Here is a 71611-nt window from a genome sequence, read left to right on the forward strand (position 1 = left end):
TGTATTTAATATATCTTCTCTAAGGTTGTGTAATTCAACAGGATTAGGGAGTTTGGTAATGATAGACAGGTCTTTTACCTGTATGTAAACAACACAACAGGGAATTTATTTAAAAGAAAATCACCTAAGTGTTTAGGTACAGCATTAAGGCACAAATGGGTTTATCTACGCCCAACAAGCCTTCTGCAAGCTGGATCTATGTTTAACAGCCTCCACTGGATGGTGGTGGCCCCCTCATTCTAAAATAAATACTCCCCTGACCGCAGTATACTTGTTTTAAAAGCAAGAGAAAAAAAAAAATCAAAGCTTGTTGGACTGATTTGCTTGTTTGGAGAAGCTGACTGAGCATAGTTGGCCTTAGACATGGTGGGGAGGGGGTCAGGGAGCAGGACTGTTTTCATTTTATAGTGTAATAAAAGTTTCAACATATCACAACCCTCTTGCATGGGGCTACAGGAGTCACAACCAATTTGCTGAAAAACACTGAGCTATAAAACAGTCTGGAGCCTCTTCTACAGCAGCCCTAATCCCCTAATAAAGAAGTGGAGATAATCAGACTGTGTCATTCACAAAAGGGCAGAAGTAGAATTTCAGGGCTGACTCCCATCCACGTTGCTCCCATGCAAGCATGTGCTGTGGAGACATTTCAGGGCAAGATTCACAGTCACCTGGAGGGAGGGAATCCAACCAAAGTCAAAACCCAAGTCCTGGGGCCTGAGGATGTGCCTGTGTGGTCTGACAAAAGTGCCAAGCAAGGCCATATATAGGTTGCAATTTGTCCCAACAGTTTTCTTCAGGTTGGCCCACCTGAGTGTTTTATGGTTGTGTGGAGCCAGGAGAAAAACAGAACAGCCAATGATGGAAATGGGAAACAAGGGGTTGAGGAGGCTCAGGGTGCTTATAGTCACTTTAGGTCCAGTCTGTGCTTGCAGGGATAATGCGGTGTAGCAATCCAAGCATGACTGCCCACTTCTGCAGGCTCAGCAGACCTAGTACCTGTGGTAAATGGATGGAGTTGCAGGTCTAAAAGCTTCCTGTGCAAGAGGCATGCTTTAGACCCCACCTTCAAAAGCAAGCTCAGCAAGGCAGAAATGACCACACACTTTGTGAATCCTTTCAGCAGCTTCATGTCATCTTGGTCCAACCCAACTCTTGAGTGGACATCATCAATTAATTGCACTGATGCTGCTGAGCTCCACTGTGCAATCTTGACTTACTCTCTTCCCAAGCACAGAGTTATTGGTAAGCTGAAGATTCTGCCCCTTGTCTTGGTATCAGCTGGAGGAGTTGGTGCTCCTAGCTCCCAGCCATGATGCAATGCAGATCCCAGGGTCAAACTGGGCTGCTGCTGTTATTGAAGGGATCTGTCTCTCTCACCCTCTACCTGCCCCTTGACCGTGCTGACCAGGCACAGAGGCTCAATCCATTAAATGGGTCTGAGTCGCTCCCTGCTGCTCCTGCCATCAGCTGCCAGGTGCACCCCAGCACAGCCCTGCACAGCTGATTGCTGGTAAGCAGACCCAGGAGCAAACTGAGCAGTGCCTGTTGCTGTTATTACAGTAAAGGAGACAGCAGGTGCCTTAGAGTAACACTTACAGGAAATTTGTCACTGTTTTTCAGCAGGAAACCTTCATATACTTTGCATTTAGCAACTTTCCTCTCTAGCTGTTGCAAAGAAAATGGAGAAATGCACAAGACAATTCTAGTTCAAACAGTAAGAGTGAAAGATTTTTGTGTCAAAGGAGCTTTTAATTGTGTTAGGCCTCGTGAAGAGAATGTCCATGATGTTGAAGGAATATATCAAATAACTATCCTTTGAGGGGGAAATCCAGAAGTTCTGACAGTTGAGCCTCCCGGTGGTCTGCTGAAATAATAAGAATGCTAATAACCATAATACTTAATAATAGCAAGTATTAATGTCCTATGGTACTAGACCTTTATGAGATCTACTCCCAAATACTGCATGCAGTGTGCCCAAAAGGCCAGCTCAGGACAGGTGCAGTAGGGAGATCTGAGCAGAGCAGGGGAGCTGAGAGCCTGGCTGGAACAACAGGAGCTGGGCTGGCTCACTGCTATGGAGAAAGTATCCCAGAGTGGATACCAGTGCTTTCTATAAATAAAGCAAGGGCATATCGTCAGGGAGAATGGAGAGACAGCTGAGCTAAAGGATAGAGTTGGCAGCAAAATAAATAAGGACCATGAGTCAATTAGAAAAAAACCTTGTAATCAGTGGAAAGAGGTTTTGAACAGTATATTACTGGGTGTAACAGGAGCTGGGGCTAGAGCCATGTTGGACACTTTTTGCATCCTGTCCTTGCAAGTTACAGCCTCTTGAAAACTCTCTAATGCTGGGTGTGCCTAAATCACTTAGCACTCTCCCACAGGCATCAAGAGCCTCCAGAGAGCTGCAGGCCCTGTGTCACCACATGCCCAGCACTGCTCAGGATGAGCAGCTTCATTCACTGCTCATCCCTGAGCCCCATCAGAAGTGGCTGATCACCAGCTGATGTCCTGGGGGTTAAACCTGGAGGGCTTCTCACCATGGTCAAGAGCCACTGTATTTTAATCATGACTAAAGGATGAGGAGACAGTGCTCCATTACCCACGTTTTTTAGACAGCTGCTTTATTGATAAATAGGCTAGATAACAGAGGTTAATTCCCGCTGACTGCAGAAGGAACCTGAGCTCCCAAATTTCAAGTCCCCTTTGGGTTTAAATCGGCATTTGTCTTGTACAGCCCAGCAGTTCTTGCAGCCTCTTAATGTGTTTAGCCTGTATTTCCTTGCTTCTTTTTGATGGACCTCATTCTATTCTGAATGAGGATTGTGCATAATGTTTACTAACAACAGCAAGGGACAAGACCTAAAGATGCAATGAGACCCTTTTAGTAGCTTTCTCCTATTACCAATACTGCTCTATCGTGGTAATTTATTTTACTAAGTGAATGGATGAAAGAACAGAGATGCAGGAGGTTGCATGAGACTGTGTGCAGTCAGAGGCAGCCCTGTGTTACAGTCTGATATTGTGGCAGTGTGAGCTTAGCCCTACCCGACTCCCCATTTTTCAAGCTCTGCTACTAGTTTATTTTTCTCTCCCTCTGTCATTTCATTCAATTTTATTTCTGCTTGGTAGTTTGTGCTGCCTCGTTTCCTTTTCCCACTGTTAGTCTTAAAAAAACTTATGAAAATTAAAAGCTTGATTCTGGCACAAGAGAAATGAAATGCTTTATTTAACAGGTGAATGAGGCACCGCCTTTTCTTTCGATGATATTCCTAGTCACAGATTTTCTGTTGAGACATCATTATTTAATTCTTTGGCCAAGTCATAAGCTGATGCAAATCAAATGGGAATTGTTTGCATTTGTTGGTGTTATAATCATGTTAGTTAGAAGAGAAGAGGGCAGGATGCATCTACTTGTCTCTAGTACATTTGTCCTGAGCATACTTAATGCAGTGATGGCTTGAAAAGATCTTTAAAAAATTCTGAATTGATGACAGGGGAAGTTGAATATTCTGATTTTATATAGCTTAATTAGTTTCAGAAGCAATTACAGGATTTGGAAAATTTTATTTTATGAAGCAAGTCATTTCAGTATTTTTTGTTATTTCAACATATCTTTTAGGTTCAATATTAAGTTAAATGGAAATGTAAATGAAATCTGATGTCTTTTAATAGATTTTGCTTTTTAAATAAAGATTACACTTCATGTTTGGAAACAGATCAAGAATTTGCTGCTGGAATCAGACCTGGCATGAGAAATACCAGCTTGCAGTGGTAAGATTTTTTTTTCCTAATACAGATTAGCTCAGTTGTTCAGAGCATGGTGCTAAATAATGCCAAGGTTTTGGATTCTATATGGGCCATTCACTTAAGAGTTGGACTTGATGACCCTTGTGAGTCTCTTCCAACTCAGAATATTCTGTGATTCATGATTCTGTGATCCTGATAATAGCAATGATATGTGGTGCATTGTCATGGCATACAACCACACAGCTCTGCTTGGTGGTGCATGGTAGCAAAGATGAGCAAGGGTTGTGTTGAGACAAAGAAAAGAATCTCTTCCATTGCTCTGGCATCAGTGGTTTCAGTACCAAAGGGGTTTTGGTCTGAGTGTTTACAGAGATGACTTTACTTTGAGATGTTCTGCGTAAAAATGAATGGGTATTTTTATAAAAATATATATCCTTGTGAGCAGGGCTCCTTATGAGGACAAAGTGGACTAAATACAGACTGAGGGAATATAAAACACACCTGTCCAGCTTCCTGACAAGTTGGTGCAAAGATTATACTTTAGGATTGCACCCAGGGTAAGTACATGGCATCATATTGCTCAATGGAGAAAGGTGAGGTTTCCAACAGGAGGACTCAACACAGAAATTGTCAACATGACAACCTTTGTATTGCACTTCGCTTTAACTTCACTGTTTAACTCCAAAAATTTGGAGTTAAATTTTATAAATCTGCAAGCCCAGGTCAAGATAGGCAAGACTGAGATGTATTTATTAGCATAATTCAGTGTGATGATCTTTGGAATGGATCTTTCAGTATGGATGGATGCTAAACAGCTCCTGAAGATTTTCTTCAAATGAAGTGTTTGTCCCACCACCACTGCAGAGATTAATTCAATGGACATGGCTGTTGAATACCTGAGAAAGTACCTGGTCTCACAGTGTTTACAAGAAGGAAAATGAGATATGGGCCCAGCGACAGATTTTCCAGTGGGCACAGAATCTGTTCCAGGATTAGTGCCGTACAAAATGTGATCTTATGCATTTGATGTTTTTCATAGTTATAAAGTTTGGAAGTCTGGAGTGTTTTATTACTGGGGATGAATGTCTTTGAAGGCAAACTGCAAGAGAATGGTCTTGAAATGTGCAAAACTAATGGGCATGTCTGGTATATTGCTGATTCCTTTGAAGAGATACTCTATTAGAAAGAACTGCTGCCAACACACTTGGGATGGACTGTGCCTCTTGAACCTTTTGCCCCATTTTGAGAAGGCTGATGGACAAGTCAGCTCAATGTAAGCAGACAGGAAGTAGGTTTGTGCAGCAGCTTAGAGCACATCAACCATGTATTTGCCACAGCTCTGTGGTGTGTAAGTAGATACCACAGTGGTGGGCACATTATAGCTGAGGGATGGATTAGATGGACTCAATGCATGAGAAGCAGCTGCACATACTCAGTTTCCCAGACCTGTCCTAAGCTTTTCTGGGGCTGACTCAACCAGTTGTGCACATACGTGTTCTATTATGCATGGTGTTGTTCTCTCTTTTTATTTTTATTGATTACATATTATTTTCTATAAATTCTGATTTTGCAATGATGAATCACCTCTCTGTCTTCTACAATCTCCCTTTCCCATGTTGCAAAACAGATTTAACTTCAGTCAGTGCCTACTGACATCATCCCAGTTTGCTTTTCTGTTCTGGGATGCCACCCATAAAGGTACAACACTAGGTTTACAGATAGAGTGTGCAGATAGAGGGCTTTATATGTACAGGAAAGTTACTACTCAATCATTCTGCTGAGCAGAGGGGAGCTGCAGGGAGCCACATTCCTGGCCACAGCCACAGACCCTGTTCCCCCAGCAGCCTTAGCCATGTCCAGGCAAAGATGGTGGCCAGGTGACCATGAAACTCAAGGCCTACCCTGGCAAATATTTCTTTTGCATGCAGAGATCTGCCAAGTCATGCTAACACACTTATCTGGGAAAATGTCCCTTCCTTGCTGAGTGTAAGACCTTGGGGGGGAGGCGGGAATTTTCAGCCTGAAAGCTTCTAAATCAACTGCAAAAAATTCAATATAATCAGTTCAGAGGATAGCTTCAAAATACAAATGCTAAAAATAGAATTGGAGGGCTGGGGTTATATTTCTTTGATTTTTCAGGTGTTTGACTTTCTCACTGCTGTCCTTTTTTCACACAGTTCCTAGTCTCTCTTTGCATCTGTGGTGCCATTGTGCATATTTACTGCAGCATGTGCAGAGGTACACAAGTGTGTTTTTCCCATATAAAACAAGCAAGAGGTGCAGAGTCCCATGCTTATATCTGGTTGATGTCATTTTAGTTATCTGGAATAGTAGCTTTATTTTGATGTAATTTTATTTGGTTCTCTGATAATATGCATACTGTGCTGCTAACCTTTCTGATGATCTTTTCCTGAGGAGGCTTAGCCAGTACAGAATCCTGATCTGTGCGCTCCAGATGGTAGAGAAACAGAAATATATACTCCCTACAATTAACTCATTTTCCTGCTTGCTGCAATTCAGCCTAACCACCTGCAGAATGCACACCTGTTTTTTATATTTCATTGATGCCTGGCTTAGAGAGAGTGGTGGACTTTGTGCCTCAGGTCCTTTCCAGGTGTATTTGCACTTGTGGATGTCAGTAAATTACCCTGAACCATATGGGATCAGCAAAGAGTTTTTTACTCACCTCCGAAGAGCTTGAAGTCTTATTGCCTGTTTCTTATCCAACATAGGGTATTGATCTGGAGCTCAAAAAGGAAAAGTGTTAATGTGTCATGAGAATTTCATATTGCAAGTCAGTGTGCACCACTTACGTGTCATGTGATTTCGCAGATCTGAGGCACAGTTTTAAAAATCTCTTGATGAAACATCTGCCTCTCCCTGAAGTGATTCTTGTGCTCCTTGGCCTGAGCACCACTTACTTTGGAAAAAAGTAAGTACAGTTCCACTAAAATAATCAGGAAAGTATTGATTTATAGTACCTAGGGATCTGCTTGTTCTTTACATAAATAAATGCAAAAATCTATGTTCCCTGCCCTTGTTTGTCAGTTTTCCAGTAAGGACAAATGGAAATTGTCTGGAAGTAGAGTTTTAACTATATGAACAATTTCTTTATAGGAAGAAACCTGGAGAAAGCTCATATCTTCCACATTATTTTCCCCAGCTATTCTCTTGCCACACTAATTTGTACCTGTTATGGATATCTCAGGTAAAGGACTTCAGTCTTTACCCAAGTACAGCAGATTTCTAGTAAAATATCTGTTCATATGCACATATACATACAAAGAGAGAGAGTCCTTATTCATGTGTCTGTTGATAGAAGGTCAGAAGAGACAATAATAGTTTTTCATAAATAACAAAATACAATTACCCTAGGGAAAGAAAGGTTGGTAATGCCTGGTTGATTTATTATTTCTTTGCATATTTATGTGTGTTACTTCTATTGTATTATGAGACTTTCAGGCGTTTTGGCTGATGGCTTTGTCCTTACTCTGGTGTGACTCCATCAGCTTCCATGGTGCTGAAGCAATATACCTGAGCCTACCATGAAACAAATATTAGTTTCTGTGCTTTGTTACACAGATGTGATGCAGAGCTGAAATCAACTGATCCTCAGGCCAAACATGTGGTATGGATTGTGATTACAAAGATCAGTAATGAGGACAACACCCTTCACTTACTACAGTGGTTTCTGGTAAATCCTCCTTTTTCCTCCTCTTTAAAAAATAAAAGTAAAAATACTATGAAACACTCCATTCCTCTTCTTATCCTAAGCAATGAACTCATAACCACAGATGTTTCATAGAACTAGTGAAAATTTACACTATCAATCACTTTTTTTTTTGAGATAGGAAGCAGTGTTTTGGTTCTTGCCAGACACAAACGTGTCTCAAGCTCTGCTGCTGCCATGTGCTGCACAGGCTGCCCCAGTGAGCCTCCTGGCACACTCAATAAGTACTGCTGCCTGAAAAAGTGAAGTCTTGGTGCATGTATGAGGTTTCAGATTTTTTTAACTTTGGCTGTGTTTTAAAGCTAACCACAGTTTCCTGTGCAACCTGAGCTCCGTGTTTCCAGCATGCCCCAGTGTCGTTTCCGTGTGACTCAGATCTGGGCTGGTGTTTGCAGCCTGGCTTTCCCCTCGGGCCTGACCCACAGTCAGGGAGTGAGATCCCTGCTCCTGTGTTCCAGCCACGTGTACGTCTTCACTGGTGCACAGCAAGAGGTTGTCAGCAGTATGACAACAATAGCAGGGGAATGTGCTATTTGAGGATCTGGGACTTGTTGCTTCAAAATGTAAGGGAGATAAATAATTTAGGAAGATTCATATTTGGGTTCAGTGTTATACAAAAACAAGACTATTAAGGAGTAAATAATCAAATAAATATTTGGAAAGGTTGCCAAGTGCCATGTGTTGAAGATTTAAACCAGTTGTCATGAACTTGCATGATGTCTCTGAGGAGAACTATTTATCCTCACCAAAGTTTCTTGCAAATGCTCCCAAACTACCATTGCTAGGGTCAGCCTAGAGGGTCCACTTAAGCTGACCACTGGCCTGATTAATTTTTAGGTGCCAAGCCACAGAAAATAAGATTATATCAGAGGTTAATCAATGACACATAATAGTGACCACAACTGATGTGACAGACATGATGTACAATTGGCAGAGAAAGCAAAACCATTTTCACGAACAATAGAACGTGACAACCAAGAAATGACTCAGTCTTTGCAGCATTTCAGGGAAAATATCTTTGACATCCTGCATGCACCCTCTTCACTCATACATAGCGTGAATAGTTTAAGACACCTTATCTTGTCTCACAATCTCAGGTCAAAAGGAAATCACTCATTAAAGGAAAAAATGATGAACATGATTTAAGCACTTTTGAAAGGTGCTGTAATGGCATGCCTGTGCTTTGGTATCCAGAGAAGAAGCATAAAGCAGATGGATACCTTTCCCTACACTGACATGGTGTTGTTCCTTGCTCTGGTCCCAAAGGACTGTCCCACCTGAGGGTGAGAGTTTTGTCTCAGGAGACCAGACAGTACCCACTGCAGCCCACGATGTGATTGATCAGCCTGTTCCCAGACTGAGCCTGCACAGGCTCCCACCAGCTCCTGGGCAACTATCAAGTACCAGCCCCCTCCATCTGGGCTGGACCAGCTTTAGCCTAGTGAGCCAGGGAACTGTCTGTATCCCACTTGTATCGCCTTGAAACAAAACCCTCTCCTTGCTGAGCTGCCACAGGCACTCCCCCAGTGCTTGCTCAGCAGCCCTGCACGCTGCCCTGGTGCTCTCAGTGATAACCAGCTGATTAGCACAGCTATTGGCCTCTCCAGTTGGTGGTCAGCAGCATTCAGCATTTTGTCTCATCCTGGTGACCTGCCCTCTGCCAGCCTGTATCTCCAGGGTGGAGCTGGGGCCCTATAAGGATGTTTCCTCAGCAAAGAGCCACGGAGGCTGCCAGCTCCTGTAACCGGAGGAGATCTCAGCTGTGATGGCCATCACCCACACATGGCTGAGGCACCTGCAGCCCCACCAAACAAGGCCTGGTGAAAACACCCTAACCTGTCCCTATCAGTAAGGTGTGTCTAGATAAATGCCAAAGAACCGAAGCATGGCTGCAGCTCAAATACAGAAAATACATTCTGCTTATTGTTACAGCTCTCAGCAACATCAAAGCAGCTTGGCTGAAGTTCAGCTCTTTACTCCAACCCTCATCTGTGCTGTTCTGCTGTTCTCATCTTATGCATAAAGGTGTTAAACAGATTTTCCATCTCACTTTGTGGTTTTGACACTTGTAAACCAGGCATGGTTTTTCTTGGAGCTATGATCTCCAAACACAGCTCAAGAAAGATAATGATGTTTAGTTTGGATATCTGGATCTACCTGATTCAGCCTCATCAATTGGTGCTATGTAGCCCATGTACATAGCAAGCTACTTTTTTACTGTGAAAGAATCTGTCCTCTTGTAGACTTAGGGTGGGAGTTTTAACAGCCATTTAACTCTGCTCTTAAGGAATGAGTGATCTCTCACTTCAGTGGGGGAAAAACTCTTCCCAATTTGACTCTAATTTACTTATTCACATCAATTTTTATTATCTGGACTGTCATATTACTATGAAACAGCACTTACTACTTGAAAAAAAAAAGCAACAAAGAACAGAAACAGGAAAATATTTTTTGTGTCTTCTTGCTTTTAGTTCTTGTAATATCTCTTTCTGCAGTATGCTTGTGACTCTTACTATTGCACTGTTTGCTTACCAGTTCAGTAGACAGAGTACAGAAGTCTGCTGAGTTAGGTAAGTGTACAGTTATTTTTAACCGAGTTGAACATTACATGTTCATATGGCATGTTGTGCAACAGATATACACTGGTGTCATGACATTCTGTCCAGACACTTGTCCTAAATTTAGCTCTAAATTTAACCTGAGATGTAGGGCAAATAATTAAATGTCAGCCTTGTGAATCAAACCTGTTGCTTTGTGATTTGAACTTAAAGGAGGCATAAACCTCTGCTCCTCTCTTGTTGCGTGCTCAGTCAGTGCAGGACAAGGAAGCTTTCTCCATGGCAAGATAAAGGACAGTTCATTTGACCAGGGCTTCAGGTACCGTATTCATTACACAGGAGTTTGACAGCACACAAAACCAGCACTGGGTAAATAGAGGTGGTGGTGCAGTGTCCTTTAGCACAGCCTGTTCTGGAGCTTCTGCTGCTCTTGTCTGCACAGCAACCAACCGTGTCCCACCTCATCTCTGGGCCAGCATAGCAGGATCAATGTGGAGGACAACCTGTCCTCTTGCTTTCAGTTTCTGAGCCCCATGGCAGCAAACTCACTTCCAGCTGGGTTGGTCAGAAGCAACCTCCAGCATTCATCCCAAGCCAGGCGGGAGCCCATCTTTCCAGAGCCCAACCCACGCACCTCTCCCCTGGGGCTGTGCACAGGAGGGTCCTGCTCTGCCTTGCTGCTCTGCTAGCACCTGCCTTAGCTTCTTACCAAGCATATAGGGAGCTGTAACTCATTGTGGTAAAAGTTACGGACATTACTGCAAGATGCTGAATTTAGGTATGAACATTTTTTTGTTTTTTAAGGTCTGTTTATCTGTGGCAAGAGTAAAGCAAAGACAGATCCATATGCAGAAAGCCTCTCATGTTGTTGCAAGAAGGGAAGGAGAGCAATCCAATAAATTTTATTGCATACAGCAGGCACAGTAGTTCGAAACAAACCAGTCTGAAAGGAATTAGAGAGTACCACAGAAAAGCTTCAAGAGAGATTTGTTAATAAACTATCCTAAGAGACTGAATGGAGAGGTAAACAGCCATTGCATATATCCAAGGACTCCTTTTAAAAAACCTGTGAAAAAGTTGTTTTCCATAAAAATTGGTTTCATATTTCATAATTTGGAGACACTCTTTTTCCCAGGATCTTTGCTATTCACAGCAGCTTGTGTCTCACGTTGCCATTCTCATCCTCCTGCTCCCCTGAAGGAGCCTCAGAGCACTGGGATTGCAGCAATATCTCTGAATTTTGTGGGTTTTGTAAAGGTCAAGGTAAAGGCGAGTCTTTCATTAGAATTCTTACTAACATACATTTTAACATAAGATAAATGATATTTGCACAGCAAAGAGAACTAAATGATAATGTTTATGATTTCCCTCTTCCTCCAAGGAGCATGTATTTGTTTATATAGTCTTTGGGTTGTGTTCACTTCATATTAGATTTTCATGTTCCCTCTGACTGATTCTTCTTTCAGGTTGAGTCAGTGGATGTGACCTTATGGTGACATTTGCAGAGTGGCATTGACTGTAGTAGCTGCACACTCTTACAAAGCTCACTGGCGGGGCTGAGTCATCGGATACGTGAAATGGGTCTTAGGACCTGGATACTAGGATCATGTCATATTTCCAGAGGAGTGAGGACTTCATTTTGATTTGGTTTGAAAGGGAAAAATTTTCTGTGAGGAGCCACTGTGCAGAGGTGGAAGTCATACACTGAGCCAAAGGCCATCCTGACTCAGGGTGTGTGTCAGCAGCCATTGAAGTGGGATAAATTCCTCTTGAAAGGGGAATTATAATCTTGGTAGAGTGATCTCAAAACAGCTACATCTTTCCAGCAAAGAAGTATTTAGGCAGCAAAGTTAGTAAGGAGTAATGTATATCATATTCGTTACCCCTGGGCATGTGTGACATCCTGCACCTTTTCCCATAGAAGTGCTTCTGGCTCCTTGCCTCTCTCAAGGTATTGTGGCCAAAGCAATCATTAGTTCTTGCAAAGGAAATTGAAACCATCTTCTCTTGTGGGAGTTTCTATATTCTTGTTATTTTAACGTGGGTTGAGTAGCAGGAGGCACAGGAGAGGTGCTTGTGGTTCTGGTGCTCACATTTAATCTTTGGGACAGTCTGATGGAAGCACAGCATGGCAACACTGAATGCAAAGCTCTGCTCACTGGATATCATGGTAAAGGATGTGTACTCTAGCTCTGTGCTCTCAGGGAAATATGCCACTCAAAATACCTTGCTGTGTTTCTGAAGTAAAAAAGTTGAGACCAGATCTAAGTAACAAGACAACAGTTACAGGTAATTGGTGCACAAAGAGATATGCTGTCCTAAGGCAAAGTATTATGAGGATTTTCTGTCCAGGAACTGTTACTGTCAGAACTAGTCAGTATTTTCTTCCTTTCAGAACAGCCACATATATGCCAAGTGTTTGGATGCAGTAGAGTTAGTCACCATAGGTAGATACAGGTAGACAGTTTGTGCTAATGTCCATTCTCACCTGCCCTTCATCACGTGAAGGCACATCTGTGGCAGCTCTGCACACAGAATGAGTCAGTCACAAGCTCACCAGTCTCCTGGGATGCACAAACGAACTTTGTTTTTTCCTCCAGCCTCAGCTGCCAGATTCAGCTGTGTAGTTTAGTAGAGCTGAAGGGCTTAGTAGTGATGATGGGCTACTTACTTCAAATAATGGAAGTAGAGACAAAGGAAAGAAATTTTAAATTTGCTTTCCTAACCTGGCTTCTGCTGGCTATTTTGAGGAAATATGAAGAAGAAAACAATCTTGCTGATTATTTCGCCATTTGTTTTCACATGGTCATCCTCTCTTCTCCTCCCAGACTCAAATCTCTTTTACTGTGTCCTGTTTGTGAGACCCTAGCTGACTCCCCCATCAGCATGAGTTGGCCATTTCCATCACTTCTATTTAGAGACAGCAAATGCATCTAACATGCAGTGTCTGAGTTTGAAATGTCCCAGAAAATAGTGTAAATTTACATATTTGTTTTTGCAGGTGACATTTGTAATCTATTGAAATGCCTCAGGGTTAAGCTGAAAATGCAGATCTGTCATGCCCCAGGGGAAATATTAGGCAATCTGATGCAATGCTAATAAATCATGATTGTTATTATTGTGCTTTGGATATGTTGTAATAAAGCCACAATATTGTTTTATTGGGAAAAAAAAATCAACCCCCAAATGTATGATTTCATTTCTGAGTAGTATTATTTCTGTAATTAAAATTCAAACTTATATGAGGTCTTCCTCTGAGGATTTCACAGATAGTAATTAAATAAGGTCTTATTCAGCAGTCTCTCTCCATATAAGTAGTCCTGTTGGCTTCCCATCTGCAAGGAATTTTGGACTGTTCTCAAAGTTAAGGCATTTGATTATTTCCACTTCACTAATGTAGAAAATGATACACAGAGGAGTTAAATGATTTACTCAAGACAAAAGGGAGAGTTAATGGTATCTGAAAATAGATCTTCTGAAGCAGAGTCCTGTGCTTTTATTGGAAAATGGTGAATCAACATTCACAGCGGCTTCAAATACATAAAGGGCGCACAGAGCTCTGCAAGGAAGCCCAGGAACATGGGAGGGAAGGGAATTGCAGTGTGCTTGCCATGGTGGCATGGGGAGCCACCTGCAATGCTCAGAGCCGATGGCACCTTGAGCCCCAATGTCTTTGTCATAATCAAACAGGCCATCCTGGAAGACTTAGACACCTTTGCCTTTGCAAAGCATGAATCTGCATCACAGTATCAGCAATTTTTTCTTGAGTTCAGTGATCAAGGGTGAGAGATTCCCAAAAAGCAAGCAGAAGGGTCAAATGTGGGAGATACTCCTGGTTTTAAGCCAAGGCTAGTTACAATCTTGAAATAGTATCAAGGAAAAAAAGCACTGGGTGTTGTTTAAAAGTCACAGAGGGTTGGCTGACATCTTGTCAAGGGCATAAGAGTTTCTCACACTCCTGGTGATGACATCCAGGGCTCCTTTGTCTGTCACAGTTACTGCTGAATGACCTTAACTTTGGACAAAGCAGTCACAGCACTAGGTATGAGGGGCAGATATCTTTTCAGACAGCAGGGAAGAAAGATGTGCCATGTACTCACCATCATGTCATGCTGGAGCGAGATGGATTCAGGAGCAAGGATGGAGAGGGAATGATGCTGGTCCTGAAAGAATAAAACCAAAGCAGCTGAGCTGAAAGGACTCATGTATTAGTGGATGATATGGTCTTGCTACATTTTTTTGCTTCAAGACTGTTCTTGTTAAGCCTTAGATGGGGGTGTTCATGCATTGACAGGGTGCCTACAGCGAACCTGAGCCTCCACAAGGTATTCAGAAAGGATTCCAGACCTACTTCCATCTAGGCTTTATTCTCCATATATGCAATGTTTTGCCAAGGGAATGAGTTAAACGAGCTGAAGGAAAATGCATAGGCATAATTTTGATATCCTATTACAGTTTTCCTTCATTCATTGTATTAGCTGGATAAACACATGGAAACCTTCCCAAAGTGAGTATTATTATTCCCATGATCCAGACAATTCAAGTTCAAGTCAGTTCTTCTATATGTGCCCAACTCTTTTCTTCTAACTCATCCCTGGATCAGTGCTAACTCCTCAGCCAGCTTGCCCTCTTCCAGAAGATGGGGAAGATGGGTACCACCTCACATTTGTGGCCTTGAGGAGTCTGAGAGAGAATCTGTTGTTCACATTTAGGTGGTATGGGAGCAGTCCTTTTCCACGAGTAAGCTCTTAAAAATACTACTTGGAACAGGTTCACAAGTGCTGTTGTCATCTTTTGGAATCCTGAAGTCTCAAACTTGCAGCCTTAAAAATGTATGAACAACTCTAACACATCAGTAAATACCCATGTAATGTTTGGCTGTTTTGTTTAATAAGTATCAGCTAAAACAAGAGTAAATGCAGATCACTTCTCCCCAGGCAAATAAAACTCTCCAGGACAGTATATTTTACTTCAAAATTATATGGCAATTTTTTTTCTTCTTTAGGTTCCAGAAACATATCCATATATGGTCTACTTGTCAGGGACAATAAATAATGATGTAATAGAAAGGTCAACTTTGTGTCATTTAGCTACAGGATGTTGATGAAGTGAAGTTCTTCAGATAATGCAACAAAGAAGAACTTTAGGATTGGTACAAGTTTCTGCTGTGCATCTTCAAACAGGAAATCTGAGATTGGGAACAACTTATATTTTGGCTTGTATTCGCTGATCATGGGGTGATCCAGAAATAAACTCCAGGCTTCAAAGCGAGCGTGTTTCAAAGCTGTCCTGCAGTTGATCGAAACATCCCGGCAAAGCAGGGAGACAAATACCAGCGAGGATTTTCTGAATTAAGACTTAACCAAGAAGATAACCCATTTCAGCACTATTATTACCCTTTTATTTCAGAACAAAAAGGTAATGCAAATATGCATGTTTTGAACTTACTAGTACTTTCAATCTCTCCGTTCATTATGTCTATGCAAATATTTATTCCTACAGCAGTTTGTAATCTAACACCCTAACACAGCCTTGAGACTTGCTTTTGTTTGTTTTGGGCTTTGGGTTTTTTTCAAATATGCCATAAAACACTGTCTGGTGATAAGCAGAACAGTAGCTCTGTCATTTCCTCATTTTTCTTTTGCTTGCAGGTGATGCTTGTATCTTTGTCCCTAGAGTATCTTGCTCAGAAATCAATGCTATAGCTACAACATACTAAGGTAGAATGTAGCATGCAAGGCACAGTGTGAAGGAGAAAAATGACATCAGCAAATCATTAATTTCTAAATTTCTAGTTGGTTTGACATGAAGCTAATATTGCACTGATTGCTGTGTGAATGAATACGTTCTGAGAAGAAATAAAAGCTTGCAGGTGTATGATTTCCAGTAAAGAATTTGCACAGAATCATGATTTGGTGGCATCAGGGCATATGCCATACTGATAGGTGACCTGTTTTGACAGCTGGGTCTGAGCAAGGGGATTTGTTTGCTCAGATGATTCCTTCGAGAAGCCTGGCTTTGCTCCTTCAGCACTGGGCTAGAACTTGAGTGGTTTGCATAAGCTGTCACTACAAAGGATCCTTGCCTGTTGCCACAGCCTGACAGCATGAGGGGTCATCCTTCTGATGTCTCAGCTCTGGCAGATCTGATGGGCACTGAAATCTTTCTGGTTTTGCAAAATCATTTGCTTCCTTGCAATAGTTATCCAATATAATACCCTTGGAAAACTGCAAAAGTTTATCAGGAAACTGACCTAAAATGTGAGCACTTCAAGTGCTGCAAGTTGGTCTGGTTTCCATTGCCTGCAGAGGATCTGTCCTGAAAGATGCCACAGTAAGAACCGAAGAAGAGGCTCAGTTTGCTGTGAAGACATCCAGCTGTGTATTCCTTCCCCCATGTGTGCTCCTGCTGCTTTCAGAAGTAAAGACAAACACATAGAAAGGCAAACATGGATCTGCAGAAGCAGGGGCTCAACCATTCCTTGCAAAAGGCAAAATGATGAAGCTGCTCCTCTTTTCTCTCTTTTGCAGCCTCCAAAGACTGGTTATGTTTTTACAAATGTGGTTTATAACACCCTGAGCCATAAATAACATGGTTCTGTATTCAGTTACAAGCTGACTGGGATAAACTCAGCGCAAAGACAGGCAAAGTCTGGCTCTGTTCCCTTAATGGCCTTGTCACTCACCTGCCATCCTTCTCTGACAGAAATAAGTAATTCTGCTAATTCTGCTGCCTGGGGTCTATTGAGGAGGGACAGGCAGCCTCGCTAAGCTTTTCTTTAAAGAAGTGCTATCAACGGGGACCAGTTGTTTCAGATGCTAATGGCATTGAATTGCACGGTTCTGCGTGTTCAAAGCCAGCCGTAATCCTTGTTTATTTATGTTGCATCAGGGATCAAAAGCCCATTCTCCTAATCACTGTATGTTGAGAGAGCTTGTAGTCCGAATGTAATAGCAACCTAATTGTGTTTGTCTCTGGCTTTTGCCATCATGTAGGTGATTACTAGTACTCCCCCTTGTGAGCAGTACCTTTGATTTCAGAGATCTACCAGGTACAGCTGCTCGTTAACACAGGTTAGAAGGCGGCAGCATGGTCCTTGCACAAGTATTTTATTTCCAGCCTTACCTTCTGGTCACTTGATGCAGCTAAGTTGCCTCTGTATGGCACAGACCTGATTACTACATCTGAATTAAAAAACTCTCACTCAAATCTGGATGACAAAATTAAAATCAGGACCAGACTCTATGTGGAAATGGTGGTAAGTTTAGATTACAGAAGATCTTGTCAGACTGAGCTACTAAATGGCAGCACAGACAGCAGAATCCCAAGACATGTCTCTGCCAAGAGAGATCACTAGTGAAGCCACCCAGACCTGAAAGCAAAGCACTCTCTAAGGAATAATAAAGGCACTATACCCACAGCTTTAAAAATCAGGTTCTGCTGTTCTAGTAGATGCTGTGTGCTACCTGCCTGTGAGGATGGGCTCTTGGGCTGCTGGAGAAATGCAGAGTACAGCCAAACGTTAAAACATCCCCCCAAAACTTAAAGTTAGGATGAAGAATGAACGCAGCATTTAACTTTTAAATCTAATTCCAATATTTTAAACCTACAGTAAGCTGGCTTAGAGCAAGGAAATAGATTCAAGCTGCATTTAGAAAGACCACTGTGGCCAGATCTTACTAATCCAAACTAGTTTAAGCATTTCTAGCAACAAAGATTGATTTTTTTCATACCTTCATTACAGAGGGTGGAAAATATTTAGCTTATAGCACATTAGCCTACTGTCTTTCATAAGTCTGTGGTTGGCAGTTCACCGATGGCCTCAGATGGGGTAAACTTAGCCCTGCTGTGTCAGCTGAGCAAGGGCACTCCCAGGTGATGCCACTGAGCTTGGCCTCAGGGAAAGAAGGGTAAACTGAATCAGGCTGTGGTGCATTAGCCTCCAGCCAAGGACATGTGCTCAGCCTGTGTTGCAGCAGCTCAGCTGGCCCACTGTGGCTTCTTACAGACATAACTCAGACCAGTGCCCCTGTCCTGTGGTCCTGCAGCTTCAAACAAAAGCATCCTCAGGTGGAAGGGGAGGGTGGTGGCTCTGCTGTGCTCTGTTCTGCAGGGGGCTGTGGGGAAGAAGGCACGTGCCCTGCCTCCTGCCACACTCAGTCACAGCACACAGGCAAACTGCACACACACACTTGTCTGAGCAAGTGGAGACCAGAGGGGGATGCAGGAAGAGCTTCAAACCCAACTAGAACACTCTCTGCAGGGGTTCAGGGCAGCCAAGGCTGTCCCTGGCTCTCAGTAAGGACCCAAAAGCTCCTGCAGCCCCAGGATGCGACCCCCACACCTTCATAGTGTTTGTGCAGTGCCATGAGCAGAACTGAAAGCTTTCTCTATTTTGAGCCCTATGAAGTTTCTCCCTGCAGCATGAGTCAGTGATGGGAGCTGCAGCCAGTGCTGTTGTTTCTGCACTCTGTGGAATTCCTGTCAAAATATTTAGATTAGTGAGGCTCACCAACATGCAGGAGAGGTTCTCCCTTTTCTCTGTTAGTGGGTTGGACCCAGTTAACCCCTACAAAGGATAAGAGGATGAAATATGAGTTATCCCCACAAATTTAAAATCTTCCCTTTTGCTCCCTTTGCCTTAAGAATGTGTGAAACAAAAGGAGGGAGGGGAAGAAGGTCCAGAAGCAGCCTTTATACCTAGATCCATTTGGGATGTGGTGAAGGAGCGATATCAGTTAGCTCCTCTGTGCCAGGGTGCGGAGTCACGTTGGCAGAGGTCTCCTGTACAGTCCTTAAAGCCCAGGCTGCCACAGAAGGCACTGCAACACCCAGCTCAGAAGCACAGTGGCGATGGATTCAGTGCCATAAGGATGCTGGCAATGGGACTGGGGAGGATGCAGAGTATGGGTCCGTGTCCCAGGCTGCACTGGTGTGGGTTGCCCTCAGAGAGGAGCAGTTTCATCTCCATTCTTGCCTTCTCCAAGGATTCATTGTGCATCACCTCCATTAGGAGCTTAAGATCAGATCCTGCCCTCTCTGCTGACGGGTTTGTTTAGGTTTCTGAGTCACCACTGGGGCCAGGTCCCTACAGTCAGGCATTGCAGTGCTGGATGCTGCAGACGAGCCTTCCAGCTCCAGCCTGTGGATTCCACACATCTGCAGCTACTACGTGAGTTCCTAGGCTGAGCGACTATGTAAGTACTGCCCACCATGCCAGGGGCTGAGCAAGCCAGAGAGCAGCAGCAGCTGCTGGACAAACGAAGCTGTGTCATGGTTCTCAGCCAGCTGCTGGCTGGAGAGCAGCCAGAGGCAGGTACCGGAGCAGCGGGGGCACAGGGAAGCTATCAGCGCTGTGACGCCTGGGCTTGGATCTTCGGGACAGTGAGGGTCACAGCGGAGCTGAGGCACCCCCTGGAGAAGGGAAGCAACAGCAGCCATGAAACATCTGGCTGAAAATAAAGAAAAAAATAGAGAGAGAGAGAAAAAACCACCAAAACTGGGTTGTATTATTTACAGCAATTGAAGGTTTTATTTTGGCATTTTTCATGGCTGTAAAATATATTCTTTGTTGTTAAAAGTCATAATGTCAATCTGAAATCTGCTGGGCTTCCCTTTACCCTGAAGTGTTTCCACTTCTTCTGGAGTGGGTTTAGAGCCTGAGGTGGCTGTTGATGTGGGAGATATCACCATGTCTGAAGTGAAAACCCTAAATCCAAGATTTTAAGTTACTTGATTGATTCAAGCTCTTGCAATGTCTTCAAATTGTATTTGGGGAGCTGCCATTTCCTCCAGGTCAGGACTGTCTCTTGGCTGTGCACAGAGCAGCAAGAGCTGCTACAGCAGGGCACTTTCCTGGTGTGAGGCTTGTGGCCTGCGGGACCCCTCTGCCATTGGTGTCAGTGTGAGTGCCCAGGAAACCAGGCTGACCCGGGCACTCGGAGGAGAGAGCAGCTGTACAGGGAAAGGGAGCTGACAGCTCCCCTGAGGCTCCTGCTGAGGCAGATCCTGAGCAGTGGGAAGCTGAGTGGTTCTGCTGTCCTCATCCTCATGGCTCTGCCGGCTGGCCCAGATCAGTAAGACCTGATCCTGGGCAGAGCAGGGCTGTGTGGAGCTGGAGACCAACCTTGCTGTGGCATTAATGGGACAGGGACTGGCAGCCACAGGGTGGGAGCAGGCAGCTTTTTCAGCAACCCCACTGGTACACTCAGGCAGCCCCTCGCCTCTCTGCACCTGGGGGACATGCCTCCACAGTCCCCTCCTGCTAGGTCCCTGTCCTCCCCTGTCACGTCCATGTCCTCCTGAGCAGCTTGTTCCTATTGCTCCTCATCCCAGTCTCCCCATTATTTTACACAGCTCTCGCTCAGCGCTTATAAAATCAAACCTATTCTGCGCTGGCTGTTATCTCCGTAAGAGAGGCAAGCTTTTCCACTTCCTCCCATAAAATAAACCCTTGGCTCTTGAATACTGATGGCCAGAGTGCTCTCTGGCATCCGAATGAGATCCTGCTAGAGCATTGTACCATTCATGGCATTAGTACTTCCCCTATCACTGCTGGAAATTCTGCAGTATCTTGACTTGTCTTTGCCTTTTAGAGTCCTGCAGTGGTGGTTCACAGTCATTCTGTGATTGCTGAGTGTGCCCAATTCCCCCTTCTCTCATTTCCATCTTGCTCATGACCTTGAACTTTGTTCTGTGAAAAAGCAAAAAATCAGAAGTGAAACAGAGCAGTGTGGTGTTGCTCTCCTCACTGAGTGAAATAAAGTCACTTCAAAGCATAGCTTTGCATGTTGCTTGAGAGATCTCCAGATAAGGTGGAAAAAATTACAAAGCGTCTCTGCACTTCATGGTGGAGAACCTGTCCTTACAGAGAACCAGCAAAGAGACAAACCTCTTCCCTTAATTTCCTGCAATTACAGCAAGAAAGAAAACCAGTAAAAAGAGACATCCATTGGTGTTCTCCCAAATAAATTTCAAAAATGTATCTCTTTAATCTTAAGGGGATTTCCTTTACCTATTTTTCTCTTGAGATGTGGTAACCGGAATAAGCGGATAAAAACTTGCCTTGCTTGCAGCAACTCCCCCTTTTTTAAACACCAGCTAAACCAGTTATTTCTGCGTAATTGAAAGGAGTTAGTTCATTAAGTTTACAAGCAGATTTTAGCTGATAATGTTCTCTCCCTGGTGAAGGATTTCTGAAGGATTTTCTGGTCAGTCTAGTTAAGAGGCACACCTGAATGACAGCACACAATAGTTGAGTTTTTTTCCAGATTTTGATGGCCACAATTTCCTTTTACAGGAAAGCAAAGAATTATAAAAATGGCTACAACGGCAGCAAACACTCAAAGACAAACAATAGGCTGCGAGGAGTACAGTCTGTACAGCAGCCTGAGCGAAGATGAGCTTATAAAGATGGCCATCCAGCAGAGCTTGGAAGAGGATGCAGCAGGTCAGCCAGCGGCCCAGAGCCCCCAGAAGTCGATGGTGGCCCGTGCTGGTGAGGTGGCTGCCCCGAGCCGTGCCAGCCCCCACAACCCTCCCTACCGCATCTACCCCTGGCAAAGGTAAGCGAGTGCCAGCCCGAGCTGCTCCCCCAGAGAGCCCTGCCCAGGAAGGAAAACCAGGCTCCCTGTCAGTGCACGTGCTCTCTAATTAGCTGTGCCAGGCGGCTCCTCTGCGAGTCTGTCATTAGTGTCAAAGCCGGAGTCTGCTATAAATCCAGTGAGGTCAACAATTTACGTGCTCGCAGCGTGAGGAGAATTTGCTTCATGTTGTCCATTTTAAGCAACAAATAAAACAAATAAAGGGTCACAGCCACAAGGTTTCCTGAACAACAGAAGCCCTCCCAAGGCCAGCTGCTCCTTTCCCCCACTGTATGCCAAGCTTTGCCAGAGAGGGAGCAAAGCATTTGTTATGAGAAAACGTAAGAGAGGCACAAAAAATATGTATATAAAACAGTGTGAGCTGACTACCTGTTAAATACTTCAGCTTTTAAAGGATGTGGTTATTTCAGATCAGTCTGACTTCAAGCATGCTACTCTTAGCCAAGAGCAGCTCCAGACACCAAATCGTGGCAGCATCCCCCTCCCCTGCAATGCTGAGCTGTGGTCACAGAGACCTGCTGACAGCTTCAAACCCAGATGTTGTTCCCCTTTCATTTTACAAAAGGCAGGTTTCTCAAGGAGGAAGGGAATAGATTCCAAAGTCACCTCCAAAACAAGGAAAAATATCCTTTTAATCTTTTAAGTTACTTTAATTTTCCCTTTTTTAATAAACTGAGAGCTACAAAAGTTCTGTTCCTCCTCCTTTTTTGTAACTCCACCACCCTCTGATGCCTTGCTCATTACCGCCTGTGGTAATGAAACAAACCTGTTTGGTTTCCAAGGCTGGGAAGCTGGGGACAATTTGATGAGCAGCAAGCATGTGCATAGCTGTGGAATCGGGATGCTGTGCTGCCAGCAGTCCTGCTCCCAAAGGCTGTGGTTTCTCGGTGTGGTTACTGTGCATTTGTACAGTCAGCTCTCCTGTAGAGACCCGATGCAGGGGAGAATAAGGGCTTCCCTGGCCATTTGGTCCCAACCTTGTTGGAGGTCCTTCAACACCTGCTATTTTGGCAAAAAGCAGCATTAGCAGTTCTGTGCATTAACCCAGCCCAGGAGTGTACGACCTCTCACCAAAGGGAAAACCTTTGAGGCTTGTAGCGCCAAATCTGTAGCATTGCTGAACTCTTCTGCCACCTGGGAGAGCCAAGCTGGAAAAGGAGCTGACATCCAGTGGCTCTGGGTCCTCCGCTGCCCCCACCCTGACCCACTTGCTTGGCACTTTGGAGGTGATGAATGTCACCTCACCTCTCTTTGTGCCTGCTTCCTGTGTGGTGGTGGTGGTAGGGTTAACCACACTGTTGTCTTATATGGTCATTTGAATCCCCTGACGCTTCCTCAGAGGGCCAAAAATAAACTCGAGCTGAGTGAGCAGCTGAATCCAGTGCAGAGCAAGCCGTGGCCATCTGCTTTTATTCAAAGCCCTGACCGGCAGGCTTTCTCACTCCGTCTCTGTGGATGTGTGTCTCTGTCTCTGCCTCAGCATGACTTGTTTCTCCTATTCGGAGTATTTCTCCTTATTTCATTCTTGTCATCGCCACACCAGATTGGCGGCCCAGCAGACAGGCCGTGCTCAGCCATCCAGCTCGGGGGCAGCCTGGGGGGTCAGGCGAAGGCACGACAGCAGCACGTCCCAGTCCGTGTAAGTGTCTCCCTCTCCCCCTCCTGCTTTCCCCTGCGGTCAAAACAAGCCTTGCTACCCACTCTATCCTTGAGACATCTCTTCTGGGTGATGATGGTGCCTGGTGGGGGGAAATGGTGGTGTTCATCTGGAGGAGGTCTCACTGACACATGCACCTCACCCTCGCTGCACTCCTGTTCTTCCTTCCAACCTCCCCGCTGCCCCAGACCATGCCCATGCTCTTGCAGGTGACACACCTCAAGTCTCCCTTGTTCTCTTCTCCTTCTTCATCTCTCTCCGTCCCCCCAGTGCTCATGTCCTGGGGACTCTGGGTCACTCAGAAGCTCTGAGGTGACAAGGACAACAGAAAGAGATGACTGCACTGTGGTTAATTTATATAGGTTGGCTCACTTACGATCAGGATAGATGAGGGAGGCAGGTGCTGATAGTAACTACATTGGTATTAAGTTCAGGGCTCAGCAACGGGAAAAAGTAGGGGGAAAAATGTATCCCAAGATGCCATGCCTGTTACCAGCCATACGTGTGCAGTCCAGCCACACTGAGGAGGGCTTACTTAAATTCCCAAGGAATCCTCCTTTTCCAAGGAGGAAACTGGCTTGACTCACTGGTCCTCCTGGCCATGTTTTGCTGTTGGCAGAGGCTGCAAATAAGCTTAGTTGAACATAGCCATGGATGAGAAAAGCAGACAGTGGCCCAAGCTCTGTCCCAGTGCCTGTGTGTATAGGAAATATCTGGACCATGGCGGGTTTATTACGCCTCTGTGCAGGGCAGAATAGATACATGCACCTGCCCTTAGCTACCAGATGACAAGAGAAAAGCGTTACAGCCAGCACTTCCCTGTGTCCTGCAGAAAAGAAACTTCCCGCCTATTCTATCTACCCAGTTCAAATCTTGTTTAATGCATCTTACAAGTCCCTCCCTGGAAGCACAGGCACAGTGACTACCCTTCCACCACTCTTCTTCCTTTCACCCCTCACCCAGCTTTATAATCTCCCCCACTTCCCCCTGCATCCTGGCTGATCCAGGCTCTGTACCTGGCCCTCCACTGGCATTGCACTCCCTACCATTGTGAAAACCTCTTCCTGCTACAACATGAAGCCTGCCTTATCCCTGTCATCTGCCAGCTTTCCTTGGCCACACTGAAATTGCATCCTCTTACTTAAGTGCTCTGCACTGCTTGCATGCCTCTGATGCATTGGGTGCAGCAGAAGTCTTGAGGGCAGGCTGTTCTTCTCCACCAGGTAGCTCAATAGAGTTCAGTCTACAAGAAGGCTGATAAACTAGCCCACCTCTGCTGTCAGGTAGAGCAAAAAGATAGCTGGGAAGTCCTAGGAGAGCATGATGGCATGACTGTTTTATAGCCCTAGTCTCATAGCTAGGCAGGGATGGTATTTGACTTCATCTGGGGAAGTGTTGTTCCTTCATCCTGCCCGCAACTCTCCAGGCTGCCAGGAAAAGAAGGAGCTTCTTGAACCTTTCTATGCTCCACTGAACCTCTTCTTCAGCACTCAGAATTGACCTCACCATATATCTCATCTGCAAGGGGTATTTATTATCTTGCCTACTGGTCTTTGAAATGCAGTAATTCTTTTGAGTTGCCTATAAGGTTAAGATTTCATCATATCTTCAGACTTCCTCCATAGTTTTAATACTTGTATTTTCTATATCTGATGAAATCCAGGCAGCAGAATGTGATGGGTTTTTATAACAGCCAACTATAAGCCAGGCAGAAAACAAGGATTTCACATGGACATTCATTAAACTTTCTGTTCTGATCTGGAATTTTCTTGGCTAAAGCATCTGCAGCCTGGTCCAGCAAACCCCCTCATCTTACTCAGGAATCATTTAAGGTCAAGGAACCCAACAGAAGTTTGCTTCATTCAACATCTGAGGGCTTAAGCAGAATAGTAACTGATTCTTCACGCATTTTTAACCCTAGCACAGATCCAAGGTACCCTCCTGCTTTCCCTGAGGTCTCAGATAATGTGATTTACCTTGCATTTGCTGTGAGCCAGCCCCATGAGCAGACTTCTGCCATGGCCCACCTGGCATGCAGTAATTCATTAAGCACCAGTAATTATATCATGTGCCCAAATCCTGAGGTCACAGCCCTACATGTGTAACATGAGTCTTTGCACAAAACAACAGATGGTTTCATCAGCCTTGTGCCAGAGGTGTTGAAAGATGAAGATCCCCCACCTCCACCTCCCCTCCCAGCCAAAAATGCCAATAGTTGCTGTCAGCAGACTTCAACAAAATGCTCAAACACCTGCATAAAAATCTATTCTATGTACACAATTAGGAATCTTAGCTTTAGTCCCCAGGGTACTCTAAGCAGTATGGAGGTACAGCAGCGTCCCTGGGACATCTGGCCAGCAGTTATCACAACGTCAGTCGATTCCTCCTGGGAGGGCTGTGGCCAGGACAGCAGCTGCCTGTTCTAGCTGTTATCTTCTCAGGCAAAATGCCTGGCCTTGTGTCCCATATCTCTCCTCATTCCAGTGTTGCTATTTTTGTGACCCTACTGTCATGAAATCACTGCTTCCAGCTATAGAGAAGGAGCAAGTGGCACCAAGTACTATTTCACCTGGGAAATGGTGTCTTTTCCCATGCCCTGGCACAAGTGTTGAGGTCACCTGTTCCATTCCAGGTCCTGAAAAGCAGCTTGGTGCCTTCTTTTACTGCTAATATCAGTGTTTATGGCATAGATTGTGTACCTTTTGGCAAACAGAAATTAGTGAGGCCTGTGTGAGTTTCAGACTGTTGGTCTGTCCAGCCCCTACAAGGTAATGGAGTTCAGTGCTCCTCCTGTAACTCCCACTAAATGCACAGGTTGCACCAGTATACTGCTTTGTGAAGACTCCTGTGCTGACCTGCCCATATTTTTCTGTCTCTGATCTCACTCTGTTGTGGTATTTTAGACTTTCTTCCTGTCATAACTGAAGTTTCTTGTTGTTCCCATCATCACTGGCCTGCATGACCTCCATCACATGCTGTATTCCTGCCCTGGCAGTGCTAATAGTTCAACATGCACCCTGCAGTCTCTGACTTCACAACTGCAAGTTTTTCTCTGTAGAGCTAGTTCAAACCACAAAGGCTCCAGCGTTTTCTGCAACTTCTTGTTTTCTGTCTCTGAAACTATAGCCCACGTCCATTTTTTGCAAGTCGCCCTTAGAATTGGTAAAGTGCTTCTTCCTCTGCAGTGTTGGCTGTGCTGAATCTTAGTCATTTAGTGCATCACAATAACAAAGCTGTGGCTGCCTTATCCCAGCACAGCTCAGCTGGAGCCCAAGCAGATGCCAACACTGGAAGGCACAGCCCACCAACATGCACAGAGCTACTGCCCACCATGGGCAAGGGTCCTGCCTGCTTTGGCTGCTGGGTCCGAGCTCCCCAGCTCCCTACCTCGGCCGTGCTACCAGCAGCCTCAGAATGGGTGGAAGGAGGGTGGCAGGTCCTGTTCAGGTACTGCTGACACAGGGCACAGTGACTGTCAGGCAGTGTTGGGACTCCCGCTGTGTGGGGAGACTCACAGAAGCTGTCGCTGTCACTCTGCAGTAGGATTGGTGTGCCCAGGTCAGCTCTGCTCTGCAAACACTCAGAGAGCTCGGAGAAGTGGGTTGCTGCCCAGAGTGTGAGGAATGCATGCTTGGCAGAGGGTAGGTGGATTTTTTTCAGTCTTCCCTGGATGAAGAAAGGAGAGCCAAGACCAACACCCCAGTTCACATGGTCTAATCAGAGCTCTCCCTTCTTCATAAATGCACTGGCTAAATTCTGAAAACAGGATTGTGAGAGGAAATATAAAGTATCTTCAAAATACAAGAGTAAGATTTATTGATAGTTTCTGTTAAAGCCACATGCAAATCAAATCTAAAAATTTCTTCAAGGATGAAGAGGGGTAATTTTCTTCAAAGTTGATCTTATTTAGAAGATCTCATATGGAAGCACCATGCAACATGGAACAGCAAGGTGATGAAATTATCAGTCATGGACACTCCACAGTGTATAGAGGAATGTCAGAGCCAGTCTTCCACAACTTCCAATGTCTAAAATATAAGTATTTATGCCAGACATTAGTTACACCTACACTTTCCTTACACTCTGAGGAGAGAGATCAGTTCCTCCAGACAGTGATTCTTCTGATCTGCTGACAATGACAAAATCAGAGAAGACAAATTTTACCTTTACAGGCCCTACGGTGTCTCACGGTACAAATATTTGCTATACAGACTGCAGGGGTTCACTATTTTGGCCAAATAAAACAGTGATGTCACTGCAGAAAGCTTCTCAGTAATGAAGGAAACAATAACCAAGTTTTAATCTTGTTTTAAAGAGAAATTGACCCTGTAGTGGCAGCAATCAAGAATGGAGATGAAAAAGCAGTATGCAACATGATGAAATCAGGAAAAAACCTTTCTGTACCTAATAAGGATGGCTGGATACCCCTCCATGAAGCTGCATACTATGGCCAAGTGGGCTGCCTGAGCCTGCTGCAAAAAGGTCAGTAAAGCTAAAACTAACTAATTACAAAAGGGAAAAGAAGAAAATGAATAAACTAAAAGGCCAAATTAGCAGTATTTTAATCCTGGCCTGGGGCTGTGTATGAAGCTTCTTTCCAACCTCCCTGCCTGTATATTAATTCACCTTCTCTTGGAAAGTAGGTTTCCAGACTGAAGCCTCTAAAAGTTAGAATATTTGGGAGAAAGTGACACGGGTTAGATCCTGCCAAGCCCTGGCTTTCTCATGCTAAGGCCTTGAAGCTGAGCTCTCTACTGTTGTGGGCTGCTTAGCTGCTGTAGCTGACAGGAATAACACCACTTTCCCCTGGGGGGAGATCCAACCCAGCATCTCTTTGCTGGTGCTTGAAAGTGGTTAATTACTGTAGTTTGTTTTCAAACTGCTGCTGAAGAGCAGTTGCTCAACAACTTTCTGCATCACTAGTGGCCAAAGCTGAACATTTTAATCTAAACTGAAGACAGATTTAGATACTCAGTCTGAGTTAAAGTAACATTATAGTATATTCCTAACTTAGACTGCTTATGGAAAAGGAAAAGAAATAAACAACAAAAACTTACTTAAGCCCTCAAGGATTTAGAAGGGTGATGGTGCATTACATGCCACAATGACTCTGAGCTCACCATTCCTTCACAGCATACCCTGGCACCATCGACCAGCGCACCCTCAATGAGGAGACAGCTCTCTACCTGGCCACCAGCCGGGGCAACCTGGACTGCCTGCTCACCCTGCTGCAGGCTGGGGCTGAGCCCGACATCTCCAACAAGGCCAGAGAAACACCACTCTACAAAGGTCAGTAGCTGCTTTTCCAGGGATGCCGAGCTCTTCTGGCACCACCAAGGCAGAACTGCAGGATCACTTGTGATGAGGGGCTAAAAGTCAGTGATTAGCTCCTGTTTTCTACTTCCCTGTGGTAGTCCTCTATCTCCTATGTCTGACCTGCTATGCCATGGCCCTTCTTCTCATCTGCAACACAGAGAGGCACCCTGATGGGTTGCTGAGGGGTGAGATACTCAGTGGGGCCCTAAGCATGGGCTGTCTGCACAATGTCCCAAACTTACAGAAAGCTGGGCAGTGAAGGACTATGTATGCTTTGCTAAACAGTAGGACCTAAGTAGCTGTTAGATGTGCAAGTACAGTAACTGTAGACATGCCAGTGATTCATATACTGTGGGGGTCAGGCCAGGCTGTGTGCTATGGGAGAGTCATAAAACTATAAACAATTCAATGAGGTAGATAAAGTATTTAACACAGACATATTACTTTGCTACTCATTGGAGAGAACACTTTCTTCTTTTAGCAGACTAGCAATACATCCATGATATCACAAACATTCAGAGAAGATGATCTCTAACACATTCATGTCCAACCCCCTTTGCCGTGCCATAACAGTTTTTAGCACTCTAAAACATTAAAAAACATAATACTGGTTAAAACAGCAAGATTTGGATGCATAGCATTAGAGCTGCTTTTAAAATGCTTTTGCTTTAAAATTCTGGTTTTTAGTTGACATGGGAAAAGTTGTTCAGCTGTGCAGTAAACACACAGCAGTAGTAGTGCTCATAGTAATAATAATGACAGCAACAATGATATGAAAACACCCTTTAGCCAGACAAGATCTGTTAGTAAGAACGGGCTAGCCTTGGTGCAGTATCTTCTAGTCTACCCTCAACAACAACAAAAAAAAGAGTTAAAAAACCTGTCATAAAATAATCATCCTTCATATGTAAGCAAATTGAACTCTGCAGAGCTATGGATAGATAATTACAGAAAGGTCTAATTACATAGTTGTTTTCAGTACATATGAGTGTATGTCTCCCCTGTCCTCCTGGGGGAGAACACCATGGAGCTATCACAAGGGAAGAATTGAAACCAAAAGGTGACCTCTGTGAGAAAATGACACTATTATTTCAAAGAAAAAACTAATTGCTATGAAATGTGCTGGCCTCTCTTCTGTACATTATACAACAAATGCTAATTGGGGTTTTTCAATGTAGCTATTCATCCTATGTACCTTTAGGTTGGACTCCCACCACTAAGGTGGGAAGCCTCATGATTTGGGATTCAAAAAACTATGGGACGAATTGGTAGAATAAAAATCAACAAAACTATCAAGAAACTATCTTTAGCTCAGGATGGTCCTGAACTATAAATTTTTTCAGGCTGAGAAAGTGTTACTGACTTACACAACTGTTGGTTTGAGTTTTTTTATTTTCTTGTCTCTATGGAGCTTTATCTGCAGTCCATGGCAAGATAAAGAGTCAGTTTGCACAGAATTTGGAAAGAAAGTGTTCAGGTCACGTGATTTCTGTAACACATTTGTTCTTCATAAATTATTTCCTGCACCTCATGACCTCACTGTATCTCCATGGTTTTCTGTTGGTACACATGTGCTGGGCCGGACTCCCCCCAGTACCAGACTTGGCACAACCCCTGCACAGGACACTTAGCCAGGTCTCAGCTGAAGACTGGCTTCACTGCTACATCCTTTCTGAGTCTCAGACAGCATCACTTGGCAGCAGCCTTGGCCCTCATATACACCTAAAAGGATCTTTGGTCTTACTATGACCTACTTGTATTAAATTGCTTTGGGCTACATGAAACTGATACACAACACCCAGAATATTTTCAAGACCCTGTCCTAGTCTCTTCCCTTTTTTCAAAAACAGCTTGTGAGCGCAAGAATGCAGAGGCTGCAAGACTCCTGGTGCAGTACAATGCAGATACCAACCATCGTTGCAATCGAGGCTGGACTGCTCTCCATGAAGCTGTCTCCCGAAATGACCTGGAGATTATTGATATCCTTGTGAAAGGGGGTGCCAAGATTGAGTCAGCAAATGCCTACGGAATCACTTCTTTATTTGTGGCAGCTGAGAGTGGGCAATTGGAAGCTTTGAGATACCTTGCAAGATGTGGTGAGTATGGCTTACATGCCTCTATTCATTTAATTCTTAATAATTCAGTTTCCCAGTAATTCTCCCTGACAGTTTTTCTGTCTCTGGAGGCCAGGCCTAGCCTGCAGAGGCACTAGAAGTCTGTTGCTCCTGATGGTGGAACTGGGTAGGGTCTTTCACAGAGCACGAAGCACATGGTTCAGAGGCATGTGCTTCTTCGGCATTCATTCACAGTCACCTACTTTGGGAAGTAATGCAGTGCTGTCTGACTGCCTCTCCTAAGAGCTTTCTAAACCCATATTGCTGCACACACATGTGGCCTGAAATCCACTCAGTCATAAAAGACAGCTGTAGGTGCAATAGATGGCAGAAGTCGAACTTTAGCTAACCCCACCTGGTCATGAACATGCGCAGTGATGGGCAAGGTGAGCTGTTCTCTTCGTAATGTGTCCTCTGAAAACAGATAAAGTACTACTGTAGAGTTGATGGGTTTATATCAAATAGAAGCAGACTTACTCTCCCTATGAGTAAAACATAGAGTGAATTTGAATCTAATTTACACTAAACCTATCTTTTACTGCTCCACTCATGTAAAACAGCTTTACAATAAGCACAATATCACTACTATTCTGAGGCATATTATATTTTCACAATGGACTAATATCTTCACTGTAGGTAAGATTTGGGTCCTGCACTTGCAAAACTAGAGCTTACCAATGATGAAGATAAGAAAAACTTTTGAAAAAATTAATATTATTAAGAAAGATATGAGAGTTGGGAAACAAAAAATGTGTTCCGCTGCCCAGATAATCTTGTCAAGTGAGTTTTGTATGACCAGTTAGTCCATCATGCCGCCTGCGACTTAAGAAACTAAGCCAGAATGTGATTTGTGTTTCAAATTAGATAGATATTAAGATTTCCTTAAAGTCCAATTTTGAGAAAAATACACAAAGAAAAAACCAATAAAACTGTCCAATTGTTTCAAGCCCTGAAAAGCTCTTCTCAGAACCCCAGGAATGATATCATTCATTGTTTACAATGAGCAATTTTCATCATAAAAAGGGTTTCTTTCTCATTAGGAACATAGTCCTGTGTTATGTTTTGTCACTGTAATTCTCCTAATGTTTGCAGCTACAACATCTTCAAAAGGCCAAACACAACACAGATGTTTCAGCTGAGGGTGAGAGCTCAGGGAAATGTTCTCATTGGCAGGGAGATTTCATGATCAAACAGAAGACTGATTGGTTTCTTCACTGGAGTTTAGAAGCAAAACTCCAGTGAACTATCATTCCCATTTAGGATACACATAGATCAGCCTTCCTGAGAACACCATGTTATGGTATATGACAGTCAAAACCCAGGCTTAAGGGCCTTAAATATCCACAACAGAAAAAATCTAGATTCCAAATTGTTTATGGCAAAAAAGTATTGTCTCGGTTTTCACTTGCATGTTATTTATTAAGCCAAACACACATTAGAGCTCAAGAAAAAAATTCCTAAATAATCTAGTAGTTTATTGTTAATATTTATCTTTTTTTGTAGTAAAACTTACCATTTGAAGCCCAACTTCAGCCCTCATGAAGCAAAGAGATATGGCCTCAGGTGCTGAGTTTTGAAATGCAATATTCATTGATTAAGGCACACCCCAATAAAACCTGTTTAGAATTGTTGATCAGCACCAAGCAGATGTTATTTTATAGAGTATTATTTTACCCTGGATACATGCTAAAATTAAAAAAGAGTATAAATACTTTACTGTACTTACAGTGTGAATATACAGAGTATAAATGATAAATATAAATAAATATATAGCATAAATAGATATCCATAGAATTTTGGAGACCACCTATTGAGATACTCTAGTCCAAACTCCTTCTCAGGAATAGCATATATACACAGTGTAAGCACATAAATATTAATGGCATTACTGCTTTTGAAGGGAAGGCCATGCCCTATAAAGAACAGCCCATTTTAAAATTTTTTTACCTTTGAGCTGCAGCTGAATGGAGTGTGGATTCATGACTGGGACTTAATGGTTGCCACCCATGATAAACTGTCCCTCATAAAATTCCCATCATATTATAAGCCAATGTAAATGTATGATATAAAGGTGTATAACTGACATGACTGTACCACCTCTGATATGACTGTATTCACATTTCATAGCTCCATTGTCATGGAAATAAAAGTGTTCATTCAAAGTATGTTCCTCCCATCTAATTTTAACCTTTTGGTGCTAAAAGGTTTTCTTCCTTCCTAGGTGCTGATATAAATACACAAGCCAGTGATAATGCCTCTGCTCTTTATGAAGCCTGTAAAAATGGACACGTACCTATTGTGGAGTTTCTTTTGTCCCAAGGAGCAGATGCTAACAAAGCCAATAAGGACGGCCTGTTACCTCTTCACATAGCAGCCAAAAAGGGGATTTGCGAGTAAGTTTTAGTTAGCTTCCTGCTTTCATCTTTTAGACAAGAATCCAAAGTCCTTAAAAAAAGGAGAGTATAACGTCCCAGATCTAATTCTGAGCATTGTGAGCAAGGCAGATACCAGCTGAGAAGTGGGCTTTCTGCTTGCAGAGCTCAGGCTAGAAACTATACACCAAAGAGCATTTGGAGGTTGGGATGAGATGGGGTGAGCAGGAATGTGGGGCGAAAGATTCCTGTAATTTTACCAAGACATCACATATTACAGCTAAATAACATCATGTATCTTGGAAGTGGATTAAACTGAAGTTCTTAAAACACCCTTGAATTATAATAGAAAAAGTATTGGTGGGGAGTGTTAGTCCTTAATAGCTTTTGCAGCATAGTTAGCAATCATTTTCCTACATGGGCCCATTGTGGTTCTTCCGCACAAGCAGATGTTGGATTTGTCTCTAGTGTGTTCAGGTTTTAATAACAATAATTCAGTTGCTGACAGCAGGAAGTGGTTAAGTGAATCTCTAGGGCATTAGTGAGACTGTTTCTAGAATATGGTGTCCAGTTCTGTTATCCCTCCTTTCAGAAGTCTTTCAGGAAATTGAAAGGCTTCAGAAAAGTAGGACAAGAATTTCTCATGGTCTAGAAAATATATTTTATTAGTGCGTGATTAAATAACTCTTAATTGTAACAGACCCACTGCTTTCTTTCCGAAGTTAAATGTGTTTGGGATAGAGCTGAGCATATACTTTAAACAGGGAGAAAAGTAAAGAGTGGAAAAAATAAGCAGGAATCGGGTAGAATTCACAGTCCTCTGAAATAAAGGTTTTTCTAGGAAAGCAACAAACTATAGTTTGTGATAAAGAATATCAATTTAGAAGTTGCTGTCTGGGGATGGGATGTTGCACTGTCATGTAAGTAGTAACCTGGGACATTGCAGCATGCTTCTGAGCCTGAACTCTACAATACTTCTGATCCTAGAGCAAATTTTAGTTCCTGCTTTTAGCCCCTCACTGCTAGAAGAGTGAGTGACCCACAACTAATTTTTCACTGCAGTAACAGATCCCTTTGGTGACTATAGAGGACTCTTCTGACTATCACAGTTTCCATCAAAATACTTCTACAATAGCAAATGAGAGTGTCTGTCCAACTGCAGTGACTGTTTCTGGACAGTACAGCTATCTTTGCAGAGAACTGCTCAAGTGGATTCCTACATATTTCTGAGGAATAAGTTTTTAACATCACTACACCTTCCCATAATGTTTTTCATTCTAGCATTTACATGTGCTTGGGAATGCCAATTAAGCTTCTCAAATCACTTTGAATAGACCTGAGGATATATAATTTTCTGTAGTTGGAGTAGGCCTGATTCCTTGTGCAAGCTGTGTATTCTAGAGGGCAGCTCAGTGTCAACTTATGTAACAGCTTTATACACTTATATCACGTACATGAATACCTTGCACTGACTAACATAAGTATGACTCAAAATTTTCTCCAGGGTTTGAGTTATAAAGTCATTTTCTTGTGCAAGAAACAGAACTCACCTCCAGTCATTCACTTTCTAAAAAGTTCATCTGAAATTACAGTAAGTTGATCTGAATCCAATTTGTATATAGAGTACGGGCTAGCTCTCTGAATCTTTCCCTCCCCTCAGTAGTCCCACACTCCGCTCTGAAAAGAAATTTACATGGAAACTCCACAACCTGAGTTCACTCCTGGGTTATGAAAGCAAGGGCCTGATTCAGGGCTCATATCTATTATTCCCAACAGCCAGCAGCACAAATGAGAGCAGAATTTAGTTCAAACTCTGCATTCCTTCACTTGTAAAAGACTGAGCACAAATTTTGTGCACAACTGCTGCAAACTAAGTAGAAAAGAAAGACAAAAGAAAAATATATTCTCTTATAAATATTTATCTAAATGACAAAACTTTAGGCCATTTGGCTGATCATTCTTAATTCCTTTGGTATTCAGTAAAATAACAGCCTGCACGGTGACCTCTGTATTCCTGCAGATTTAGTACGTAACTCTGCAGGAATTCCACACTTCTACTATTTGCCAGAGCACGAAGGCTCCCTACCATCAAAAAGCCAAGAATGTGGTCCCAGGGCTCAACTGTCAACTCTTGTTGCTTGGTGTTCATTTGTTTTAAATGACACCTTGTCAATACTGACCTGAAATTCATAAGGGTCATCTCATAAGCTGTAGTACAATCACAAGCAGTCACTTAACTCTTTCTCCCTTAGAACTGAGATGTTGAGAAGGGAAGACTTTGTGAAGCATGGGCAGATTTATTAAGTAAATACAAGTCAGTAAACTCTTGGCATGCTCACACTAAGGATGCTCTGCCTCCTCCATATAACCTCTAACAAATAGAAAACACAGAAGCAGGTGTCAGGGATAAGGGGAATCTTGGCACTATTTAAAAACTGTACATGAAGCTCATCATGGGACGTGGTCTGACTTGTCTGGCCTTGGCTGCCTTCACTTGAGTAGCATTCTACCTCTAGAGAAACAGGAAAGGCTCCAAAGGCACCATATTACTGAACTGACCCACTTTGGAGGGTGAGAAAGAGACACAGGTTCAAGTTACACTTGATTAAACTGATAAAAACTTGATGCTTCCTGCTTGTCATACAAAAATAAATGTGGGGTACAGGGACTGTACTGAGTTCTAGGACACTGCAGCATTTGAATGCAGAGCCTCAGTGCAGCACCCCTGCAGTGAGGTTCAGGTTCCCCTTGCAGACAGAAATGATGCAGTGCCTCTTTAACTCAGATGTGAAAAGCTGGCTGAAGCACATATGCTGGAAGGAAAGAACAAAACAGACCCTTAAATCTTCAAAACATTTGATCATGAGATGACTAACGCTGGTACTTGGCGTAGCGTCCTCACAGTGCTCTGTGCCCTTTTTGTTATTAGGCACTTACAGAACATTTGCTGAGGGTGGGAAGTTGCCAGCTCACCAGCACCCAAACCTCCTGCTCCCTGGCAAGTGTCACAGTGCTGGAAAATTAGTGCAACTGCTTGGAGAAAAAAAAGTGCTTAATTTCCCAACATATTTACATAATTTAAAAAGCCTTTTTGTTTAAAAATGAGATGTAGAAGTAACTTGGAGACATCAATAGTCCATCATGTAAATAGGAACATAATCCTGTAAAGTGCTGTGCATCTTCAACCCTTATTTCAGCTCCTGGGAGTGTTGGAGGCTCAGTCTTTCACAGGATCACAAGATCATCACAGACAAACATTTTACTGGCTTAGTTCATTATGTAAATATATGTCTGAGGGCCCAGTGTTGGGACCAGTCATTGCAGTCAAGCTGAAGATATGCAGCATTTTAAAGGAGACACACTACATGGTAGGAAACTGAGCTTTGCATGTTTGTGTGTCACCAGAGCTGTTGACTGCTAGGTAGAGTAGTCTGCATGGGAGGGAAAGAAGAGGAGAGGGTGTGCTTGGCTTCCCGGCTCACACAAGTTCCTATTTAAGATATCCCTCTCTCCACAGACATTACACAGGGAGTGTAGGCAACTCTTGAGACAGCAGGCAAATTCAGGTTGGATGGTCTCTAGACTCTTTCTGAAAGTAGCTTAAGGTGATTTGTCTGTATCTATAGCATCGACCTAGGGCCTTGGCTAAATCACCCAACTTTATGAGCAGGAAATCAAGGTTTAACCTATGGGATTGGCCATGCAGCTCCAAAGAGACCTATGCAGACATAAAAATGATTATGGATTTGCGACTGCAGGGCTCCTGTGCATCATATATTTGAAACTCATATTACAAATTAGAGCAGCTTGATTTACGTTGTTGTGTTTAAGGCCACACCACACTTTCCAATAGCAATCCCTCATTTACTGGGGTTTAGGACTTGCCTGTATATTTTTCTCCCTCTGCTGAAACATGGAAACCAGCCTGGAAAATATTTTCACTTCTTTTTCTCCCTTTTACTAATTGTCTTTTTGGCTCCCCATGATCTGGGATGGACGCTGGTAGCTCCATGGATTTGCCACAGCCAAACGCCACACAGTGAAGGCCTTCAGGACAGGGATCAATGCAGGGTAATAACTGAATTGTAAAATCTAATAGGGAAGGCCTGGGAACCAAACCTGTAGTTTATCCTAGCTCAGTCCTGTAGCGATGGGGTTTCACCCCCATCTGGTGTCAAGCCTATTACTGTGGCTGTGACCCACAGGACCTGCCAGCCTTTGTGTTGGCACCCTTCTCTGCTGAGCAGTAAAGCAAAGCCTGTGAAGGTGGGGAGATACATTCTCTCTGCTGGCACCCCAGGCTGGAGGTGGTGAGCCTTTTCCTTCAGTCCTACCCACAGCATGATGATGAAGGTGCAGAAAATCTGGTAGTTCCTGGCTGGTTGTCTGCTATTTGGGCTGTGGAACCTAAGAGAAGTTACAACAGGGTGGGTGAGTGCCAGCATGTTGTCTCTTCCACTGTAACTGCCCCTGTAGCTGCCATTACATCATAGAAACTGAGTGATAATCTTAAAAAAATGTGTTCCTCCGTGAAAGGGGAAGGTCACACAACTCACATTTTTGGCTAGGTAGTTGCACAGGGAGTTGCTGACAGGTTTGAGGTTTGTGCTCTGTTTTCTCTGAGTTGTTCCTGTGCCCGAGTTAGCGGGCTCTGCCTCACAAGTACAATCATAAAGCTATGATTTGCTGTAGGGTTGTAGATCCCCTAGAGCTCACTGCTGCTCACTGAGTCTTCTCCTGGCAGGATTGTCTCCATGCTGATCCCTGTGACCAGCCGCACCCGTGTCAAGCGTAGTGGCATCAGCCCCCTGCACTTAGCAGCCGAATGTAACAATGACGACATCTTGGAAGAGCTGATAGATGCTGGCTACGAGGTCAACACTGCCCTCTCTGATGAACGGTCCTGCCTTTATGAGGACAGACGCACCACCCCGCTCTATTTTGCTGTTTGTAACAACAATATCTACGCCACAGAGCTGCTGCTGCAAGCTGGAGCCAACCCCAATGTTGACCTCATTAACCCATTACTCATCTCCATCCGCCATGGCTGCCTGAAGACCATGAAACTGCTTCTTGACCATGGAGCAAACATTGATGCCTATATATCAAGTCATCCCACCACATTTCCAGCTACCATCATGTTTTCAATGAAGTACCTTTCCGTGCTGAAGTATCTTCTGGATCTGGGCTGTGATGCAGGTTCCTGCTTTGAGTGTCAGTACGGAAATGGCCCACACCCAGCATTAAATTGCAGGCGGGAAAGACTTAATGATCCTCAGCTGACCAGGGAGCCAACTGTAGTACAGGTAAGCACTGCCTAATCTACCTACAGGACTTCTGAGGACATCTCCTACCAGTGGATTTTGACAACAAGTGTACTTTTTCTTCCACCTTTTTTGTGAGAGAAAATGCCACCATCCCTACTTTATTTACAGAAAAAAGGCTCAGTATGAGTCTGCAAACATTCCAAGTTTGCGTCCAATGATAGCAGGAACGTAGGCAACAGCCACTGTGGCCATAGCTTGAATGTACAGTGAATTGTAGCCATCCTGGTAGACTTACTGAGAGTTCTACAATGCTCTTTTCCTCTGGACCTGAGGTGCCAGGAGTGAGGCATATTTTCCTGACAAACATATGGATGATAGCATACGGGTGGTAGAAACCTTCTTTTTGTAACTTGCCCTCTAGGATTTGGTTTGTCTGATACAGAATGTTAGCCACTGGTTACATTAAAACAGTCTAGTGCTTCACTCTATGAGGGTAAACTAGTGAATGTAAACAACTGCAATTTCTGAGTCTACTGGATAAGCAGTCACGGAAAGAGAGCATAAATTATTACATTAGCTATAGGACTGAATTATATTTGAAGTTTTCACAAGAGATCAGGAGATTTAGGTCCATGATTCCATATTTTCAAAGCCACTTACAGTCTTTAGATACCTGCTTTTTATACATGTATCTTTGCAGTCCTTTCTAAAATGCAGCTGAGCTAAGCTTCCATTGGGCTGGAATTGGACTCTGACTCCCTTAAAGGACTTTGCAGAATCTCGAATTACACTTTTTTTCTGATTTCTGTATGTTCTCTCCTTCCAATGTATCTCAAAACCTAATGCTCCACTCAAAATCTGCTGCCTTTCAACAAGCTACACAAAAACGAAATCTCAGCACGGCAGTCTTTCTATCTTGCAAAGAATCAAGGAAGAAATAAATCAGCTTCTATCTAGTTAAATGTAGCTTTGAGGGATTCAGAAGAATCCCAAAGGTGTGGTTACCAATATATGTTCTTTGGTGGTGGAAAGAATAAAGGAAAACATTAAAAGATCCTAGGAAATCTTGACCTTTTTTTATCAGTCCTGTCTTCCAAAAGACTTTACTCTCCAGTAACATATCTGGGGGAAAAAACCAAAAAGAAAATCTTAGAGAGAATTTTAAGAGTCCATCACAATAATCTCTTATCCTAAAGAGGGCTTTACCCTCAAGAGTCTTTGTTACAACAAAATTCCTCCAGGATACCATATTTTTTGTCAAAGAAAAGTTTATAAAATATATCATCTCTAGTTCTTAATCTGTGATATGGTAGCACATCGAGTGAACAGAGAGATGGAATTCCAAGACAAGTAGAGAGGGTTTGTCTGTAGCCCTCTACAGTATCCTAGCCACTCAAAACCAGTTCCTTCTGGATCTCACCTGAAACTATTGCCTAAGAAAACATTAGGTCACTCGCAAAGGGTCACTGCCTCAATGGTCACATCACATGAGGTAGAGATAGCAAAAGCTGTGTCAAATTTTATCTGTGCCCAGAGAGAAAGCAGTGAGGACAGATGCACACAGAAAAAAAAGTAATCTCTTCCCTCTAATATTGTTTTTAATTTGCTTTTACTGCTAGGGTTTTGGCTAATAAAAGTGAGACTTGTGTGGTAGCTTCATGATATGTATTTATGATATGGTTTATATTCTGAAATACAGAGGATGTTATGAAACTACAGCCTTCTCCACACAAAGGATGTTCATTTTTATTTTCTTGTGTAAGATTACGTAAGGATAGTAAATCTGAATAAAGTCTTTATAAAGACTACGAACTACTGTAACTGGATTTGGAAAATGCACAAATATAAATCATCACTGATGCTACTAAATTAAGGTGTCCTGGAGAAAGTGAACACAGAAAAATGGTTGCTGACTCCTTCAACATTTCCAGAACTGCTGTTGATCCCGGGAAGGTGGGGACAGCAGTACCATGCTGCCACGAGAGGGCATTCGGGTTTCTGCCGAGAATGCAGGCCCAGAGCCACCTTGTCCCTGAGTCAATCCCACTGCCTGTTGTTGCAGTTTTGCATTATTTTCATTTTGCTGTGCTTATTTCCCTGCAATGTGTTTTGAAACGTGTTTATTCCAGAAGTTGTTTTTGTAAGCTGAGCTTGTGAACAAGGAAGAGAGAAAAAGGCAGGCAAGGGCTCTGGTGGAGACAAAAAGAGAGCAAGTAAGATCCAGTGTTTTATTGCCCTACATGTGTCTTCATTTCAACTCTAATAAAGCAGTTACTGCAAGGAGGTGGTAGTGCAGATGCCCAGTCTGTGCATCCCACGGGTAACTGCAGGGCAGTGACACATGCACTGGAGAGTGACAGCCAGATAGACAAAACTGAACTTCCTATAAGCAGCCCAGGTAGGAAACTGTAGGTTGTCCACTGTGATCCTTCTGATATTACTGTCTCTAGTTGTGCTGGGAAACATTACATGGTGATGTTCAGTGAAAAATAAGAGTCAGAAGAGTCGTAAACACCTCTGTGAATGCTCTCACCTTGAACAAAATAACCTTATTTTCTACAGCTCTATTCTTTACTAAGTGAACTAATATAATTTTTCTTCTGAATAAGAGTATCCACACAAGAGTTGAATGATTTTGAGTAAGGACTCCTGCATGTATAATCAAATTTGATCTAGTTACAGGAGCTTAAACTGAGAGAGCTTTAAGCTGGTGCATTTCCTTTCATGCTTGGTGTGGACTTGGAGGGTGCTTGCAGACAGTGTGAGTGACTAAGTTGATGGATGGTGCTCCAGCCACCATCATTCAATAGGGTTCAGCCATGGGCCTGAGTTCTTATCCACAGAGCATGATTTAATTCCTGTTAAACTTCCTGACTACTTACATGCAGATTACATCCACAGATATCTTCCTCATATACAGAACTCTAAGAGAGACAGATGAAACTGACTGGTATTATATATATATTTAGATTAAAGTGAGCAGATTTTTTTTAAATGAGACTGCACAAAGTCAGGTCCTTAAGTCTGTTCTTCAGTATCTCCAAGCAACCCTTCATGCAATGGATCTGGGTACTCTGCAGCTTGCACTGGGGACAATAGAAAAGTTGCACAATCCAGGACTGAGTAAGGAATGTGCCCCTCTATAAGGCCCAGGATAGTTCTCACATGAGTGAGTAAAATGGCCTGGGATTCATCTGTGCAGAGATTTCTCCAGGCTTGTTTCTAGTAAGGTGTTTGGTCCCCCAAAGCTGCAGATACTAGCAGGTTCACAAGAAGCAGGAGGTGCTGTGCCCTTCTGAACCTCCCTCTTTCCATAAGATTCCTTTTTGCCCCACAGAGTCCCTCCGAGGAAGGGAAAGGACTCAGCATGCTAGGTCACAGGGCCCTAGACTGCATGGACCTTTCAGCAGCCCCTGACTGGCTTGGGGCAAAGTTCCTCTGCCACTGCATTTCTGTGGAAGTAGGATCTTTGGACTTGTAGACAATTCAACATTATTCCATGTTCCAGAGCTAGGCCTTCACCAGGGATTTGACATCCTGTAATTGCAAAGAGGGGGTTCTACCTCAGCTGGAAAAGAACAGGCTTTAGTTGAAGTTTTCTGAAGGGAAACTGGTGATTGTCCTCACAGCTGGTAGAAGGGAGGTACCATCATAGCTGTCAGGGCTATTGCAATTGTTGCTGTTTCCACAACAGCATTTATGTCCCACTGATGGTTGTCAATCTGTTTTTCCTTGAAGTTTTGTGAAATGGTGTCTACTCCAGAGATAAGTCGCTGGGCTGGGCCGATCATCGACGTTCTTCTGGATTATGTGGGTAACGTGCAGCTCTGTTCCCGGCTCAAGGAGCACATTGACAGCTATGAGGACTGGGCTGTCATTAAAGAAAAAGCAGGTATGGTCTCCCAGAAGAGAATCTGGCACAAATAGTTCCACTGTTGGATTCAAAACCTCAGTCACCATCTCCTCTTAGTATTCATCCCATAAACTTGAAAGGATTTCCCTGCTGTGACTGACCAGGTATGAGGGTCAGAAATTTCTGGGGTGTCACTGGCTCTGTGGTGTGAAATGCACACCAGCCATAGATCTGACCCACTGGGAATGAGCACTGCAGTGCAGAAAGGCCCATTTGGATGTACCAGGGGTGCAGTCAGATCAGGACAGGTGGGAAGCCCAGCCATCTCCACAGCAGCCTAGCAGGCACCAGTGGCCTTTAAAGCCTTTATTAATATTGCACTCTCCTAATATCCTTTCCCTCAGGAAAAAGTCTTTCATAGATATTATCAGAATCAGTGTTCTGCCACCAAGCTATATTTGGTACCTATTGCAGTTATTTCCAGTGGGAAGGCTGAATACTTTGAAGTGGCTTGTTTAAATCCTCCCAGAAAGCCCATTGCTATGGCTGATATGGGGTACAGCACCCCATCTTCCAGCCCCACTTCCTTCCCCATGTCATGCCTCAGAATAGATGAATCTGCCACCAATCCCAGACACATTATCCCTTCATTACAGGAAAAAAACCCCTTTCTTCATTCTTCCTTTTCCCATTTTCCTGACACTGTCCTGCTTAAGCTGAGCTCAAGTCCCTCAGGTTAAAACCTCTTCTGCTCATGTTTCTGACCCTCCTGTCTTTCAGAACCTCCACGACCTCTTTCCCATCTTTGCCGCATCAAGGTACGGAGCCTGGTTGGAAGAAACCGCATTAAACTCCTTGACACCCTGCCTCTGCCAGACAGACTGATCCGGTACTTACAGCACAATTACTCACAGTGACCCCAAGCACACTGGCTATGCAGCAGCTTCCCAGCGTGGCACCGGGCGTCACCACCGTGGCACAGGTGCACACCAGGGAGGAATTGCTGCTGGCTTGGTCAAGCACCCTCCCGTGACTAATCTAAGAGAAATGTGCCTTTGAAGCATGAGTGAGAAGAAAATGGAGCAGACAGCTAACATAGGAGACTGTTGTTAGGTTTTTCAGGAGAAAAGACACACGATTCACCTCAGACCTTAGTCTGCAAAGAGGAAGAAATGAAAGCCAACACTGACAAATGAGTAGTGCTGAAGCAAGTATCAGTGAGGAACATCCTGAAGCTTAGCATCTTTGCTGTGGTCACAATTCAGAACTTGTCAAGAATTAACATACTTGGGAAAACAGTCACATTACCTTCACTGACTGAGATTTTTACTGTAGTTTCTGTTCTATTGTTAGGATTTCTTCTAAGTGTGTTGGTTGCTAATTCCCTGATATTTTGACATCACCTTGCTAACACTTTTACTTCTTTTTTTGTACCTTTCTTATTGAGTACTTGATTTCTGAATATGCAAATCTCAGAACTCTTTAATAGATTAAGTCCAGAAATGCTGAATCCTTTAAAAGCCAAGAAAAGGTTTATTTAAGGAGGATGGAAGAATTATTTGCACATAGTGAATGCAGTTCATTCTGTATTATATTTGCAATAGGAAGCAAGTGAAATTCTGCTTGAGAGAATTTCCTAGACTGGGGATTTGAAAGCAACCCTGAGCTCTTTTTTTTTTCTGTGTAAATTAGAAGTAGCTGCACTATAAACAGTAGGTTTATGCTTTCATGAAGCTGGTGTCAGAACAGAACAAAGCCCTAGAGGAGCAGGAACGGAGAGTGATGTGGAGAGGCAACACTGCTGAACCAACTTATTCTCTTCCTCCCCCAGAAGATCTTATCGCTACAAGACCCAGCCTCTCCGACCTCCTTGGACCTCTGTGGCTATAACAATACCATGATTGAAAGTAAGAGAAATTATTTCAAAATTATGGAAGTCAAACTTCAAAATTTATGAAAATGAATACCCAGACTTAGGTTTCCAAATCCTTGCTCATGTGCCTAACAATGCCAAGTTGCTTGCACCAGGTGTCGTTCCACTTAAACCAGGGGGATCATATTCAGTATCAGATATTACTGAGGCAGAATATAAATCTCAGAATTTAGCCCTGAATATTCTGACTCTGGAAGTTTGAAGTATCTGTTAGCTTCCTTTGACAGTGATGAAAGTTATTATCTCTGTTTCCTTGAAAATTAGGTCACCTATTTACAGCTCAGATCCACAACTGATTTATGGCAGCTTAACAAGTCACCATCTATCTGCTGAACCACTATAATTGTCCGTGAAATTCTTTTATTGAAGTTTTTAACAAGTCACATTCCCTCACAGCTGGGGAGGCCAAGGAACCCATGAACAGTTATTGGCAGTGACTACAGCTCACTTGACAGGTGTGACTTGCTGAACTGCTTTGATGAGTGCTTTGTTCCTCACTAGGCACCTAAGAAAGTATGGAAGAAACTAAACTTGGAACTACATCTTTGCAGATCTTATGCTAGAAGTATCTCCTTGCCTTAGGTGACAGAGGAGCTGTGCACCATGGTCTGCTTGGAGTCCCCACCAAAGACCTTACAAATCTGGTTTTGTTTGTTGGTCTGCATACCATCCATGGAATATGATAGAAATGTAAGTAGGGAAAATACATTGCACTGAGTTTTATTTGTGTGGAGTTTCATACCTTAACACAGGACTAAAGTGTGTTGCACAAATACAAGTAATACAATCTGTCTGGGCACACAGACTGTGATGACTTTGTGTGAAATGTGTTCATCACTTGTGGGACAGGATGGGAGCAGAAAAAGGATTGGTTACAGGATTGCTTACTCTGTCCACTGCTGTCCCCTTTATAAATGCAAAAATTGAAAAACCACAGTTTCAGTTCACACTGAACACTGATCTTCTTGTAAAGCTTTGGAAAGTCAGGTGAGATTCCTCCACTGTTGAAGTCATCCAGTAACTTCCTTTACTGCCAGTTTAAGATCTACTCCCTTGTCTCCTGCAGTGTGAACAGGGAATTGGTTCAGGTTAGAAGAACACTGGATGGAGAGAAAAGGATGGGGAGCAAGAAATCGCTATATTGTATTGGTAAGCAGCACCTGGAGAGATTGAAAATCACCATGGAGTTCATGCATCTCTCACTTTCTGGGGCTGAACAACGAAGCTCTGGGTCTTACATTGATGTAAGTCAGAAGTCCTTGAAATCAAATAAGTGTAACAAAGCAGAGTTGTAGAGGGTGATGGACAGAGCTTGGTGGAGACCACTTCAGTGTTTGGTGTGCAGTGGCAGCCCTGGCAGGTAGAAGGATTCATGATCACCAAGTACGCATATAATTCCAGAAGTGGGATTTCATAAGCTATCCCAAACTTGGAATTTCCCCTGAGACAACATTCTTGTGTCCACAAAAGTCTGGCAAGTAGCAATTTCTTCTTATGTCCTTGGAGAAGCTGAAACTGGGTTTGAATGGGACAAATATGGAAAGCCCATTTCTCCTTTCAACCAAGAGAGCTTCATTTCTATTGGGAGACCCATGTCCTGATTGCTGTCAACCATCTGTCCTGAGCAGGAGTCACTGAGCCAGAGAGCACTGATCTGATGGGAACATAACACAGCTGTGGGAAGGATAAGTGCATGTTGTGCACAGGAACTGAGCTGAGAAGAGTGTACCTGTTAAAGGGGGAATCTGGTAATTACAATGTTATTAAGTCCTTTCTGCTTGATCTTTAAAGCCAACCTTCACACAGTTTACTTTTATTTGCACTGAAATGGAGCCCACTACCTGTCCACTCCTGTCACTGACATACTATTTTGTGCACAATACTGAATCTGCACCAATTCAATGTGCCTTTAATGCATCTATCTAGAAGTTACTGTGAAAAGAAAAATACTCCAAAACCCAGGCAAGGCAGGCTTTGTAAGCAGATCAGTAATTCTAGCGCAAGGTGAAATGGCTTCTTTTGCTGAGTGTGAAAGATAGACTCCTTCAGAGACGATGACTTTATGTGAAATGTTCTAGGAATATTTCATGACCAGGTTACTGTACTTTTTTTACTGCAACATGTGCAATTCACTTGATGTTCTTGTGCACTTTTTTGATTTTTTTATTTGATTTTGTATGAAAGTTTTTTCATTTACCTCTCCCTTCTCGTTATTTATAAAAGCTATTGTGTTTTTAAAAGTTTAAATCTGCATTGTTCTAGTAAATAGCAGCTCTCAAATGTTATGTTTCCATCTTTCAAACAAAGTATGAATAAACAAGTAGATTCTGAAGGACTATCAGCTGTCCTGAATAGCAACATCAAACATTGACCAGCCAAACACAAAAATATCCAGGAAAATTCTGAATCAAACCAAGCTTGAACAATTAATAATTCTGATGTTAATCTCAGGGATGAGAGAACAGTGAGTATTGCTAGAGAGGAGACAGAGTTGCTATTATTTGCAAACCTTTTGGAAAGTCTCACACATCCCCATTCAGGGATTTTGAATATACTTAACAATTGTCTTCTGTTCGTTTGTGTTTTACTTCACTGCTGCTCCAGTTCAAAGCCCCAGCAAGGGCCACCGCCTGCCTAAGACTGGGGAGGGGGAGCTTCCATGTCACAAAGGATTTTGAAAAAGTAACATTACTTTACATCTGAGTGTAGGAGCATAAATATTTGAGTCAGGTCATTTAGAATGGTCTGTTTCAATCGTTCATCATAACTTTAAAACACACTATTCTACTACATGGAAAATGTGCAGCAATATACATTCAAATAAGAAAGACTTTAAAAGAAGGAAAAAAAGAAAACTAGGAATTTAATATTCAAAAGATAGAAACTTGGTTTTAATTCTCTTCTTTCTCTGGACTTCTTCAGAAATAAAATTTATACAGAGGCTATCCACTTTGCCAAGTATTTTAATTTTTATAGAAATACTTACTCTGGTGTGATCCACAGCACTTTGAAAATTCCCTTCTGAAATCAAGGAGGAACACTTGAGCACAGCAACCACTGCAATACCACTAATTCATTCCAAGACGTGGTCCAGCCACCCAGATGGAAATCCAGACCAATACCAAGGAGGCCACTCTGCGTTGATAGTACTGAGACAGAGTTCAGCATCTGGCTGCATCTGGATTACAGCAGTGACACAGAGCTACTGATGTGAGAAAAGTCCCCCATTTCCATGTAAAAAAACTTCCTTGCCTACAGGTCTGTAAATTAAAAGCCCTTGTTCTCCTACCTTTAACTTCAATGGCTCTGGTTTCTGTTATTCTTCTTTTGGAGAGGGACAGAGTTTCCTCATGGATTTTTTCCAAAAAAAGGGAAAAGCGTCTAAGTATGTTCCTATCTTCATTTCTGGATCAAGAGCTAACCTGACATCTTTAACCCCTAGATTAGCTCTTTAGCACCTCACACCTTGCACGTAGTTGCAGGTATGTGCTACCAAAGATATTTCCTGCTCTCTGTCCTATAGGTATAGTCTGTACTGGCTTGATACATACATTAAGTGCGTATAGCAGGGTGAAAGCAATGAAAGCCATCTGCACTTCTGACTTGCACTCCTAACACCTTACAGACATTATTTCCATAAAAGTGAACACTGGTGGGATGTGTGAGGTTTGGAGAAAGAGCAAACCACTTGTAGCCTGGGAGTAGAATCACAGAATATTCTAAGTTGGAAGGCACCCACAAGGATCATCAAGTCCAAGTCTTAAGTGAATCCTGTACAGGGATCAAATCCACAACCTTGGCATTATCAGCACCAGACTCTAACCAAATGATCTAATCCCAGTGGCAGTTCATATCCTAATAAAAGGTGCAACCTGGTTATATAATACCAAGGCCATTAGAAGATACAAAATGATACTCTACAATTGCTTCAGATTATAACCTTTTTAATGACTGCAATGCACTCAAATGAAGTGTTTTCTGTTTTTGCCTTGAAGAAGTATCAGGAGTCATAGAGAGCTATGCTAGTCAGAGACCAAATCAATCAAGGCCACTTTTTATTGAATGCTGGGAGAAGTCCCCATTAGCTTCAGCAACAGCAGGTTCAGGCCCTGGGAGATCACAGGTGTCCATTCTCTGGCCCTTTTTCCTCCCAAAATATACTTCTCTTGACTTCAGTGATTTACTCCAGTATAACCAAATGGATACATACACCTGCAATATTAAACCTCTCACATTCCATGTTCTGTGTCTTAATACCACTTTCTCCATGGGTTTAAGAGAAACCTAACTTAAAAACACTTCCTATTAAATTCTCCAATGACAATTTGTTAAAAAAAATAGGAAAATACTAGGCAAAACATTCACAGACAGGTCTTGTGATAACATCTTAAAATCAGCCAAAATAAAAGATGTCTCTCAGCCAGAAATCAAGGCAGTCTATTCTTTACTTTTTTCTTCCATCGCACCTAATGGTTTTGTATTAAACTAATACAATTCCTCATTTATTCTGTTGATGCAGAGCAATTCCTGATGTGAAAATTCATCCCACTTCCATTTGCACCAGCTTAGCACTAGCTAATATCCTAGCCCCAGAAGAATTACTTCTGATTTATATCAGTCTGAATAGGCAGAGATTTCAGCCCTCATATCTCCCCACCAGTTGCAAATCAAACCTGTGCCTACCCAGTGGGGAAACACTAAACAGACTGCATTTGCAGAATCACCAAAATAAAATTACCTCCTTTCTTTCCTTATTTTTTTCTTTTAATTCTCTCAGTATTTACATACAACAAGAGCTTAAATCAATCACAAGTGGTTTCTATCTCAAATACCATCCTTCCAGTCTCTTGCATGCAAAACGAAATGACCTGAATATCTTGACTTCTCTGGAATTACTTTTAAGTACAAAACCCCTTTGAATGCATTTAATTCATTCCATTTCACTGCTGCTGCCTCAAGGCAGCCCCAGAAAGATGTTCCCACGTGGAGAAGGTCTCCTAGGTGTTACAAGTGCGGCTATGAACGGCCCGCAGCCCCGCTCGCCGCGGCTCAGACAATGCCCCTCGATGAGAGACCTGGTGTGCCTCATGCTCCATGCCACCGGCTTCGCAAGGTTTATTCCCGATTTACCCCCGTGTGCTGAGAGGAGAGTGCAGCCCAAGTACCTTCCCAGCAGTTACTAATTCCCTCCAGCCCGCCCACAAGGCAGACGGGTGTGAGCGCCGGCCTCCTTCTCCTGCCGCTCCGCGCTGCCAGCAACTCATGCCCGGAGGCTGACCGGGCCTTTCAAATCCCCCTCAGGAGCTGTCGTGTTCGGCATGACTCCGACACCCGCCCCGCTAAAGATAGCCGAAAACATTGAAGATGGGTGGGGGGATGGCGGGCTTGGTGGGGATGGGTTTCAGAACCATGGGCCTGTAGAGTTTCTGCCCCGGGCCATCGGCCTCCTTGCAGAAATGCGGCACCTCCGCCGGCAGCGCGGCCGCACTCTTCCTCCACAGCCCCAGCCCCGGGAAGGGCGACGGGGGCAGCGCGCCCGGGGGCTGGTACACGCCTGGGCCGGGGCAGGGAAAGGGGCAGCAGGTCCAAGCACCCACCCGGCCTGAGAGGGCCCCGGCAGGGTCCTTCTCCCCGGCATGTGGCGCAGGGTCAGGGGGGCTCTCCTGGCCAGCAGCATCTGGGCTCCTTTTGCTTTTCTTCCCCTCATAGGGAGGAGGGTCTCTGGGGGCTTGGAACCCCTCAGGGCTGGCAGGAAAAGCCCTGCCCGTCAGGCTCTGGGCCGGCCGTGGCTCTTCCCAGAAGGAGGCGGGGAGCTGGCGCTTCCTCATGGGCACCTGGTCAGGTCGGGCAGCCTCGGGTTTTTGTTCCTGCAAAACCCGTTCCCCGGTGAGGTTCTCCTCTGCCTCGGCTGTCTGCATCACCTTTTCGGCGGCAGCCCCACCGTGGGGGCCGGAGTCTGGTGCCTCGGGCTGGGGGCCGCGGGCCCGGTCCTCTGCCCCCCTGCGCCAGCCGCACTCAGGAGGTTTGCTGGGGTGACATCGTGGGATTCGTGAGTACTTCTGAGAAAACCGCTTGAGCTGCTTCTGCAAGTATTTTCTGTGGTCAACTGACCGGCGACAAGGAGCTGATTTATCCAGAGCCGCTTTGATGTCGCTCGAAGCCAGGTTAACGAAGTTCAGTAGAGTTTTTACCTCGCTGTCTGATGCCATCTCACTGAATGCACTGTGCAGAGTTTCCCATTAAAAGTTTATAATCCTTCTTCGGACAAACTTTGGCAAACCTGCGAAACATGACGGGCAGATTTTTGAGCAAGAAGCTTTGGTTCAAATAGCACTAACCAAATGGAGGGAGAGTAGGGAGACATGTCAAAACTTCTCAGGCGCGCAAACAAGTCGTTCGTCAGCTCGCTTCCATGCAGGGAAACTCCCGTCGGAGCGGACGCGTGCCCGCAGCCCACCGCCCCGCACTGCTGCCCCAGCACACACCGGCACGGGGACCGGCTCACAAGTGCCAGCAGCTCAGCGCCTAATCTTGTTAGAGAGCACTTAGGTGGACAGCAGTCGGGGTGGCCGCCCTGTAAGCAAGCACGGACACTCACCCGGCGCGCGGCAGCTTTTCTCACCGGTGCTGGCGGCTGCGTCGCTGCAGAGGAGAGCCCCTTCCCCGCTAATCTCGTTAGGCAGGTTACACACCGCCAACCTCGGTGGAGGCAGCCAGGGCCCGCCAGTGTTTGGATGCAGTTTAGCAAGCACTTGAGCAAGCTGAATGAATATCGACTCCAGCGAGTTCGGGGCTCTCCCAGGCCAATCAGAAGCCACTTTGCCAAATACAAAGCATCCCAATCAGGCATCAGCCTCCCCTCCTTGCATTCTTTGCCATCACAAATTGTCTCCATGGGGACAGCCGCAGAAAGACAGCTAATAAATACAATCATTTCCCCATGATTTCTACCATTCTCCCTATCCCCTTCACCTCGATGGAAACCTTTCATTTAAAAATTACACAATCTGAAGCAAAAATGCTGAAGATGAGTTAGGAAAGTTTAGACACCCTTTTCTCTGCATTCTCCAAAGCTGTCTGGGGACTGATACTAAACATGCTTCATTGGCACAGGACAATATAATACGGGGGACTGGACTAGCCTACTTCTAACCGTTCCCCACCAGAGCATTTTTTTTTTTTTTTTAAGGGGAGGATGATGTCAGAAAAAGGTAGGAAAGGAACAAATCTCTAAAGAGATGTGCAGATATCCATGGAAAGGGAGCTTGAGCGCTCAAGAATCTTGTCTTTATGTTTGCCCCCTCAATTGAGTTACACAAAAGCTGAATTACCCATTCAAACTACCCGAACAAAAGGATGGAGTTGGATAGTACTCTTGCATCTGTAGTCAAACAGTTAGAGACTTAAATCGAGTCGTCATGATGGAGAAAGAGTTAGACAAAGCCCATAGAATTGCCATCAGCAAACATTTTCCTGTGTCATATTAGTGGGTCTCCATGACTCCCCCTGGCCTGGGGACAATAGCACAAGTTTGCACACTCGACTACTGTCACCCTGCCAACGCTGGCAAGGAGCAGAAACAGGACAATCCTTTAAGGGGAAAGCATGCCCGCTGCAGGGAAGGTAAGAAGAGAGGGAAGAAAAGGCGTGTGAAATGCTAATTGAGCTGCTTCCTTTACTGATCCAGAGTTATGCGAGCCTTCTGCCTTCTCGAAGGCTTTTCCCTAAGGGGTGACAATTACTTAAAAGCACAGTAAAACCTAGAGCTGGAGGGAGAGGAGAGGAGAAGAGCTGCCCTTGGTGTGCACCGATGACACAGAACTGGCAGCAGCCTGTATGCCAGCCAGCACCCGCTGCCTCCCACAGCTGAAGAAGCTTTGCTCCTGCTCTCCAGTCCGCAGTACCCTGGGGATGGGAAGACTGGATAGGGGCACAGCACCTGTGTACCCATCATCAAGGAGATGCTGCCAGCTCTGAATCAAACACAGATGTGTGCTGAGGAAAGCAGGGACTGAAGTCCAAGACATTTTGCAAGTAAAATCTACCTTACTGACATGAGGCATCAAAGGCCTGAGCACTGACGGATGAAAACAGCCACATTTTACAAGTATTTTACTGACTGTTACTTTATTTCTATTTATCCAATTTTCATCAGAGGGAGCCAAGATCCAGATTGTGCCATTATATGAAAGTCTGGGCAGAGGCCTCAGGGATGATTCTTCAGGATCCCTGTACTGGTGCACTCAAGTACTGTACTGGTGCACTCATCCCTGTTCACACCTTTTCTCTCAGTCTGGCCTGAGCCACATGTGGTGGTGCCCAGGCTGAGGTGTGTCAGGTCTAGGGAGAGCCTGGGGTCAGGACGTCCTGCAACAGAATGTGCTGCAGAGCTGTTGGCACCACGGTGGGCTGTAACACAGTGGCTGATTTGCTACTTGCAGGTGTGCCTCTCTCCTCCTGGTGTCTTTGTGGCCCACACAGACACTTCTGTGCAGCTGAGGCTACAGGGAGAGGTTTTGTCTAGCTCATTGAAAGAGATGCACACCAAGGGGTCATGTCTCTCTTTGCAGGAACAAACTGCCTTCTGTGCTTGAGCTTTCAAATCCAGCCTGGGACACCACATTTCATGGTGCAGGCTCCCACTAGAGGTAGTTGGTTTCCCAAGGTGGAAAAAGGGAGAGATAGAGAGACATGTGACAGGTGCCTGTGAGTCAGAGATTATCTCAGGATGTTAATGAACTATGTCCTCAGAGGCCGGGGAAACTCATGCCATGTATTATGAGACCTACATCCAATCGTGGGGGCTCCAGAACCCTAGGCTGTGCTCTGGGACTGAGGGCTAGTGGGTCAGTTAGATTGAAGAGGGTGGATGTGACTTGCCTGCATACTGGGGGATAACAGCCCTGCACACCTCAACACAGTCACTGCAGAAACCCTTTCCAAGTTCCTACACTACAGCCATGCCCATCTTCTGCCAGAAGGACACTCGTTCAGGATGTGGCTCCTTGGACACACATGGCAGGGATGGAGGAGCTCCCCATGCCTTGCTACACTCGCTGCTCCGGCATCCCATTCCCCTGCAGCTGGTAACAGTGGGGTGCCAGAGGGGAATGAACCAGCAAGAGGGATTTAAAAACCAGAGCAACCCACCCTTTCAAGGTCAGACTCAGGTTGAGCTGCACAGGGTTTTCTCTAAGAGGCCACCGGAGCCCTTTTGTTCCTCGCTGCTCTCGCCATGTTCATCCCAATGTACATGTGAAAGGAACAATTAACAATAGGGCACTCCTCTACGAGGATCCAATGCACTTTGAAGTGTCCACCAAGCAAAGGCTCAAGAATGATACATCATTTTCCACTGTGAACATGTCAAACTAGTACAGCAATTGAAAAAATGTCTCCACATGCCTTCCCAGCATGCAGACAGGGACCAGCTGGAGAGCTACTTCATATCCGACATGTCACCTCCTGACAGCTGTCTTCTTGGGAATTTTTGGTATGTAAAGTTTTCTAACTCTTTTTTTTAAGTAAAGCACAAGAATAGATCCATTCACTTGAAAATTGCAGCCAGGCCTCTCCTAAAATGAAGTATTTCCTTTGAGACTAAATTAAGAAGTGAGGAAAGATTTTCTTGCACAAAAATACCTGCAAAGTTTTTTTTAAAGTGTCACTAATTGTGAGCGATGTTGATCTTTAGTCATTTCTACACTAAAATTTCATGAAGTTTATTTCCAGGCTGAGGGGCTCATTCAGCAAAAGTATTCCAGCATTAGGTTATCCTGGACCATGTGAGCACACCCACTAACCAAAATGCACAGCATTAACTGGGGCAGGGATCCCTCCTCCATAAGTGCCACAAACATTTCAAATAGCAGGAATACCTAAATCATGCTGGTAAAACAAAAGGCAGCTCAGTGAACAACTGAGTATCACAGAGATGATATAGAAGTCACTGTTTTGACTTCTCAAAACTCTTTTTCCTTCACTGAAAGGAAGGTTTTTGTCCATCCTAACCTGAGCAACAGATGTTACAGCACGGTTCACCCCGCTATCAGGATCAGAGCTGTGAAAATCACGTAGTACTTTCTGGGAAGGCCTGGACTGAAATCAGCTCTTGGTGGCTGTATCTGCTTGTCTGAAGTACACATCTGAATGACAAGCACCATTATCCTCATCTCTTCCCCATGAGTGTCAAAACCAGGCAATCTCTGTTAATCACAAAGAGAAACCCACTAAATCTATCAGATTTTTATTTGAAAAATACGGCTTCTTAACAGACATCAAAATATTTTCTTTAGAAATTCCACAGAGGTTTTGCTGAGGGAAGGGGAGGGGAGGCAAGGCAAGGCAAGGCAAGGCAAGGCAAGGCAAAAAATAAATTTCCATTGTTTCATAAATTTTTTATACTATTTTTCCCCATTTGGGTTGCAGTCCTGTAACTCCATGTTGAGCCTAATGGGTGTGCACTTCGAAGCAAAGAAAAAACGGAGCTCCAACTGTTTTGAACATTAGACAGTTAGCTGGGACATCTCAGATAGGCCACGTGTGAATTGTTCCTTTTCTTTGTCCTGTCCACTATGGGCAGTTAAAAGCAAAGATAATTCAGTTGTGTGATCTGTTGTCACTCACCTGCTGCCTCCTAAGCATCTGCTTTGCCTTCACACTTGAAAAGGAGAGCCAAGAACCTGAGGAGAGGTGATGATGATTCATGATGAAACCAGAAGTACTGGCCTAGAGAGGAGTAGTATTGGGATGGAGGAAGGCCACTAAAGCTCTTCCTTGGGGATCCTGATTTTAGATTTCATGTTGACAGTGACTGAAGAGGAAAGATGTTAATGATGCACTGATGGCATAAAAATGAATTTAACATCATAGTGCAAGAACTGGGTGACCTTAAAGGTGAATGCAATGGGAGAGGAAAGGATTGCAGTAACTGAGCCATGCACCTCAGGAACTGATAGCAGGAATTTCTGTCATAAGGAAAAATGACATTGTCTGGAAATGAGAAGGGCAATCAGGTCACAGGTTAAAAATGAATCTCCCTCCATCTAGTCTGACCTTCAAAGTGTGTGGAGGGGAGAGGGGTGGGGGAGAAAGGTGGTGTGGTACTGATGGTGCTCAGGACCCCAAACAGGCTTAGACACTGGCCCCAGCCTGGGACGGGAGCTTGTCCATTCCAGGACCTGCAAGTTCATTTGAAAGGGATGTCTGGCAGTGTGGGCATAGGGGTGCAGCCAAAGGCCTTAGCATCCCTTCCGGCACTCCAGCACACAGGCACTGCAGACAGCAGCAGGGATGTCTCTGCCTGGCACTGACCCTCACACAGCCTGGTCCTGCCCCAGAGCTGAGTCCTCTAAGCTCATGGAAAGAGAATATGGGATTTCTCCCCATTCTTGTGCTATGCAGTTGTTCCCTTTTCTCACCCTCCACATCTTCTTGTTGAAACTAACACCTCTGCTCCCAGGAGAACAGCAGTCTGGCTCTCCAGCAGATGAAGCTTTGACTCTTTCCCCACCCTCCTTTTTTTTTTTCCCCTCTTGACAGTCTGCTTTGACCTGAGTGACATCCTCTCTTTGCTTTCAGTGCCTGATTTTCTGCACTTGGGGACAGACTTTGAGCAGGCAGTAAGTGCTGAGGCCATGCAGAGACAGCGCGGGGGGGCTGCTGCTACCCCACAGCCTGCCATTCAGGCAGATGGTGGAGGGGGCCGATGTGAATAGCTCCTGTCAGTCTCATAGAGAGAACTTTACAATTGTGCTACGTGTTGGACTGCACGTGACTAATGCCATTCTTCTGCAGGCTGCAGGCAGGACACAGCTGTTTCTTTAAGGAGAATTTTGTTTTTCTGGGCAGAAGGAAAAGCACCCATGACAATATTGTATCCATGTATCCGATATTACACTCCATAATTAGGCGTGATCAAAGCCCTTCCTGCCTTTCTCTACCTCTCTTTCTGGTAAATAAGATAATGTTTAAAAAAAAGCATGGCCTTGGTTTGGTCCTTCTGAAGGTTTAAATTCTACCTCCCCACATGGCAGGTATGCACTGAGAAAAAGCAACAGGGCCAAATATAGGTTTCTTTACATAATTCTGGAGTAAATAAGTATTTCAAGAGCAGGACAAACTCCATGCCAAATGCTACAGGGTGCATCTGTTGATGAGAAACAGTGCTGCAAAAAGAATTTTAAAAATATAGACGTTATTATGAACATATGAAAGGGTGACTACCTACTCTTAAAAGCTGCAAAATAAGAAATACACAATGGGCTCTGGACAGGGAGTCTGGACCTAGAGCTTACAGTACAGAAGAGCCATGCCAGACCAGAAGGGTAGTGCTCCTCCTGCCCACATTTTGACCAGGCTCACAGCTATGTTCCCTGCTCTACTCTCTTGGGCAAGGCTTCTCCACATGGGTGTTTCTGCACTGGAATCAGTGCTGGACTCCTCAGCCCAGAAACTCACCCCTGACCATCCTGCACGTGCATTCCCTTACCATGGGGCATGACCCTGTCCCACAGCCCAACTGGGGCTGCACTTGCTCTTGAGCAGCCCTCGGAACTTGGACAAGGTGCTGGCAGCCCCAGGCAGTGCTGCCTTGAGCTGACCCCCATGTCAGGATGACCATGAGGCTTCAGGCAGGCAGCGATCTATCTAGCAATGCACAGAGTGTAGTTCTACCCCTAACGTTTCCTTCTGACAGCCTCCCTTGTTGTATTCCAGACATAGCATCTGCCCACCAGAACTGGTGAATCACCCTGTGGAGTGTGGAGCAGAGCAAGTGCCTTGGTTTGGCTCGTGCATTAGCATCACCCACAGATGTGTGCAGGCATTGGCTCAGCACAGGGGGAGTTCAGAGAGGATGCGCTTTGCTTGAAGCCCCTTTGCCATCCCCTCTAAAGGGTGAGCCAGGAGATGTCTGAGCAAAAAGGGTGTCTTTGATCTCTTTCTCCTCCTTCAATCAATGGGCCATTGAGGCTGCAACAAGCTGTGTTTCTGTGGCATAGCAGTCCCATCTCAGACTGTGTTTTTGCAGCACAAATTGACCTTGGACTCACACTTTTTTGAGGTATTTCATACATAGGATTGATAGAGACAATAAAAGCTAACATTAACTACTATTTCAGTTTCTCTTTGTTGATAAACAGTTAGAAATAACAAGGGTCATAATTGTCAAACCAAAATAAAAATTCCTTTCTTATCTGTAATGACAGAAATAGCTGATGAACTACGACCCTCTTCTTTTACCAGATCTTCAAACTCTCTTGGTGGTCTGCAGTACAGAAGCTACAGGGGAGCTCTTGCAGTCCCAAGTGTCCTACGGGAGGGATACTAGGATGAAGACCCAGTATCCAGCCTAGCTGGGCTGAACTATCCGTGCAGAAGACTTAGAAAAAACTCTAAAGGTCTCTAAATCTTCGCTACACTACCTGTTGTCTTGACTGGTAACTTTAGCAGTATTAATCGTTTGGGGAATTCAGCTGCCTTTGCAGCAGGCAGTTGCACAAGGAAGTAGAACCAGCGTGTACCAAGTTCGATGTCATCCCTCCATCCCAGTTTTGGAAGTGTCCTTCTCTAAAATCGACCTCATGCTTCAAAGGAATGTGCAAAGGTGACAAGGGCTGCAGCTGCTACTGAGGGTCACCGTGGGAATCCCTAGAAGGGTCCATAGGAGGTGAGTGCCAGGAAATGCAAACAAGTGCCAGAAGTGCACGCTAAGTGCGTATGCCAGCTCTGCCTCTCAGCGTGATGCGCTTGATTCCTAGGCTGTGTTTACACAGGTAAGTGGCCATCACCTGTGGAAAAGGTCCGCCGTGCGCCGTTGCTGCCGGGAGCAGCCGGGTCGGGCCGCCCGTGTGCCCTGTCCCGGGGTGCGCTGGGGAGCCCCAGTCGGGGCCGTGTGGCGGCGGTGCCGCGAGGGGGCGCTGCGGGAGCCCGGCTGGGCCCGGCCGCGCGGCCCCAAATTTGCGCGGTGCTCCTGCTCTGTGCCGAGCTCCTGCCGAGCGCCCTCCTTCCCTCCCTCCCTTCCTCCTTTCCTACCTCCCTGCCTGCCTCCCTGCCTGCCTCCATCGCAGTGCTGCTCTCGGCCCGGGCAGCAGCAGCCTTTGCTCCGGCCAGAAAAGCCAACATCAGGGGTTAATTGTTACTTAAAACAAATCTCCTCTGCTCTTCTCCTCCCCTTTCACACCGCGATGCGGTCTGCGGTCGGGAGGTGCTCTCCTCTCCCCACACGGTGCTGCTGCTAAGGAGAGTAGGAGAAGCCCTACCGCGGGCGAACAAACGAACCTCTGTGTCCAGGAGGTCCTTGCCGGGCAAAAGGTTCAAAGACGCCTGAGCAAAATCCTGGGCAGCCTCAGAGCCCCCTCAGTTCAGTGGTGCCTGAGCATGCTCAGCATCGTCCAGGTGCTTGAGTCCAGTTCTTCGGGCCCAATTGTGCACAAAGCATCAGGAAGATTGTCAGAGGAAAATGGGATCTTCAGAACATATCGCAGTGAAGAAATTGAGCAAATCACAAAGTCAGTATTAATGGAAGTATTGGTGATCAGAATCAGTCTCTGCTGGAGCTCAGTATTTGCTCTAGGTGTTCTGGACTCATTACAACCACTGAAGCCAAATTTTAAATGAACATGGATTTTTACAGGTACCAAATTAGGTTCCATCATGAGTTTTCCATGACAAATACAAGAGCTGGGTACTTGGAGCAGATTAGCACTCTGTTTTCCTGGGATATAACAGTGTTTACATCATCCTATAGTGGGTGTTGATGGGAGGCAGCAGGGTTTGGTATGTGCTCCTGCAGAATGTAAAGGACTTGGAACACCAATATGCTGAAGTAAAAAAAAAACAAAACACCAAAACAAAAAAAGAATTATGTTTATTGGCCTTAACACAATCTTTTCCACTATCTTTTGCAGAGAATGCTAATAAAGAAAAAAGTAGTGTTTAATTGTTTATAACAAATAACCATAAAAATACATTGTCCAAAACCTAATTTTTTCAAGTCTGATATTAAGTTTGTTAGTTTTCTCTTTTTCTTTCTGCCCTCAAAGAATCTAGTACATAGGAAAGTCTGTCACTGTTGCACAACCTAGATCTGTGCATGCAACTGCCAGGCATGAGCAGAGCTTCACATGAGAGATAGTGATATTGGGGCACCTCGTCTGATCCACCATGGGGACCAGGGAAATGAATCCAGATGGATGGTGCTTTTAAGTAGTGCTTCACTCACAAAATTCTATAATCAGTAGCTCATGGTGAATGAGAAGATTTGTAGCTATTTCTGAGAGTAGCTTAAATGTCTATTACTTGCAGTGTGATTTGTACCTTGGCAATGTATATCTGATGAGACTTTTATATCTGAGGAGGCTTTTATACTTAAATACTTATCAGAATTTGTATTATTTTCTTCATGAAAGCGTATTGTGGAGCTACACTCAAGGACAGCAGAGAGTGATACAAACAACAGTTTGGCACAGCTTTGGCAGTCCTGAGCTTAGTGACTGCTGTTTGTCCCAGCACAAAGGGATGACACAAAGTGAACTAGAAGAGACTCGCCAGTTTGCCAGCCTGACTGAAGCCAAGCTCTGCACTTGCTTGTCAGAGAAGGACCTGTAGACAATAGACCTGCCTGTGATGAAAATAAATGGGAAAAGGAAGGGTGAAAACGCAACTTGCTGTCCTGCTAGAAGTCTCTTTGTCACTTACAAGAAGAGGTATAAACATAATATGTGTGTTGCTCCAGATCCCAGTTCAGGGGAACACATGGCACAGATTTTGTGCACTATACAGATGTCAACACAGACTTATTCACATGGACTCTAATAAGTGAACCTTTGATTAGCAGCAGTCAGTTCTCCCTAACCCACTTCTTTGGTACAATACAAAAGACTACTCCATTGCATTCCCATGCTCAACAGAATGCTAATTCTGGGATACTGAAAGAGTCCCCATGCATGAGCTGGTAGAGGAATCACCCTCAGCCTAAGAGCTTAATCTAGGTGTATGGGACCCTTCTTTTAAGGATTAGTTTTGCTGGAAAATGCAAAAGGTTGACATTTCCGGTAAACAAGTCACTACACCTGCATTGTTCCCAGAGCTGAAGCTTTGATGGCAAGGTGGAACAACTGTGGACAAAGAGAAGCACAGTCTCTGGAAAGCAGACCCTCTTGGATAAGTCGACCTGAGCCAAACAATGAGGACAACATGGCATTCAATTAAGTGTGCTAAAAGAGCTCAAATATGAAACTGCTGAGCTACCAAAGCAGAGCTTACACCAACCACCATCTCAAGGAACAAAGGTGAGTAATGTGATACGTAGTTGTAAAAAAAGCAACATTTTCCCTGGACTGGTGGTAAATTTACAGAAGGAGTGTCCAATGATTTATGTTGGGATTGGTGCTGTTCACCACCTCTATATGTGGCATGACAAAGCAGGTGAATACTGGCAAAGTTTGCAGATGATACAGAATTATTCACAATCATCAAAGCTAAAGCTGACTGTTGCAGAAGGAGCTTATAGTATCAACTGACAGTGAAGTGCCAGATGAAATTTAATATTGACAAGTACAAAGTAAGGCACTTAGGGAAAAAATAACTCTACTTATACATGTGCAGTGACAGTCTCTAGAAAGCAACACTTAGGAAAGATCTTGGGTAACTGAAATTAAGGTATGAGGTTTCTGAAAACATCACTTGTTGCCCTGCAGCAGTCAAAAAGCAAATTGGATAGTAGGAGTTGCTGAATGAGGGAACACAATAAAGTAGAACCAAAAATAGTATTACAGCACTGATCTAATAACTTTCGAAAAGATACAGAACAGGTAGCAAGGATGATCAGAGTTTTGTAACAGTGTATTTTTCAGGAAACACTAAATTGGACCTTTTCAGCTTTGAAAGAAAACTACCTGAGGGGACTTGATGTACGTGTATAAAATCACCAGTGGCATGGAGAAGGTAAGCAGGACAAGGTTAATTTGTGTTTCTCCAATGCGAGAATTAGGGGTAATAAACTGAATTATCCTACAGTAGATCTAAACCATAAGGAAGGAATTTTCCATATGATGCATTAAACCATGGGACTTGTTGCTGAAACAGCAACTTGTTCTTGCACAAATATGTTTAAAAAAGACTTAGACAAAATCATGTTATATAGGACCATTATTAAGATGAAATATCCACCTTCAACCAATAGCTTAGAGACTCCTGAAACTATCAATCGTCAAAAGTCAGAACAGTACAGACCACTGTGTACTGTCCCTGTCCTTGTGCACTTCCTTAAATATCCACATGGGCTGACATTTGAGGTCAGGTTCTGGACTATAGAGACTTTAATCACAATCACCAGAGCATTTTCATTTGAAGGAATGGGAAAATACATCCTGGATATTTAATACAGTGAGAGGCAAGGAAAGGATATACTGAAACCATATGAAAAACAAAGTCCCATTTCCCTTCACCTACTATTTACAAGTTTGTTTGGGACAATTCTGCATTGATAGCAATTTTGTTTTGATCCTCATAAAAGGACATTTGCAACTCAGAAAGGCTGAGTTATTATTTCTTTAGAAGATTAGATTGTTCTAAGGGGAGCTAACATAATTCCAAGTGTCATCCATCATGAAAAAAAACCCGTTATTTTTTGGAGAAGATTTTGTTTCAGTTGCTGTTGTATTATGGTCTCAGTCACAGCATCTTTCCTTACACCAGAATATACAGTACTAAGCCCATCAAAACAAAGTCCCAGTCCAGTTCTGAAAGCAGTAACATCCTGCTTACCTTTGAAGCCTCTCTCCAGCACTTCTGGAAGTCAGGGTGGCCATTCATTTCCATACACTTGAGTGTGTGTGTGCTTGCAGATTTGTGGCACAGGAGAAAATCCAAGCCAGAGAGAGTGAGAGAAAATTTCTTTCTTTCTTTCTTACTTGCTTGTTTGAAGGCCTCATCAGGGGGTTCAGATGCACTAGTTCAGTAGCACAGTATCTGCATCCAGACTGAATATGGGGTCTAAGACATTAAAGTAGGCAGTGGTTGAGGGCACCACACAGCTGTCAGCAACCAGATGCGGGCCTGATGGCTGGAGCAGACAAGCTCCTGGGGCAGCACAAATTCAATTTTGTTCAACTTGCTGCTGAGTCTCATGTTGCACCGCTTGGTTTGCAAACACTGGAGGCATGTTCCCGGTGGAGCTAAAACCGCTGAGATGGAGCTGTTTCTGCTGTCCCACTTTATCACACAGACTTTATGACCATATTTGAAGACATATTTGACACCTAGACAAAAGTCAAAGATGAAGATTTCCTAGGAGTGAGACAAATACCCATCCTCAGCCCCGTGAGCCTTCAGATACTGCAATGAAGTGTTTGGTAGAAAAACTTTGGTTGCTTTCTGTTCCAAACAGCTCAGCTTTGATAACTGCAGCAGGATTGATCTGTGCTGTGCATCCCTTAACTGAGTTACATATATAATCCTCCCTGGAATGGAACATTTACATTCCACTGACCTAGTTGAAAAAATGCATTAATTTTAATTTATGCAAAATTATCTCAATAGAGGAGTGTGAGGAGAGAGGCAATGTCTTATTTGCAGTCCTTGCCTGCTTGAAGCTAGAAGTGAAGCCAACTTTTTAATCAGGATTTTTTGAAAATGCTGAAGCATTTCCATGGGTGTCTTGTTCATATAAATCCAGACAGAGCTTTTTTACCTCCCATATATCTCACATGGTCACAAATACAAAATGTGCCATTAACCTGTCTCCTCTCCACTGAGTGGTGCCTCTCTGCCTCTGGAGACCGTGGGACAGTGGGGCAGCAGGGACAGTTTAATGCAAACCTTAGCCAGACACCTCATTTCAACTCTCCCTGTTGCACATCTCTCTGGAGGCTGATCCCATATGGAGACAATAGGGAACTTTATTGTTGAGGAAGGAAGTTAATGGTGTATATTCCTACATCATCTGACCTGAAAAGCCCTGAGAGCATAGTTAGCCCACAGCCCAGCCCCAGTGCTGCAGCTCTCTCAAAGGAACAATGGCCAGTAAGGCTCGCGAGAACTGATTGTGTAGCCCAAAATTTGTCTGTAGGGTCACTTCATCTGCCTTAGTGAGTCAAACACAACAGGTACACATACAAAAGGGACTGAGTGGAGGGTAGTTTTATATTGCTTCAGCATGGAGAAACAGAGGGATAGATGCCCTCATGTTAGAATTCCCTTTAGTAAGGATTACTTCAGGGTCTTGACTCAGCAATGTTGCTGCCACTGCAGCCAGCCAGCCCTGTTTCCACATGGGAGGTTGTCAGAGCAAGGAAGAGCTAGGAGCCATCATTATTTGCTCAGCAGGCTCTTTGGCAACCACCAACATTGCTGTAGTCAGTGCAAAGTAAACCAATTAAGTAGCTTTTCATGCCAAAATGGCCCAGGAAAAGGAGAGCACCACAATGGCTATGTCATCTTTTTTCTTTACTCCTGCTTAAAGAGTAGATTTGGGGCAGGTGAGCATGAGGTCCTTTCTCTATCCCGGGAGATCCCAGCCTGCCTTACTCATGCTGACAGCCCAGCTGTGGCTGAGGGGGCTGTTCTCTCTGTGCCTGAAGCAGGAGCTTTGCAAGCCTGAGCAATGCCACAGCTGTCCACAGGAGCCTGTATGTGACCCGAGGGAGCAGCTCAGAAACCCACTGATTTGGGAGATGTTCAGATCCAGACTCTGCCGTGAGCCCTCACAGAAACATCAAATGCAGGCCGTGCTCATGCAGTGTTGCTGCACAGCATGTTGTCTCATGTAGTCCTTGACAGCTACCATGTAAACACAGGAACCACAGCCTGAGCAAGTGAGAGGAAAAAAAATAAACCTGGAGGTATCTGCAACTGCGTGATTCTTAAATCCCCTTATTGTGTAGTACCCCTGCTTTTTATAGTCTTGCCCCTTTCTTTGTTTTAAAATCACCTCTGTTGTAACTCTAAGAATGAGAAAAACATCCCTTGTAGGTGCAAGTAAGCATGTGTGTTTATTGGAGTATCACAGGGATGGATTTTATTATTAATGTGTAAGGGCAAGAGCCACCAGGCTTTCAGGAGATTGCTTCCCACCTGACATGGTATTTTTTCTTGGTTGCTGGTATCTTTAGCTTTCAGTAAAGCTCATTTCAGATGGAAAGTACTGTAGATGTTTTGCTCATTATCAATGGAAATGCAATGGTGTGTTCTCAGTAAGGCTCTGAATGTGCTTATCTCCAGCTGTTTAAGGACATGTATTGCTGAAGAAGGGCAATCCCTACACTAGACTGCAGCTGCTCAGAGAGATATAGTATCGTAAAATGCAGACAGTGATTTGTGACAACAGAGACATTTTTCTTCTTTTCGCCAGCCAAAAAGCAGTCATTTTGCACTCCACCTTATGCAGAATGAAAAAGCTTTTATGAAAAGTAACTTCTCCTGTTTTCTAATAAATGAATACCAGTAACATCAGGGGTACAGTATCAGGCAGGTATAAATAAAAAAAGGCAAGGAAAGCAGGAGAAATAATGTCCAAAGAAAGTACCCCATCAGCTCCCAGAACATTTCCAAAGATTTATTTGGTAATTAAACCAGCGATATTAATTTCAGGTATTAGGACCCAATTGTCAATGTCTCAAGCCTAGATAACTCCCAAGCTGTCAGATGTCCTTCCAAATACACATGCACTCTCACAAATATATTTTTTTCTGCAGCTGGACTTTGGAACAGTCTTGGAACAATTGTTTCAAGACAGATAAATGGCTATGCAATGATACAACTTTTGCTAAAAAGAGAATAAATAGAAATAAGTAATATCAGTGAAATAATGTGTATCTCTCTGTACAATGTAAAATTTTGAGAACACTGGCAGGACAAAGGGGATTTTATTAACCATTCTTCCAAGCATGGAATGTTGAGAAGAGACCGGAGTTGTTCACTGGCATGAGTAGCCAAGGCTCAGTAAAAGCAGTCTGCAGGTGGAAATACTCTTTCAGCATAATCTTTATTTTCCGTGGAATTTCCCATGACCCACAGAAATTTGATTAACTCATAGTTTATAGGGATTTGCTGTTATTAATCTGGTTTAAGAATTAACATGTCATTCTGTAATGTTACTCTAGGGGCAAAGCTGACCAAAGACTTTCTTGAGAGAGAAGATTTTTCCAAGGTTTTGAACACACTTGGTGTTTTGTGTCTTCCCAGACACTTGCTAAGAAAAGCAGCACAGAGTCATGAGTGTTCTCTGTACCAGGTAGGATTGCTTCAAATAGGGGTAGTCCACTGGGCCATACCCTGGACCAGACCCTGTTTTCTACGCAGGGTCTCTACCAGTACAAGCACTTGGCGGACCAAACTGGAGGTGCTGGTAAATGTGTTTTGAGGGAAGAAGCGATCTATCAAGAGACTAGACTGGCAAGGCTTTTTATATGAACTGAATTGGCCTGATGTGATCACAACATCCAGGAACAAAAGTATCCCTGAACATGTGTTTTGTTTAACTTTTGTTTGCCACCTTTAGGACAGGCTTGGTTGAATACCACAGGGGCTTCTGGCATGGTAGTCTCATTGACTAATGCAGATGCATTAGTCCCTTTCTTCTCCCCTTGCTATTACTTTAGTTCATATTTATGCAAGCATACTGGTCAGAAACTCCTTGAGAATAAAATAAATCTGCCTTTTTTTTTTTTTTTAAATAAGAATGAATCATTAATTATCCATTCATGATTCCCTGGACCATTTAGGTAACCCATATTTCAGCTAATGGGTTAATTCATTTTATGTCAGTTCAGCTGTGTCACATTTTGTCACATTTCTTGATGTGCTGAGTGAAACATTTAAAATGGGATGTAACAAGTAAGGAATACCTTGTTCATACAGTAGAGTAATTCTTGGGTTTGTATGTGACTGACTATGCAAACAATTACATCCAGGCCAGTGCAGCCAGCCACCACAGGGTGAATGCAGCACATCAGCTGCACAGAGAGTAAGTGGAGTTTGAAAATGTCTTGGCAGACCTGGTCCCACTGCTTTGAATGCAACATCCCCTTTTTACAAACCTTTTGTAAGAAAAAAGTTAACTGGCCCTACAAAATGATCAGCACTGTCATCTGCTTGTTTTTGTTTAACAGTGACTTTTTAAAACCTTTTAAATGCCTACTGTCACCACTGGATTGAGTCTGATTTTATCTGAATGCACTTCCCAGGACAGTTGTTATCAAAAAAAAGGGAGCAAGAATAAAGAAAACCCCAGTAAAAAAAAAAAAAATTAAATTGAGCAAAGTGAAAAATTGAAAACTCAACTGATTTAGAAGGGTTTTTTCTAAACTTGTTTTTATATTTTAATGCACAAGCGTGCCCATTAACCATTCAGCATTATTTCAGCAACTGTAGTACAAAGAAACCTAACATGCCAGGACTCATTGTCCTTTGCTTTAGTCTTCTGTCCAGGCTGAGCTTCAGCTTCTCCTCTTTGTATTTTTCTCCATCACAGATTCATATTATTTCTATTACCATCTTCCTAACAGCTCTTACTTAGAAGTAGAGAAAAGTAGTATCTCTCACCCATATGTTTATCTTGCTCCTGGGAATTATCTGAATAGAAAATGAGCACAAGCAACACTCATTTACCATGAAAAAGCAAGCTGGAAAGTGTCAGAGAGCTGCAATGAATGAACTCCTCTTGCTAATGGCTAGCTGGCCTTGTTATTAATATAGTTATAATAACGTTAAGCTTCTCTATTAAGTCAGCAGACAGGGGCTATTGGTTACACTTCATTTCTAAGAAACAGGCCTATTTTTCAATTATATTGTAATTCATGGTGCCTTTAAATGCCTGGAAAATGCAAGTTCAAGAACATCTCATTGAGGATTCTGCAAAGTTTAACTAAAACAAAAATCTCTGTTTAGAAAGACCACATTTTCTGGCTTGTGATTCACTTCTTCCCTGTTCCCAGATGAAGGGAAGAAATTGATTACCCCTGTACAGATTTGGAACCAAAATATAACAAATGAAACTGAAAGTAAGTTAAGATCATCCTGAGGACATGACTGAAGTTGTGTTCTTAAAACCCTCTGCCAGAGCCCTCCAAATGCTGAGTTATCTGGTTGTGCTCAGCAGTTACATACTGGTGTGCAGCTGCAATTTTGGAGTGCCTGTCAGCATCAGAGGACAGGTGCTAGAGCACATTTGTCTCTGTGCCCCTGCTGCAAGGGTCCGTTCTCAGTTCCTACCTATTGCTGGGGCATAGATACGGTGCAGTCCATCCTGGGGCTGTGGGCCACCCAGGAGAGCAGGGCAGCAGGATCCTCATGTCTCTCAAGCTTCTGGGTGTGAAGGGAAATAGTGTTAGCTCAACGATGCTCCTGGACAGTGATGAAAGCAAAACACAGCCCATGCTGTTTGCATTTGCATCACTGTACATATCTGAGCTCCCAGCAGCACTACTGCCCCCTCCTGCTGCGCACACCACTGTGGAGACTGGCTCCAGGTACAGCCTGTTGTCACCACGCCTGTTTGGGAGGGAAGCACAGTCTTCCTCCCCCTTGGTGTCCTTGTCAGTTGCTCTCTGTCTCTTTCTCATTTTCTTTGTATTGCTCCAATGAGACAGCTCAGGTCCTGCTAGCATGGCAGCAGTGATTTACTGTTCATGCTGTGGGTAGGGACAGGGCCTATGTCCCTTATTCTCCCATCTCTTGGTCTTTCAACTCCAGTGACTCACACTGCACTGTGGACATGAGCACACACCTTTGTTTAAGGTCCACTCAGCAGGACTTTTGTAAGAGCCCTGGTCCCAGGCAGTGGGGGTTGTTGTTCAGGTAGTAATCCCCTTTCCTTTGGGGGTGTAGGGGTGTCTATGATAACAGTGAACATTTCTGACACTCTCAGGACGAAGCACTGGCTGCAGAGAACAGCCAGCAACATTTCACCTCCCTGTTTATAATGGAAGCAGCCTTTTGAATTTGAGAGTGACTGATATTCATGACCTTTTCATCTCAGAAATAAAGGACTGTCTTTAAAATATGCTCGGCCTGCAACTTGGGATGTGCAGTGAGCTGACCTGCCCTTGAAAACAGGACTTGAAAGGACTTCACTTCCCAGGGTCTTGGTCCTGTAAAGGGAAGGGAGTTGGGGGTTTGATCATTCAGGGTAAGAAATTACAGGAGTGATCAGGGGTAGGCAGTTTTACTTTCTGTCTTGCTCAGCTGTGACCAATGCCAGGGCATCCTGCATCTCAGGCTGCTGATGGCAGTAGGGCTGGCTGGCTGGAGGAGACATGCCAGAGACCAAGTGCAGGTCCCACCACAGGACACGGGACAGAACCTGCCCCAATGCCAGCCAAGTTACAGTAATGTATAGCTTGTTGTCCTCCCAGTATGTCTTGTGCTGCCATTTTGTGGTGGGAATAGTCTCACCTACTGACAGGCTTTGGACTTGAAACCAATGGACTTTAAACCCCCTGAGTGGTCATGAGGTTTGGAAAACTGAAAGCATGTTTTGTAGATCCACCAAACTGTTGCAGTTGGCAGAGCAAGAGGAGGAACCCCTGTGTATGGTGCAGGGAAAATGCTTTCTTAACAGGAATGAAAAATTAATTTAAGATAAGAACTATCTCCCTGCACAGACTTATAAAGACAACATGTACAAATGAGCAAGAGGGTTGAGGTGTTCTAATCACAGCTACAGGGCTTTTTCTTAATTTCCTACATACCTGAATAGAAACAAATATTTGACAGATATAACTGGGAGTCTGCTATTTCTTGCAGGAAATAACAAGGCCAGGATTGTTGCTTGCAGGCTTATCAAAATTACAGCAAGATACAATTCTCTATTAAATGATTGAAAAAATAAAAAAATAACTAGAACCAAGGTGTCAGAGAAGATGATCATAGTGAACCTTTTAAGCTTTAGAATTATGATACTATAGAAAGGATATTATTTTCTGTGCAAGACAAAAATGTCTGTTCATTGCTAAGCATTATTATTTTCATTATATCACTAGTAATGCCTAAACCAAGGCAGAGTTTGTTTCCTCTCTACATAGTGGAAGAGAAGTCCTGAGAATTGCAGACCTGCAACTGAGAATTAAATTAGGCTGACGATATTTTTGCAGCTTTTGGCTTCTTTTAGTGTACCTCCTTCTGCATGAATGCTCTTTTCAAGCTGGAGCTCTGAGGCTGTACATAGGCACAGAAAAAAACCCAAGAAAACTTTCTCAAGTATATGCATTAGCAACTAGTCCTGAGGCTCATCTGAAGCTGTTGTACCTACTTAGGCAGTGTTTGAAGAGCTTTCAGATCGTAATGAATTCATGCACCCTACTTCATTTAAATACATGGAGACGCCATTTTTAAGTCCATAATCCTGAGCTCTCCAGCTTTGTTTTGCTCATCAAACAGGAAGTAACTTGGGATCAGTCCCTGTTCACACTGCCATTATGAGGGAATAAAAACTATTTCAATAGTAATGTGCCCCATTACTCTCTTTTTGAGCTAGTGGTATCCAAGCCTTCCCAACATCTTTCCACAGCCTTTTTCCCATCATGAAGATGAAGGATGGGAAGCAGGAAGTGCTATTTTTCTGTACATTAAATAAAAAATCGAGTAAAAATTAAGTAAAAGTTAATTTTAAAAATCTCAGACCTAGATAGACTAAAGTCATCGTGCTCTTCAGGGGACAGATCCAGATGAAATCTCATCCATGCAGATGAGGCTGACCCCTTCCCTGTGATCTGAAAGAGGAACAAGGCTAGAAGATCTCCTGTGACAGTTACACCAGGAGCTGGCAAAGCAGCAGCAAGTTTGGCTTGCACAGGAGTCTGCATGGTGGCAAGCTTGACCCAGCAGGCTACTTAAAGTCACCTTGGGTACCCCTACACAACAGGGCTGGCATGCCAGGAAGCTTAAGACTCTTTTGAAACTGTAGTGACTCCAGCTTGCCCCTCAATCCAGGTTGCTCTCCATTCTAAAGGAGACAATCCTTTCACAACTCCCCTGCTTCCCTCCCTGACACTGCCCCTTGCCAGTAATTAAATAATGGACTAATGGAATATGTCATGATGGTAAGTGCTTAAAAGATTTGTCTTTCTGTCTTCATTTGAGACATTTTAGTATCAGCCAGCAGTTTCCAGCCATCATGATAATTTATTTAAATGATTTATGTGGAAAAACAAGACATTCCACAATACCTCTAAGACGGCTCCTGGAGCGTGGCTGTTGCTGGCTAACACTGCCTTTGGGAGCTGAGGTACTCATTTACACCTTGTACTTCTCATCTCTGCGGGGAGGTGATTACCCTTGACAACAACACCCCTTGCCAGGGATTTTAAGCATTTCTGCTTGAACAAATATGAAGCTACATGGAATTTAAAAAGCACGGTGCACAGGAACAACATGGGAAAGAATTATTTCAGCAGTGCTCAATGCTGCAATATGAAACAAAAAGAAACAAAAAATCCCAAACAAACAAACTCAAGGAAGAGATTTCTCAAAAGTAAGACCAAAACATATTTAAGGACTTCAGAACAAAAACCAGGGAAGACAGGGACTGATTAATCTGTGGGAATAGTCAGACTCTAGGCTCTACCCTGTTAAAGCTTTCAGAAGCATTGACTGAGAGCAGCTGCATTTTTGACCATAAAACAGTGGCGAGCCATTCTGCGAAAACATATGAGCAATTTACAGGCTCACCATTGCCTCTAGAACTGCCTGGTCTATCTATCTGCAAAGAAATATTGCCAGTTAAACAAGACTGCAGTGTACTAAAAGTTGACTTATTCAATTTCTGAAGCTCTTCAGTGAGCAGTGCCATCCGTTCTTCTCTGAACTCAGTGATGTCCCTGCAAGTTACATTAATTTGCAGCCTGGGAGTCCAATCCCAGTCACCTCCAGCTTTGCTGCAAATGCCTTCCCAATACAAAGGATGTGATATGTGCAGACTTCCTTTCCTAAAAGGAGGGGGCTAAGGGGATTTTGAGAGTCGTTCTCTTGCCAGTGTGAGCTGGCCAGCTGGAGTCAAAGCAGTGTTCAGCAGTTTCTGCCTTGCAGACACTGGGAGCAGGAACAAAATGCAGTGGGCTGGCTCTCCTGGACCTGGGCAGGGAGGTAGGCTGAGTGGAGCAAGGGGAAGAGCCCAGGATCAGGATGCTCAGCTCACAGCAGGGCCTGAGGGAGCTCTCCCATGCACCCACAGATACGTGTATGTGCAAGCAAGCTTCCAGTACGGTTGTGGTGACACCTCAAACACCACATCAGAGGGCTCTGGATGGGCCTTACTCAGCTCACCTCTATGTATACGTGTTTTTCAAAAGTCAGAGAGTAAATTAAGACCTTCAGCAGGTGACTGTGACTTTATCAAGACCTTGAGCCTGTGCCGTTACAGTAGGAAGGAGACAGACAAGAGACACTCCTGCCTGCATGAGGCAGTGTGCACCCCACTGACCCTTTTCCCAGAGCACCAGTTGCTGGCCACTGGCACA

At 44.0% G+C, this 71611-nt stretch overlaps 2 protein-coding genes across 9 annotated transcripts; one reads left to right on the plus strand and one right to left on the minus strand.

Moving 5' to 3' along the window:
* The first annotated feature begins 3755 nt into the window (after window positions 1–3755).
* ASB2 (ankyrin repeat and SOCS box containing 2) lies at window positions 3756–45295 on the plus strand. Of its 8 annotated transcripts, XM_048306531.1 has the most exons (12): window positions 14913–15456; window positions 21338–21602; window positions 23185–23280; window positions 27614–27780; window positions 28432–28587; window positions 30465–30710; window positions 32950–33121; window positions 37845–38406; window positions 42106–42259; window positions 43001–43038; window positions 44052–44127; window positions 45220–45295. In XM_048306531.1, exons 2-12 carry the CDS (start codon window positions 21358–21360, stop codon window positions 45222–45224), a joined length of 1917 nt encoding a protein of 638 aa, XP_048162488.1. In that variant the 5' UTR covers window positions 14913–15456; window positions 21338–21357; the 3' UTR covers window positions 45225–45295. The 8 variants fall into 8 exon arrangements, with proteins under 8 accessions (XP_048162486.1, XP_048162488.1, XP_048162490.1 ...); XM_048306529.1 differs by lacking the exons at window positions 14913–15456; window positions 45220–45295 and adding an exon at window positions 3756–3774 and having other exon boundaries at window positions 44052–44967; XM_048306533.1 differs by lacking the exon at window positions 44052–44127 and having other exon boundaries at window positions 14914–15456; window positions 45220–45289.
* A 1780-nt stretch (window positions 45296–47075) lies between these two features.
* FAM181A (family with sequence similarity 181 member A) lies at window positions 47076–51112 on the minus strand. Its single transcript, XM_048306535.1, has 2 exons — window positions 50752–51112; window positions 47076–50433 (listed from the first exon to the last, which is right to left on the minus strand). The coding sequence occupies exon 2, from the start codon at window positions 50360–50362 to the stop codon at window positions 49493–49495; it is 870 nt and encodes a 289-aa protein (XP_048162492.1). The 5' UTR covers window positions 50363–50433; window positions 50752–51112; the 3' UTR covers window positions 47076–49492.
* Between the last annotated feature and the right edge of the window lie 20499 nt (window positions 51113–71611).

Source organism: Corvus hawaiiensis, chromosome 6, assembly GCF_020740725.1.
Source record: "Corvus hawaiiensis isolate bCorHaw1 chromosome 6, bCorHaw1.pri.cur, whole genome shotgun sequence".
In the NCBI taxonomy this organism is placed as follows: domain Eukaryota; kingdom Metazoa; phylum Chordata; class Aves; order Passeriformes; family Corvidae; genus Corvus; species Corvus hawaiiensis.

Coding starts and splice junctions, on each gene's coding strand:
- ASB2 (XM_048306529.1), top strand. CDS start 21,358: ATGGCTACAACGGCAGCAAACACTCAAAGACAAACAATAGGCTGCGAG. Junction 28,588..30,464: donor AGAAACACCACTCTACAAAG/GTCAGTAGCTGC, acceptor TTTCAAAAACAG/CTTGTGAGCGCAAGAATGCA. Junction 33,122..37,844: donor GCCAAAAAGGGGATTTGCGA/GTAAGTTTTAGT, acceptor TTCTCCTGGCAG/GATTGTCTCCATGCTGATCC.
- FAM181A (XM_048306535.1), bottom strand. CDS start 50,362: ATGGCATCAGACAGCGAGGTAAAAACTCTACTGAACTTCGTTAACCTG.